At 46.1% G+C, this 72,089-nt stretch overlaps 1 protein-coding gene across 1 annotated transcript; it reads left to right on the top strand.

The window, feature by feature from the left end:
• Nucleotides 1–31,818: 31,818 nt before the first annotated feature.
• Nucleotides 31,819–54,203, top strand: LOC143640890 (phosphatidylinositol 4,5-bisphosphate 3-kinase catalytic subunit delta isoform-like). Its single transcript, XM_077108428.1, is given in 23 exon segments — nt 31,819–31,962; nt 33,496–33,724; nt 33,822–34,054; nt 34,458–34,637; nt 34,791–34,940; nt 35,321–35,410; nt 36,471–36,555; nt 36,558–36,691; nt 37,332–37,428; nt 37,516–37,646; nt 38,000–38,050; nt 38,126–38,290; nt 38,377–38,498; nt 38,694–38,837; nt 38,983–39,082; nt 39,200–39,378; nt 39,516–39,628; nt 39,791–39,869; nt 40,346–40,513; nt 41,072–41,195; nt 41,367–41,512; nt 41,859–41,991; nt 54,066–54,203. Coding segments are annotated over 23 exon segments (3,135 nt in total).
• The last annotated feature ends 17,886 nt before the right edge of the window (nt 54,204–72,089 follow it).

The raw sequence follows: 72,089 nt of genomic DNA, 5'->3' as shown, positions 1-72,089 counted from the left end.
CCAGAGCTGAACTAAAGGTGGATCATGGTGTATTTTCACAATTTTGCACCATTATCAGTCCTTTTTAAATTTTATTTTCATACTAGGTCTCACAAAATTCCCTAGGCTGGACTCAATCTTACAATCCTAAATCTTTTATGGTATTTAGTGTATCTGGTTGACTTTACCCTATCTTTTAAATTCTGTTGTTAAAAACTGTTTTTATTCTTTGGCTATAAACCATAAAGAGTTGATAGAGAATGATGTAGATTGTCACTTAATTATTTGAACTTGTCTATGAATTTAGGGCAATGAACAAAGGCTGATTAAACCAAACAGATGTGTATACATTTTGTATGAGATAAAGAAAAGGCAGCATAACATTTCCACATCTTTATGTTGTTTTTCATGCATGTTGAGGACTAATACATGGAACAGATCTAGCTGGTAGACTATGAGTCATTCTAGGTCTAGAGAGAGATCTTTTGGACATCACTGTTGATGGGCAGTAGAACTATTTATGTTAAATCATTTCCAACTATTTTAATCTTTGCCAAATTCTACAAAATAAAGATTATGTTTTGATATTTTGTTTGAAAGGGAATTATATTGAAATGCTATTCTATATTAAACCACTGAGACAAAAAATGTTGTGAATTTGGTGGGATTTATATCATCTGATTGTTCATGACCCATAGTAAGCATTCTAGTGTTAGCTTCTGCTATTATAATTATTATCATTTCCTTGTACTATGTGATTGCTACTTTGTTTATCCGCATTTTAAGAAACCAAGTTATGCTGGGTATAGTGGATTTAGTCATCCCAGCAACTGGCAAGGCTGAGATAGGAGGATTGCAAGATCAAGGCTAGCTTCAGCAGCTTCTGCCCTAACCAATTAAGCAAATAAGGAAAAAAAAAAACAACTAGGCATAAAACTCTGTGGAAAAGTGCCCCTGAGTTAAATCCCCAGTTCCAAAAGTGAAAAAAAAAACTTGTACAAGGTTACTTACCTAAAAGATCTCCCTAAGCTTTTCTGCCAGTTAAAAGGCCTATTCCTCATTATAATGGGTTCCTTATTGCAGAGTCCTTCAAGGATAACTGAATTTGTGAAGTAGATATTTCTAGCCCACCATAAACCTTCTCTGGCCTGTTCACCAGGGGCAATCACAGGTAGTCACTAGGCAGGCAGATGAGTTTACCTGGTGAGCACTTCTGTGTTCAAAGGAAGAGTAGGGAAGTTATTGACCCAGCAGCCAGCTGGGCATGAGGAGAGAATGTGGGGCAAACACACTTCAACTTCAACATGGGCTGTCAAAGTGCTAATTAAACATACACATGTGCACATGCACACTCATACATGGACTGCTTAAAATCAAAGAGTTCCTAGTTGATATTTTTTTTTGCTACCCATTTGCCCTACTTTTATATTTCTAGTCATAGATTTCTGTAAGATTGATAAATGTCAAATAAAATGTATCTTTTGGATACCATGTGTCTTTCTAGGTAGAAGTTCTTAACTGGTACATTTTTTAAATTCAAAATGACATTTTATACCTTTTATCCAGTTTAGAACCCAAGACAGACTTAGGTTCATCAGGGAAGCTTTCTCTGGCTCCCTGAGGTGGCATGAGCACCTCCCTATACACCAGCCTATTGCACATAGGACTTTTCCCTGTCACAGTAACAGTGGACATTTGAGTTTTCTTTAAGTTATTGGCACAGAGACACTGATCATTTATAATCTTAACTATTCTTTGTAATAATAGCACTCAAACAACACAGAGCTACTCAGGTCACACTTACGTTTGACTATGGGACACAGACACTTGAGAAGGTGTACAGAAGAAATCAACATAATCTGCTTCTAGAAAGCATGGCTGAATGAAGGAAGAGAGCACAAAGGATAGAAGATCATGATACTACTACTGAAGCAGTTCCTACACTGGGGCACTGTGCTGTGTGCATGAAGAATCCTGCTCAACAAACAGGGGACCCCAAGCTATATTGTACAGTATCTGTTACAGTTTCAATATTAGATGTCCCTCAATAGCTCATGTGTGAGACAATGCAAGAAAGTTTAGAGGTGTTATATTATTCAGTTATAAGAGCCTGAACCCAATCAGTGAATTAATCCCTTGATAGAGATTAATGGTTTGGTAACTGTAGGCAGGTACGGTATGGCCGCAGGAGGTGGGTCTCTGGGGATGTGCCTTTGGGATATATGTTTTTTGAGCTGGGCTTTGTTCTGTGCTTTCTGGCCTCTGACCAATTCTCCCACCAATGTTTTGCCTCACATAAACTCCCAAGGAATGGTGCCTGCTGGAAATGCACAGATATCTGTGAAACTATGAGCTCCAAATAAACTTTTCCTCATCTAAATTTGTTCTTGTTGGCTGTTTTAGTCACAGCAGTGAGAAAGTTCACTAAAACAGTTATCACATTTCATATATGAGAAATCAATCCAGATAAACCAATTGTTACAGGTCAGTCAGTCAGATTCTCAGGTCCTCCTCATGTAGAGATGGGAGCTCCACACTGTCTCAGAGGAATTTACAAATTAAGTGAGTCCTTATTACACTATTCTAATGTGTGTATGCTTAAAATTTTCCACAAAGCTATTTTATTAAAGTTGCTCCTCTAACTGATCCAAAATTTACTTGAACCAATTATTTGAGATCAAGGAAATAGAAAATATTTTTTATATTTACTATCAGCTTAGATTTAAAAACTACACAGGAAATTGTCAAAGGTATACATAGCATTCCAATTATGTAAATATTTTTAAATCACCTAGATGGGTATCAAATTTAACATTCACTCATTCATCCATCTATTTTGGTGCTAGGGTAGAACCCAAGGCCTTGAGCATGGTAAGAACATGTTCCACCACTCTAGCTACACCCCCAGCCTCAACATTAATTTTTGATTAACCAACTGGATAGTACCACTTTTGTTGGCAAGAGAAGTTGTTTGTGATTTGTTTGTTTTCAAGATCATCCTTATTTTGCTATTTCTTTTTCAACAGCACTGAATCCGGCACGCAAGAACTGAGGAAGTGGTAGATATCAACTATATTATTATTTATAAATGATAGTCAGTAGTAAATGACTAATAAGCCCTTTTCCCTAACCTATAATTTCCACTGTTTAAGCAGTACAAAGAATTACCAGAATACGAGAAAAGAGAAACTGCTTTCCATATATGTAAGGAGGCTCTATTTATTTAGTCACTGGTGATATACAGTGATAGTTTTCCCATGAAGGATACTTAATAGAAATGTACAAGAGTAACCTTAACAGGTTAAATCATCAAGAGCTCCATAAGCCACTGCAAAATTTGATACTAAAGGGCATAGTTGTCTTCCTTGGTTGGTGTCATTAAACAGATGATAAGCATCACAAACCACCAACTGTGGCTGGTCAGTTACAATTATCTCAACTTATAAAAACCCATTACATTTTTATTGACTACTTCACTTATTTTTCTGCTTAATGCATCCATTAACATTACTATCTACACAAGTTCCTCCTCTGCTAAGTCTTCTTTCACATGTTCAAATTGAGTCTCTCGAGAAATGCCTCCCCACTCTACTGAAGACATGGTCTATGCTCTTCTTCAGATTGCATGTTTCCTGAATAAAGAAACCCAAGGAGTTCCCCTTTCTTTACAGAAAAGCATGCCTCCAACTGTCACACCCAATCTCTTGGTCCAGGCATGGCTATGTTTTTGTATTCTTTATTCCAAGAAATGCCTGGAACAACTAGATGAAGATTTTTAATGAGAGGGATATCTCCTTTGTTCTTAGAGTAAAAGTGAAGAATCTAATCTCCTCAGGTTTACACATACAATTGTTCCTACAATGCAATGCTCCCCACTTCAAGGCTCTCCAGAAAATACAGCATTACATTTCCTGGCATTCTTCAGCATCCACATGAAAAATTTTCCTATCACTAACAGAGTCTCAGATGTAATGGGATTCCCAAGCTGATGTAGAGGATATTAGCTAATGATGATTTTTTTTGCCCCCACAAACTTCATGCTATAAGGAAGACAATGTTTGTAAAGAACAGAATATCAGCATGAGAACAGAAATGCACAATCAAAAACATCACTCAATTTCTATCCATGCATTTCACCAAGTCTTTTTGATGGACATATCACTGGTGACTGATGGATTTCTAACTCAGGTGACTGGGATCATAAAGTCTCAGGTAAATGAGATTCCCAAATCCACTATCAAAACACATTGCCTAATTTCTAGTCCTGGCCCCCAGAATATTTTACACAAGCTGAAAATTGGAAATGAGGATCATTTAAGGTCACGGCTACCACCTGGCTATTTTATAAAAGCATAGTGCCACATCTCTTGGAACTATGAAAAGAATGACAGCCAAAAGCCTCACACAACTTACCTAGGAATACAGGCTAGATATAAAATGATTCTCCTGAGATCCTCCTGCCATATACTGTCATGATTGCTGCAGGGTAAAAATGTTAAAAGTGACCTCCATGCTTACCTCTACCACCTAAAAAACAAACATTGGGAACACATTTAGACTAAGGAGGATGAGATGAGACTCTCTACTCTGCATTTCAAGTCGAATGTTCTCATCTATTCACTCAGTCCAAATGATACCTAAGTGAACTACAGAGTGTGGAAGAATCACTCACTGCCCATGATTCCTCAGGTCATCTGAGCTGTGTAAAGCTCAGATGGGACTCAGAAGAACAAGTCTTAGTTTGAAGGACAAATAGAAGGTTCAGCAGATAGCTTGTCTTTTCCTTCAGTGTGTTGGAAGAATGCCTTCCTTTAAGTTAATATGTGGGGAGAAAATGTTCGTGTGTGTGTGTGTGCTTTCTTGCCTCTCTACTCCTTCCTCACCACTCCTTTTCTAAGCCCTTCTCTGCATTCTGAACCTTGTTTTCTTCTGAATCACTTAAACTGGGTTCTTAAACGTCTTAAAAGGAAAAAGAAAAGAATGCTATTCAAACATTATCCCAATGATGACTTATTAAATGTGATATCTGCTGCATCTGTCCACAAATAGCCAAGCTTTGTCAAACTCTTACACAAAGTCACATACACAAAAAGAGAAAGATGGGCAAGAAATCTCTTTAGAGAAGAACTAGATTAGCTCAAGGACTTTTGAAAAATTACACCATACACCAGGAGTACAAATCTCAGGCAGGCATATTTCTCATTGAAAGGAACACAATTCGAACAAAGTAAGACAGTACTTTTGGTGAAACTGTCATATTTACTCTGTATTTCTCTCAAGGTTGTTAGTGATGTAGAAAATGAAAATAAATCCTTCTATAAGAGGTCCTTCATTTAGTTTTATGATTCTGATCATCTCTCTTCAAAAAATCTCAAACTTCAAGTTACAATACAAAACTCTTAATTATTCTGTATACCAAAAATAATTAGCAGGGATAAAATTAAAATCCAAGCAAGAAAACAACAAAAATACCTTCCTTTTAGTGTGATAAAAATAATATACAATTCCGGGTGCAGAGTGGCATGCCTGTAATCCTAGCAGTTTAGGAGGCCAAGACAGAAGGATTGCAAGTTCAAGGCCAGCCTCAGCAACTTAGAGAGGTCTTAACATCTTTTCTGAAAATAACAACAAAGCAAACAAACAAAAAAATATATACACACAGCAGAAGATGCTGGTATTTTGAAAACAAATTTTATCAATATGTTTTTTTATAATTTTCTAGAATGATTACACACATTCTAAACAGTATGAAACTTAATTCTGACTGTGAATACTTAAAATGATTCTCATGTACTGTCTAGTCATGTAAACTAAAAGAAGTCTTAAATATCTGTAACTCAGTTATTCAGACAATCAATGGGAGCAACACCAAATCACAGATATCAATAAATCCTGACCATCATGAATGGTTAACATAAGAAAGGGACAACCAGACTTTCCCAATAAATGCCCCACAGAACCAAACACCACCAACAATTTTACCTTCCTACCCTGCAAAATAAGCCAAGTCTCATCAAGCCTCAAGATCTAACTTATAGTTTACAGGAAACTCAGAGGGAAGAGAAACATGGTGAATGAGCACACAGGGACACAATGAACAAAATATAGAATGATAAAAAATCTACATTAAAACATTCAATTTCCTCACTTACCAAAGGAGGGGATAAGGCTTAAAAAAGCAAGAAGGATGAAAAACCTATAGAAGAAAAGGGACTTATCAGATATCTTAACCAACTGCAACATACACTTGTTAAGAAACATTGAGAGAGACAAGCAAGGAGACTGAATACTGATTGGCTTTTTTGGTTTAAAGAATGATAATTCAATTTTAGATCAGCTAATGATAGTGGGTTTTTAAAAACTTACCTTTTATGTATATGTGTGTGTGTATATATACGTATAATAAACATAATAAAATATATATTATTTATATATATATATATATATTATAAATATGTATATGCATTATTTATAAATATATATGAATTATAAGCAAAATTGCAGATCTAAAATTTATGTCAAATTTATCCAGAGCATGGTGTGCACACATATGCCACACATGTTATGTTTTTTCCTGTATATGCATACCTATGATAAAGTTTAACTTATAAATTAGTTATTTATTAACAATAATAACTCAATAAAAGAAATTAATAACAACTCAATAAAGAAACACAACAATAGGCTGTAATAAAGGATTTTCTCACATGCTCTAATCTTTCTGGAAAGAGTGAAGACATACTGGTAATTCAACCAAAGCTTGACCATGGCGGGGGTAAAGGAAACCATGGGAAGTGAAACCTCAGATAGGGGCAGGGGAGACTGCTGTGTATAAACCACATTCAATATAAAGTCACACATACAAAAAGAGAAAGATGGGCAAGAAATCACTTTAGAGAAGAACTAGATTAGCTCAAGAACTTTTGAAAAATTACACCATACACCAGGTGTATTAATTCAATATAAAGTGTAGAACATTTCATTAACTGACTCTGACTTATTCCACTTGTGCTACTAGAACAGAATACCACAAATGTATAACTTATAAGCAACAGAAATGTATTTTCTCCTGGTTCTAGAGGCTGGGAAGTCTAAGGCCAGGTGATGGCAGGTTGGGTAACCTGGAAAAGAGAACTTCTTCCCTGGAGGAGGGTTGAGGTGGGGGGTGATGCTGCATTCTCACACAGTGTGCAGCTTGCCCAACCTGGGCTGATGATTGAAGCTAGGCTGCACATACACAAAGCAAGAGCTCCACCACTGAGCTACATCCACAGCCTTTTCTAAGACCATCATGCTACTAACTCCTTACCTGTGGAGAGAACACATTCAAACCACAGTGTCAGATGTGCCAGGTAATTTCATTTAATTCATCCTAAATGAAGGACATAATGTGTAGCAACCTTACTTCAATGCAATGAGTATTTTTAGCATAGCTAGAGATAAGACGAATGATACAAAATATTCAAATTCATGGAATTCTAAGTGTTTTTTTTAAGAGATTCTGCCATTATAAGTATGTCTTAGAATCACTTACCTTTTATCTTGCTTTTACTAAAGCCCCTTTTGGGCCACAGCTACTACTCCTCCCCAGACATTCGCCGCTGCCATGCCTGGCCTGCCATCTTCGGGCCCAGGGCCAGCACAGTACCTGAGAGGACGGCCCATCTTGGTTGACTGCCATCCAGACCTTAACTCTTCTGCAGCGCCCTTGGACCCGGGTGTCGGGGTGGGTGGGGGAACTCTCCCCCCGAACCTAGGGGAGAGGACACTCCCCCTTCCTTGGGGAGGCCACTTGGACTTGGGTATCGGGGTGAGGGGTGAGCTCCCCCTGCACCCAGGGGAGAGGGAACTACCCTCTCCAGGGGCGAGGGCCCTCTAATCTGGGTGTTGGGGGAGAGTTCCCGAGCGCACCCAAGGGAGAAGGCACTCCCCTCTGGTGGGGGGAGGCCACTCGGACCTGTGTGTCCGGATGGGGGGGAGCTCCCCTCCGCACTCAAGTGAGAGGGCACTCCCCCCTCAGGGGGAGGCCCCTCGGACCTGGGTGTGGGCGGGGCTCACCCAATCCGCAACCAGGGGACAGGGCACTCCCCCATCCAGGGACGAGGCCCCTCTAACCTGGGTGTGTGTGTGTAGGAGCTCCCCAGCGCACCTAGGGCAGAGGGCACTCCCCCCTCCAGGGTTTGAGGGGAGCTCCCCAGAGCACGTTGGCCAGAGGGGTACTCCCGCCACTCTAACCTGAGTGTCGGGGGGGGGGGGATCTCCTCAGCTCACCCAGGGAGAGGGGCACTCCCCCCTCCAGGTGGGAGGGCCCTCTAACCTGGGTGTTGGGGGGTGCTACCCAGCGCATCCAGGACAGAGGTGCACTCCCCCCTACAGGGGGAAGGCCCCTTTGACCTGGATGTGGGGGGGGAGCTACCCCCCCACCCCCACCCATGGTAGAGAGCACTCCTCACTCCAGGGGGAAGGCCCCTGGCACCTGAGTTTTGCTGGGGGGGGCAGAGCTCCCCCTCCCCCGGCACCAGCACCCAAGGAAGAGGGCACTCCCCCCTCCAGTGGGGAGGCTCCTCAGACCTGGGTTTTGGTGGGGTGTGAAGCTCCCCCCGCACCCAGGGGAGAGGACACTCCTCCATGGGTGGGAAAGGCCCCCCGAACCTTTGTGTGTGGGGGCGAAGAGCTCCCCCGCACCCCCGCACCCAGGGCAGACTTGCACACCCACCTCCACGGGGGAGGACCCTCTAACCTGGGTGTTGGAGGGGGGAACTTCCAACGAGGCCCCCCAGCCTGGTTGTTGGGGGAAGCTCCCCAACGCACCCAAGGCAGAGGGGTACTCCCCCCACCAGTGGGGGAGGCCCCCCTAACCTGGGTGTCCAGTGGAGCTCCCCAGAGCACCCAGAGCAGAGGGCCACTCCCCCCACCAATGGGGATGCCCCCCTAACCTAGGCGTTGGGTGGAGGTCCCCAGTGCACCCAGGGCAGAGGGGCACTCCCCCTTCCAGGGGGGAGGCCCCTTTGACCTAGGTGTTTGGAGAGAGTTCCCCGGGGCACCCAGGGGAGTGGGCACTCCACCTTCCAGGGGGGAGGCCCCTCGGACCTGGGTTTTGGTGGGGGTCGGAGCTCCCTCTTGGCACCCAGGGGAGAGGGCACTCCCCTCTCCAGGGGGAGGCCCCTAGGACCTGGGTGTCGGGGTGGGGGGGGAGCTACCCCCCTCCCACCCCGACACCCAGGGGAGAGGGCACTCCCCCCTTTGGGGTAGCGGCCCCTCGGATCTGGGTGTCGGGGTGGGAGGGGGGAGCTCCCCCTGCACTCAGGGGAGAGGGCACTCCCCCCTCCATGGAGGAGGCCCCTTGGACCTGGGTGTCTGGGTGTGGGGGGATGGAACTCCCTAACTCACCAGGGGAATCGGGGCACTCCCCCCTCCTGGGGGGAAGCCCCTCTGACCTGGGTGTCCGGGGAGCTCCCCAGCACACCCAGGACAGAGAAGGCACTCCACCCTCCGGGGAGAGGCCCCTCTGACCTGAGTGTCGGGGGAGCTCCCCAGCGCACCAAGGGCTGAGGGGCACTTCCCCCTCCAGAGGGGAGGCCCCTAAGACCTGGGTGTCAGGGAGGAGCTCCCCACCGCACCAACGGCAGAGGATCACTCCTCCCTCCAGGGATGATGGCAGAGTTGGAGAAAAATGGGGAAAAGGGTTTTATTGTTTTGTTAGCTAAGGAGAAACATGGTGGTCTCCTGTCCCAGAGAGTGTGATTCTCTCTGCCTGGGGGAATACAGGGCTGTTAAGAGGAAAATGGAGGCTAGCTTTCAAATATGATGGGTAGATATAATTAATGGGCATCTATTGGGTGTCCTTGACAGCTGTTGCTGGAATTCCTAGTGTTGAGATTTTCTTTCTTCTTGTGGGCAGTGACAATCTTCCAGTGAATAGCCTGATAGCTTAGCCTGGGACTGGGAAAATGGTAATCTTGTTTCCCTTATGTTAAAGATAGAGTTGGAAGAAGGAAAAACCATGTCAGTTTTAAAATAAGCCACCTGATCCCGTATGGTAGCACATACTTATAATTCCAGTGGGTGCAGATGTTGAGGACAGGAGGACAGGCTCAAAGCCAGCCTCAGCAACTATGAAGGGCCCTAACCAATTTATCCAGAGCTGTCTCAATATGAAAAGGGCCAGAATTTTTGCTCAGTTATTAAGCACCTGTGGGTTTAATCCCTGCTACCAAAAATAAATAAATTAAAATGAAATAAGCCACCTAAGGTGTACCAACAGAAAATGATCCCAAATATATTTCCTTCTTTCTTGGTATAAACCATGATTAAGTAGGTGTATTCATAGGTGAATAACCATGGTTCTGCACTTTTAATCAGTGTATTTTGTGCACTTACAGATATATGTTTTCTCTCAAAAAATAGAGTAGGTACAAAGATCCTAGACTAGAATTTCAAAATGATATGAGACTGGTAGGACTATAATAAGTAACACTCCCCCCCAAAAAAATTTGGGAATACAAATGCACACCAAAATGTGCACTGTCTCCACCAATTAAGGGAAAATAGTTGTGATTATATTTTTCAACTCAACTTCCCCCTAAACTCACTCCACTCCAGTTATCTCCTTCCAAAGGATACTACTGTGCTCTATGTGTTACTCTCTTAAAGTCTTGGGTTCATGGACTCTGTGCAGCAAGGAATTGAAGAACAGGACACAGAGACTTATTGCAAGTAACAGCAATAGACTTCTCTGAAGAGAGTGGTCTTGAGTCAGAAATTTTGGAGTATTCTTTTTATAGATTCTGGATTTTCTCCTTTTCTTATATTCTCTGCTCTCCATGCTTTTCTCTCTTTTGTTCATTTTTGCCCTAACAGTTGTCCATGCCTCTATTTCAGTTGTTTTCTTGGATACCTCACTTTGATGCATGAATACGGAAGTAACTATCTGACTAGGTTCCCTTCTTGTGCTCATAAGCACTTTTCATCAACCCAGAAGTTGATCTCACTGGAGGACCTTCTCCATGCTCCTCTGGTCTGCACCCACCCATGACTTCTTCACTTGGCATCTTGCCCTGCCTGGCTATGCCCTTCTACATCTCTCTCATATGGACAAAGCCAATGGTTTTTATGTCAGTCTTGGATGTCAGGAACAGGTCCACGTTCCTCCAGTTATTGAAGATTAACTCCCTGAGAAATGTTAACCAAGCATAGAATGCAAGATTTTTATTTTTTTAAATTTGTTCTTTTTAGTTATATATGATAGTAGAATGCATTTTGACATATCATATATACATGGAGTACAAATTCCCATTTTTGTGGTTCTATATGATGTAGAGTTATACTGGCCATGGATTCATATATGAACACAGGAAAGTTATGTCTGATTCACTATACAGTATTTCCCATTCCCATCCCCAACTCTTTCCCCATTTCCCCCTGTCCAATACTGTGGACCTCCACTCCTCCATGCCACCTATTGTGAGTCAGTATCTGCATATCAGAGATAGCGCATTCAGCCATTGGCTTTTTAGAGTTGGCTTATTACTTAGCATGATAGTCTCCAGTTCCATTCATTCACTGGCAAATGTCATAATTTAATTCTTATTAATGGATAATATTCCATCATATATATGAAACACATTTTCTTTATCCATTCATCTGTTGAAGTACACCTTGGTTGGTTCCATAGCTTAGCTATTGTGAATTCAGCTGCTTAGAAAAATAAGTGGGGTCATGTGGAGTGCCTCTCCCTGATGAAGAAGCAGTATCTAAATGGCTTTTCCAGCAAGTTTTATTTATATATGTCTCTTCATCAAGTTAAAGACTATAGAAGCATTATGCTTTGTGCTCAAGAAAGTTACAGGACAAGAACCATCTATGTAGCTTTACCACAGTTGCAATGTTCAACATTAGGAGCTTTGGACACCAGTCAAGAGGCCCAGTGTCTAAAGTTACGGTTAAGCAGGCATGCTCAGGAGTAGCAGTACTGGTGAGATATTGTGGTTATCCTGGATGCTCAGAATTTCTCTATCCCTAGGAGTTATGCACCTGAGAATAAGGTCAAAGCTGATAGGACTCTTGCACAGAGCCTCTCACGGTGGGCCATCACCAGGCAGCAGACATGCCACAGACATGAAGTCATTAGAGACCTCCAATCTCAGTCAATGCTCTCCCACTCTCTGTCATTGCTCTCCACACCTTTTTTGTCTCTTGTCTTCTTGCTCTTATTTGAATCCTTGTCTGTCAGTGGGGAACCCAAACTAAGGCCGTCAAATTTCTAGTTCATTTATCATATACAACTGTATACAATTCATAGTATCTCTGAATTTCTGACCATTTGGTTATTAATTCCATTTTATTGTGCTTTAATAATTTCTATTGTGTATTATAATAACAATAATTGTTATCATTTACTTTTTAAAATAACTTTTACAAGCATATTAACCTAATTCAGTGTTCCTTCACTCATATTTTTCTTTTAAATGTTTTCTGTGAATTATAGAAATATCAATTGACAAGAGATATGAAAGATTACTATTAGTAGACCATTATCACTAAACTCCTAAGTAAAAATGAAAAGAAGAAAAGCAAAACTGTTTTGGAAAAAAAGTTAGGTGGGGTAGATGCAGAAGAGCTTATATTCCACTTAAAAGGTCTGGAATACCTGAAGTTTTTAATTTCTTCTTCTGCAGATAAATGGGCTTTGCTCTGTCCTATTAAATCACTGTCTAAAAAGTGACCTAGAATTGTAAAGGTGATTGAACTCTAAAAAATTCTTAAGTTGTTGGAGGTAAATCATCTCAGTATTACCAGGCATTACACTTCTTAGAGAGAAGGAAAGGGTATAGGGATGTTAGGAGGAAAGTCACTTGATTTAAGTCCCCTTGGGGTAGATTGTTAACATACTGGGGATACCTGCCTTTTTTGAACACTCTTCCTGTGCTGGAAAATTCTCCAACTTTTGATTCCAGGCCTTCCTGTGACAGAGTCAGACACCTTCTCCTAGCTCCCACTTAAATTGGAACCAGTGAGTGACACAGGATATTCTAATAAGACACACTCATGCAACACCTCAGAACAAAGACAAGCTTCCAAAAAACTTTCTGGGTCAGCCGTGAGCTGCCGTGATGATGCCATTTGGTGACTCCAATGGGACCCACCTTCTGGTAGCATTTGCACATATCTCTGGGCCTTATGACCTTCAAAACTGATGTTCTGCTCCTCCTGAAGACTCTTGTGCTGCCAATAACATTTGATACATTTCATTACTGCTTAAAATATTTAGAATTAATTTCCCTTACTAGGAACTATAACTTTAACTATAACTTTCATTTGTTCCATTATATATAAAACACTTTTGTTGTGGATAAAGTATCTCTGAAAGTTATAGTCTCATTGAAATCCTAATCTCAAAATTGTATGTCTAAGACAGGAAAATTTGTCCCTGTATTCCTTGGTTAAATTTTGTACCATTTTACTGGAAGTCTAAAAGTAAGGGAGAGTGCTGTGGTTGTGACTCATTGATAGAGCACTCTCCTAGCACACTTGATGCCCTGGGTTCAATCCTCAACACCACATAATTAATAAGTAAATAAATAAACAAATAAATAAATAAATGTATTTTAAAGAGTTTTAAAAAAGCAAGGGGGACTTTTTCTTTTGTTGTATTTGGAGAAAATCATTATTAGCCCAGAAGCAAGTGAATTAACACTCTCTAAAATTTCCAATAATTTGGAAATTGAACATAAGTTATTTTATATCATATATTTACAATTTTCATTTGTACATTTTTAATCAGTATGATTTGGGTTCCAGTAAAGTTAGAACTGTTATTTTTTAAAGTATAAATTAAATACTAATTTTAAGGACACAGAGTTTACTTTTCAAATACTGACACTAAATTCTCATTTTACCTCAAAATTTTGGTAATATTAAGATACTAGGACAATGAACTTAAGGATCCCTGAGTTCAATCCCTGCTACAAAAACAATAAGGCAATACTTAGGACATTATTTTTGAATAGACTGAAAATAAGACTAGTTATTGAAAACATATCCTGTAACAGGCTACATTTGGCTGTGTCCTTGATCATTGTTACTCTACTTCAAAATTGGAAGTGAAAAGGAAAATCCCTAATTCCAAGTATTAAGAAAGCAGTCAAGGTATCACCTCTGCATCTCTCCAGCATCTCCTCAATTCACATGAACATTCTATTATTTGGATCTGTAGATAATTGGGAAACCTGTATAGTCTTTCCTAACTTCTTTAGGAGATTGTGATGTTCCACCCTCCTTATCCAACAGATGTGACTTGTTCATTGATTGATAATTCTCTAAGATCTAACCTCCAAATTTCCAGGACAATTACCCTACATCTTACTCTCATATGTTTTTCCCATGGGGAAAGATGAAGTTGACCATGGAAAAGGCTTAATATTTTTGCTGTGAAAGACCTGCATTTTAATTGTGGCAATTTATATGAGTCTCATGTTTAATGGTGAACAATATGTATTGAAATGTTTGCTAATGTGACATGACACTTAGGGAAGAAACAACCCTTCACAGGCAACATGTGGCAGTGAGTTAATTTGCTATGGTAGTAACTTACCAGAGCCTGAGACATCACCTCCCTTTATGAATAATTTTACATAAAAACTTATGGGTGTCTGACATTTTATTTACATGTGCCATGGGGAAAAATACAAAAAAAAAATAACATTATTTGGTTTGCTGTCAAATGTTGTCTCTATTTTTGTTGTCTGCAGTGCTCTCATTCAATGCATTCTAATAAGTTTTTAAGAATGCATGAATTACAGTCAGAGAAAGGCTGGGATGACACACACTTATTATAGAATATGAAGGAATGAAACATTATCTATTGATTGGCATGCCAGAAACTCTTAATATCCTTTCTCCTTAAGAACTGAAACATTTTCAGTGCAACTGGGCATACACCACGTGGCATAATTTGAAGTGCTTCTTTAAGAGTCTTTAAATCTTAAGTCATGCTTGAGGTATTCTGCAAATTTAATGTCCTCCAGATTTTATCAGGCTACATTAGTACCTGGGCTTTGGAAAGCCTCTTCCCTCCATGGCTATTAGAGGTTCATCGTTCATTGGGTGTATCTTGGACCAAGCAAAGGTAAATGTGAAATACAGTGTTGTTTCTGTGAAGGCTGAAGGCATCCCTTTTTCTGCATGCTCATCCTCTTGATCTTTGGCATATTATATCCAGTCAATGATGAAACAAATTTAAAAGTTATAGCATTAATTATATCAATTGTTTTAGGTGAAAAAATAATTTGAACTCTTATTTGTGCTTCAATTGACCCTATACAATGGCAAATCAGTATATTCAAGTTGCCTGCCTATTGCTGGAAGTAGAGCTTGTATTTTAAGTGACCAGAACTAAGAAACTTCCCCCTGGGTCCATAGCCAATTTCTGCATGCTAAAGCCTTCAGCAAGAAATTTCTTAATGCCAAGAACAATCCTAGTGTATTCTAACACTAACTGATATTCCCAGCAGCTGCAATAAGAATGTGTAGCCCTTAGGAGAGGATTCTGTACAGGATACCACAGTATCTAGAATAACTAGGTAATGTGCTCATGATCACAGAAATAGTAAAATGCTGAAATCTAACCCAAGTCTGTCCAACCTTAGCCTGCCCTCTTAGCTTTGATGCTATATCTGCAATATCGGTTCCCATTGCCATACCTATCTGGCCAAATTGCTACTATCTGATAGAAAATTTATATTTATAATACATTTTTTATGGTTTAGAAATGTTTAGTACACCTTGTCCTTCAAATTATCATCTGCTGAGGTACCAGTTCATTGCTTCGTGTTCTCCCTGGGTCAGAGACAGGGTCAGCCACTCTAAAATTGAAACAAAGCCAGATGTTAGTTTAGGAGTAATGATAGATCTTAATAAATAATACACTGTTGCAATGGAGAAGAGTACAGTATGTACTGAACTAAACTTCCATTTATACAGTGGTGACTCAACATTTTAGTTTATTTTTGCTAGTTTTTGTGTTTTTGTACCAAGGATTGAACCCAGGGGTACCTAACCACTGAGCCATATCCCCAGACTTGCTATCTCCACTTTTTTGAGACAGTATTTATAAAACACATTTGTTGATAGTCTTTTCCCCCATAATTAAAGGTCTTTTGGGGTGGTTGGTATGAAAATAACATTGGTTTTCCAGGGCATGTGGGTATATGCCTGTAGTCTCAGCTCATTGAGAGTCTCAGGCAGGAGGATCACAAACTCCATGCCAGTCTGGTCTCAAGTAATACCTGGTGTCAAAATAAAATACCGAAGTGAAGGGGTACCCTTCACCCTCAGTGGTAGAGTGCTTCTGTAACATTGGTCATGAGTCATTCTAAACTTAGTAATTTAAATCTTTTCATTTTTATTTATCTCAGTGTTTTTCCAGTGATTTCATCTTAGATATATTGATTATTTAGATACTCATTGTTCCTCTCAAAAGGTTTTTTTTAAATGTTTGGTTTTATCTATATTTTTTGAAGTTCTATTTTCTATTTTATTAATGTCTGTTCTCACTTTATTATTTCCTTCCTTTGTTTTCCTTAGATTTCTGGTTTGCCTTTTCCTTTTTTGAAAGTTAGAAGGGTAGATTATTGGGTTGAGAGTGCTTTTCTTTTATAAGTTTTTTTTGTAGGTTTCCATGTTCAACGAGGAAATTCAACTAAAAAAATTGCAAAGAACTTGGAAATAAATGAAAGTAAAAATGCAAGGTCGCAAAACTTATGGAGTAAAGCAGAAGCAGTTCTTACATGAAAAGTAGTAGCTTACATGAAAACTAATAGCCATAAAAAGCTGCATTATCCCAAATCTAGGAATTCCAGCAACAGCTGTCAAGGACACCCAATAGATGCCCACTAATTATATCTACCCATCATATTTGAATGCTAGCCTCCGTTTTCCTCTTAACAGCCCTTTATTCCCCAAGGCAGAGAGAATCACACTCTCTGGGACAGGAGTTCGCCGTGTTTCTCCTTAGCTGGCAAAACAATAAAACTCTTTTCCCCATTTTTTCTCAAACCCTGCCATCTTTATTGGATAGGCAATGAGGACAAAGACTACGCTTTAGGTAGCAGAAAGGGTACTCCATAATGTTCCTTCTGCACCTTCTCATTTTATTATCCCTCAGAAGGATCAATCAGTATTATCAGTGCTATCAACATCTGTTCCCTTTAATTACAACAAAATCAATGAAACAGGGCTGGTGTTTTGGCTCAGTGGTAAAGGGCTTACCTTGCATGCGTGAGGCACTGGGTTCCATCCTCAGCACCACATAAAAATAAATTAAAAAAACAAACTAACACATTGTGCCTATCTACAACTAAAAAACATATTTTTTAAAAAATCAATGAAACATGAAAACAAAGAGGGACATATGGCAAATGCAAGGAATTGAAGAACAGGACACAGAGACTTATTGCAAGAATCATCTTAACAATCAGCTTGAGCGATTGTTAATGCCAACCATCTGGCGATAAAACCCTGGTGCCAGCCATTTTTCAGTGAAGGCGGGTCCCACTGCGCCTCATGGCCAGCTTCGGACTTTTTGGGGAGGTTGGAGCAGCAGCACACCGGCGGGGTAAGGCAGCGCCCCACGCCTAGTTTCTGACTTTTCCCGTGTCAGACCAGCTGCGCCTCAGGAGGGTTAAGGCACCGCCCCCGCCAAGGTTGGGACTTTTGGCAGGGTGGACCAAAGCACAGCAGGCGGGGTAGGGCACCGCCACCCGCCCAGGTTCGTAGTTTTCATGGGGTAGACCTGCCGCACTGCAAGAGGGGTAAGGCAGCGCCCCACGCCCAGGTTGGGACATTTTGCAGGTTGGGTGAGCGTCACCGCCCCACGCCCATTTTCAGACTTTCCCCGCACTGGAGGCGGGGTAAGGCACCGCCCCATGCCCAGGTTAGGACTTTTCACAGGGTAGACCAGCCACACGCAGGCAGGGGTAAGGCACCGCCCATCCACGCCCAGGTTGCGACTTTCGTGTTGGACCAGCCGCAAGCAGGCGGGGGTAAGGCAGCGTCCCACGCCGACTTTCGGACTTTTGGCGGGGTGGACCAGCTGCACGCAGGCGGGGTAAGGCAGTGCCCATGCCCAGTTTCGGACTTTTCGGTGGATTGGATGCACCACACCGCAGGCGGGGTAAGGCACTGCCTTTCAGTCCTGCGCACTGGGATTAGCGGGCTACCTCATTCCCTCCTGGCTCCGACCTGGATCCTGCTGGTCGAGTGTACTCGCTGCACCCCTGTGCGCATGAGCAGAAGACTGGTCGCGGCTCTGTCCCAAGGGTGGACATGAGGCGGTCCAGGCGCACTCTAGAGGTTTCCTTGACAGTGTGGGTGCAGTTGCTTGGCGGGTTCCGTGGACCCACGGGGTGAAGCGACTGAGGAAGGAGCGTGGATGGCAGAATTGTGAGTGTGGGGCATTTGTCTCGCGACGCCGGCCGGGGTTCCTATGAGCCCGCACACCCGACATTGCCTCTCAATCACGGAGCTTCGCCCAATTCCTCCCCACACTCAGCTCCCCAGGGGGCTGCCGCCACCTGGGTGCCTCCTCCTGTTTTCTCACCTGGGAATAGTAAGCTGCTTCTGCATTGTGTTCCCGCGTTTCTTTGCCAGTGCTGTGGTGTGCCACAGGATCTGTGCTGCGTCGGATTCTCTCTGAACTTTTTGTCAGGGAGAGATTGGGATTTGGAAATAATGGATGGGGTGGCCTCTGACTAGTTCCCATGGCGTTTGTTTGAGAATGATCCTTTACAGACATCCAGACTTACTTTTGTTAAGCTTTCCGCACAATCTCTAGCCGTTTGTGCTGCTGGAATTTGGGATTTATTTTGTTGTTGTTGCACATGCTAAGTGGAAATAGGGTTATTTTAAAATATGCGTGCCCCCTCCTCACATTCTCTTTCTGCATCTCATTTTTCCATTGTGTATTCACACTGTAGAGGATCCTTGATTTTGTGACTCCTCAGACTTTGTAAGTGATATTGCATTGAAAGATAGAATGAATTATTACGATGGTTATTACAAACTCCTAATAGAGCTGGGTTGCAGTAGTTCAAACAGACTCGTGTGTCTTGTGTGGTATTTTGATTTAAAGTCCTTCTGCTGAAGTAGGAAATAGCTGTCTGTGATTTAGATGCTAAATGGTTGTTGTTGGTGGTAGTATCACTGATAGGAGTCGGATAATCGGTATTGGCCAATAGCATTCTCTATTGTCTGTGCATTGCACTTTTTAAATACATTATGGTACTTAATTCAATAATGATAGCATTATCCCATGAGACAGAGGAGAAACAAATGCCTAAATACCTTAATTGACCCATGCGGCTATTGCTATACTAGCTTTCTTTGGGCCTCCAGAATAAGCATTGATTGTTAGAACACCCGCATCTTTAATACTCAGGCAAATACTCATGGAACCTGGATGAAGTAAATTGGCAGTTAAGGAGCCAAGTGCGGGTGGACATGCCAAAAAGACAACCCAAAAGACAGGGTCAGTGACTTTCAAGTCATCAAAAATAAGAACAAAAATAAGATAGGAAAAAATGTTTAGTATGCATATAATCTGCAACTTGGTGGAAGGAGTCTTCAGGCACAGTTGAAGCTGTGGAGGACAGGAAGTATAACCATTGGCAGTATTTGTTTTTTCCATCAGTAGATTGTTTTAGATGGGGACCTGTAAAATAGCTAATATTATAAACAATATGTTAAGCACTAGTGATTGTAAATTTATAAAATACAGTCAAACATTACTTCAGGATATTTTTTATCTTATTTGGTCAAACTGTCAGTATAACATCAGAAGAGGTATTAAGGAGAATATAACAAATATACTACACTGATGATGAGCTAAATCCAAATTAAAGCATTGATCAGAATCCATACGATAGTGTTTTCCTTCATTGTCCTTGGCTAAGCATTCTAAAGGTTCAAGAATTCTTTTAAAAATACAAGATACAATGGTTTGTAAAAAGCAAGGATTGCTGCACAGGGTGGCACACACCTGTAATCCCAGCTGCTCAAGAGGCTGAATCAAGAGGATCACAATTTCAAAAGTACCCTCTGCAACTTCGCAAGATGCTGTCTGAAAATTTATGGGGGGGGGGGGGCTGGAGATGTGGCCCAGTGGTTGAGTACTTTGGATTCAATCCCTGGTAAAACAGGAAAAAAATGAAAAGAAAAGAAATAAACAAAAATATTTACTAGCCTTAACACTCTGCTTTTCATTACAAGTGAGTTATTTTCAGTTAATGTATTTCTGATCAGAAGTTGTTATAGAAATATTTTAATTAAAAAAAAAACTTATTGTTAAGGAGTTTGAGTTTTATGTATAGTACTACTTTGATTTACTCTCCAGTGCCTGTTTTGGGAATTTCTCCTAAATCAGGTCAAGAAAATGAAAATACAGAAAGTGTATTTTTTTTAACACTTTTATGCTTCATTTGTTCTGGTTCCATAAGCTGAAGAAAATTTCAGAAAGCAAAATTTTAGGAAAAAATTAGGACCTGAGAAGATTATGAATGCCATTAAATTGCTAGTGTGGTTGGGCATAGAATTTGTAAATCCAGGGTGTTGGAAAATGACTTGCCAAGAGTTTTATTTGTTTGTTTGTTTGTTTTTAGCCTGCTTAATATTTATGTGGGGGTTAGGTTTTGAAATAATACGTTTAAATAAAAATGCAGGTCTCTAGCTTCTTTTAATATTAATAGGTCTCCTTCTTGGGCCAGCCATCCCTGTGGCAGTTCTACAGCATAGTAGTAGCTGCCTTAAGTTGGAACTTGGGTTTCCTCATTTACCATAGACCAAGGTACTTTTTAAAAATTTTTCCAACAACTTACATTTGATTCTGCTGTATATAATTCTAAAAGTGATAAATTAAAAAAAAAATTGAGGCTTTATGTGGCCACATCGTAGTAGAAAAATCCAGGGGATTTTAAGGAGCGATTATTCATGTGAAAAGGCTCTTCTAACTTTAAAAATTTATTCTAAGGATTGCTATTATGGACGGTTATCATCCTTAATTAATAGTTCTTTTTGTTTTCAAGATGCAGCATGACTATTGTGAAGATAAATAGCCATCTTTGGTGGGGAAAACTCACAGAATGATTAGTCATTTATAAGGTTATGTTATCTGAATCTCCTCTTTCCACATTATATGCTCCAAACCTTTCATTACATTTTGAAGACATAATGTTCTACATCTACTTAAATTAGCCACAGCTACTTAAGCCCAATTCACTTATCATCTCTCTGATGGAAGCTCAGCATACAGTGACCACCAAAGCAGATTCCCTGGTTATGTATACAACTCATTCCTTGTTTGTGTTGTTTGCATTGCTCTAAGGGACGTTGGATACATCATCCTCTCCCTATTTCTCTTTTCTATTTTTGTGCTCTGGTCTCCAGATTAGTATTTAAGTTGTTTTTGAGAAGTCTTATAACACTCTGGTCAAAGACGATATTGGCCATGCCATCATTTGCAACTCACCAAGCTTCAGAATAAGGGCATAGTAGTAATAGGACCTTAAGTTGGAACTTGGGTTTCCTCATTCACCATAGCCCTAGGTACTTTCTATTTTTCTTTCAAAGTCAAGGTCACATTTTTATTTGACTATAAAATTGAATTTTGTATCTAATACCTATGAATTGAGAATGTGGGCTCTTAATAACAAAGCCCTAAGGTCATAAGGTCAAATACACTCTTGTGTTCGTTCCCTGCACAAGTAGTAGGTCTTGTCCTTGAAGCTTCTCTCTCTACCAGCCTCAATCTTATTCAGGGTTGTCACAATAAACCTGGGTACCTGGTTGCACTGTCCCAAATTGTAACAGTAGGAACCATTTATTGATCACTTACCTATTGCAACTCCTGAAGTTTTGCATTTCTGGTTTAATCTTCATACAACCTTATGAGATATAAAATATATCATATTGCAGATAAGAAAACAGGTTAATTCTCAGTCAATAGTGCTTGACACATGGTTAATTACAAGTGTAAGCTGGGATTGTCACCACCTTTATTATGAAAGATTCATAATCTTTCGCATTTTAGCAGCAACATAAACTGTCATTTTCTTGTATGTCAGGTATGATTTAATTTGAAACCAAAAACCTGTTTTTCTTCTTTAACTCATCCCTAGTATTTTTAATAATTATGCATCAGTGTAATTGATCAAGTGCTTACATATATACACAAATGTCTTCAGTAATCAAACTTGACAAATTTTAAATTGAGCTAATATTCAGTAATGTGTTTTCTAAAGTTGTTTTAATTACATAATTTGAATTTTCATCATTTATAACAAAACTCAATTATTTTATGCACAATTTCCACAATCTTAATATCATTGAAATAATTCAGAATCACCTTATACTTAGTGATTTTCCCATATAAAACCTGCTCTATGTCCTTTATCATGTGTAGGACTGAATGTATGGTTTATCATAACTGCTGTTCCTACTCTTAGTCAATAAGTATTTGAAGATTCTCAGTTATGGAGAAGGATGCATCATAGTTTAATCATATCTGTAGGCATCTACCTAGGATCAGGTTTGAAGAGCTGAGGTAATCTCATTTAGCAAGTATTTTAGAGAGCTCATTTTGCTTTACTAGTACCCTAACGTCATTTAGAGAGAGAAATGACACATGAAGCAGTCATGGTTGTCAGAAATTTGCAGTTATTTGGAAAGTGATGCTCTTGTGAAAAGGTGTGATCATGTTCAGCATAGGAGATGATTGAGCTTAGAGTGCTGGTGAGTCCTTTGGGAACAGGGTGAGGGGGAATAACTTGCTATTTGCTGGAGCAATTCCCGGAGCTAAGACTTGGGGAGGAATTAGTGGGTGATACAGTATTTTTAAGTCAGAATGAACAAAGGACTCTTTTCTGAAATATCAGGTCTTTTAGTTTTATTGATATTCAAATCTGGAGTTTAAAAATCTCAAATCTGCCTACTGGCTGTGCACCTTGATGTCATTATCTGGTAAGCAAAACATTAAGGAGTACTTCTGTTCATCTAAAATTTTGCAAACAAGGTGGCAATTCTATTGAGTATGGAGGTACATGCTTGTTATCACAGTGATTCAGGAAAACAGGAGAATCGCTAGTTTGAGGCCAGCCTGTGCAATTTATCAAGACCCTGTCTCAATGTAAAACAAAATAACAACAACAACAAAGGTTGGAGATGTATCTAAGTGGTACAGCACTCCTTGATTCAATCCCCATTTCTGCAAAAAGAACAATATAAAAAAATTGGGAAGATCCTTGTTTATGTATATATCTTGTTTTTTCTTGTCCACTTTTCTAATTTCATTTTGGCATTTTTAGTCACCCATTCTCCCTTTGTATCTATTTAAATTTCTTTTTTTCTGTATCCTGTGTTTCTCTCCCTCTCTTTTCACTCATTCCTTTTTCCACATCCCCTTTAGTTGGTTATAATCAGTATTCCTATTTATTTTTTACTTGTCAATACCCATGAAGTGATGTGGAATACACTGCCCTTTTTCTCATGGCACTTACTTTGCCTTTTTCTCTGAATTTCTCCCTGTTGCATTATTACCCTTCCCTCAAATAATAGGTTAAACTCTATCTTCTTCTTCAAACTTTGTGGCTTTGTGGGAACTTCCTTGTGGCCATTTTCTCTGGATGGAAAAGGATCCCCTAATCCTGTGGTAGGTAGGTAGTAGGGAACTATTGAGATTTTGCACTTGAAGATGCACAATACTGGAGAACATTTAGGACAGTTGGAGAGAATCCAATACATTGGGAATGGGAAGATGGAGGTGGTAGAATGAAGAGTGCAAAGTTGATTCTACATAGAATCATTGAAGTCACTGGAAGGAAAGCACTGCCTGGATGCTGCCTGTAATTTAAAACAGGATGGCAGAGATGATATATGATGGAAGGTATCATGAGGGTGGAATTTAAACTTATAATTTAAAAATAACTATTTTTTATGTTTCAGGCACTATTTTAGTAAATTTTCTAGTGGAAATTTTGTATATATATATGTAAATATATATAATTATCCATAAGACCAAGTCTGACCCCTGCCTAAAATCCTCCCATGGGCTCCTGTTGCAGTTATAGCAAAGCCTGGAATCCTGGCTGTGGCACCAGGGCCCTGCAGAATCACACGCTTGCTATCATCTCCCTGTTCCCAGTCACCTGTCTTGGGGCCTTTGCACTCCCATCCTGCTGCCTGGAACCCTATGGTTACTCCCGTGTCTTGGGTCTTTGTTAGCTTGTCTCTCATCAGGGCCTCACCTATTCAGTGTAACCTCCTCTGATGACCGTCTGCTGCCAACCCATTCTCTTTTCCACATTCTAGGCATTTTCTTCTTTGAAATTATCTTGTTTATTCATTTCCTTCCTTTTAAAATTTGTCTGTTTCTATTAGACTACAACTTCTCTAGGAGAAGGGGTGGTGCCTGTGCAGTACCTAGTGGGAAACAAGAAGGTGCTCACAGAAATGCCTGCGGAAGAACTGGGCCAAGGAGAGGGCCTCCTCCATCCCGCTACTCCTGGGGTCTCCAGGAGGCTGTGGTGGTTGAAGGGTCTTTGTGCTTTTTGTGGTAGACAGAGCCAGATGGAAGTTTCTGGGACCTTCCTGTCTAGTATCTAGGAATTCTGTTGGGAACTGGGCCCCCTGGCAGAGCACCTTCTGACCCTGAAGTGCCCACTCACTTGTACACAGAGGTTGGACAATGGGAAATGTGTCAATTTCAGTTAAGAAGGGCATCTATATATTGAACCCAGGTCAAGGAGCCAAGCCCAGACACTGCTGGCTCAGCATGGTGCAACAGGCTGGCCTCTGCGATCATGGGTCACGTACCTCACAAGTACCTCTGCAGGTTTTCTCTTTCTCCTTGGTTTAGGAGGCTGTTGGTCTTGTATCCTCCCAGGTTGGGTTTGGGGTAGACACTTGGACTGTGTGAATTTCTGCCTTCTTGAGGTTTCTGTGAGAAAGGCACCTTTCTCAGGTTAGTTGGGTTGTGAATTTTGGCTCTGGTATCCAGAAGGGAGATGATATCTTGTCATTAGATTCAGTCTCATAGGCATGGCTCCTGTGCTTGAGCATCTCATGGATACTCCATAGTCGACGTGGAGGGACGATGGCACACATAGCCTGGGGTTCCCTCAGGGAGATGCTTGTCACACAAATGGGCAGGACACAACTTCACTTCTTTCTCTCAGTGCCTGTCCACTATGCCTGCAGTGACTCATGTGTTCCCATGGAAAGCCATTGCCCAGGATGTGTTACTTAAGGTCCCAAAGCCTGTCTTTACATCAGCAGAGGCTGGTCAGCGCTGCCTGGTCAGTTAGTCACATTTGAGATGGCCAGGGAAAAGCAGTAGAGTCTACCAGACTGGGAAGGTTCTGGCCCAGAGCCCTGGCAGAGCTTTAGGATAAAGAAAGGGAATCCCTCAGGCATCCTGGGCTCAGCAGGCCACAAGCCAGTGGGACTATCAGCCTAGAGGGGCAGTCAATGGTTGCAGCTTCAGCTGGAGGAAGGATCTTCAGTTGTGGGGTATGCCCCTACTTGCCCTCCCTCAGAAGGCACAGAAGCATTCCTGCTCCTGGCAGTGAGGCCCGGGGGCCACAGTGTGTTCCTTAAGATGTTTGTGGAAATTACTTTGCTGCCTCTGCAGGGCCCAGATCAGACCCCAACATGTTCCTTAGCCTTGGGCTAGAGAAAGAACAGCCAACAGGGACACTCCAGGACACTGGAAGGGATGACAGGGTTTCCTGCGATGGAGACCCACAAGTATCTCTGCTGTCCTTCAGCTGCCTTTTGGGAACTAATGGCCAAGAGGTGGGAGGAACTGAGTCTGTGCTCTGCTACTTCCCTGATGCTCTCTGAATGTCAGGCTTGGACAGAACAGTCAGCTTGGGAAGCAGAGGCCTGGGAAGGAGGGATTGCTAAAGTTTCATCCTGGAATGATGCCACCCTTGGTCCTGGGGTGCCCCTGGCCTTCTTTGACCCTCTGTCTAGGCCATCTTACCTGCTCCCATTGGTCTCCATTTGTCACATGCTGGCCCCAGATTAAATCATTGCAACCCCACAGATGGCTCCCATGGGTTCTGGACTGGGTCACTTGGCCTCTGATAGGGGCATACCTGTCTTTACTGGTGTCAATCAGCAGTTCAGATTTCATCTGTCTGAGATGGACCACCTTTTGCCTCATCACCAGGGCTCTGTATCACCCTCTGCTTCCCTGGGCAGGCAATGACCACCAGCCCTGCAAACTCCCAGGCCCAAACCTGTGGCTATCCATGGCTCCTCTCCACCTGAACCTTTTCCTTTTGGGAGCATGTTGTATTCTGCTTGATGTTCATTGCTGGGTCAAGAAAACTCACTGATGCTCACCCACTCCCTCCTTGACTTGATTCTCATCAGTCCCTCCATAGCACTGCCAGTGGCTTTGTCTTGGATGAAAGTCACATGCCATCCTTGATTTTCCAAAAAACCCTCCTAGGCCACCCATCTCACTAAGAGCAGAAACCCAGGTGCTGCCCTGTTCTCCAGGATGTGCAGGATTTGGTCCCTCATGACCTTGACCCCCATCTCCACCACGTCTCCCCTCCACTCTCTGGCCCTCACTCCAAGTCCTCTCCATGGGGGGTCTTTCCTAGCCTACTATATGTGGTGTCCCTGCTCCCCAGCTACTCTCCATGACAGTGCCATGTGGCACTGTCCTCCCCTACATTTGGGCCAGTGTGGGCACTCTGCTTCCCTGCCTATGTACTTGTGGACCAGTGTCTCCCTGTGGAATGTGAGCTCTGTCAGGGCAATCACCACCCTATTCCCAGCACCTCCTGCAATCCCTAGCACTTAATCAGGCTTCATACTTACTAGTGGAATTAAGGAATTCATCCAAGACTGAGTGATATATATAAAATAAAAAAATCCAGTAATGCATGAATGCAAGTTATGAGATGAAACTATTAAAGATAGCCATGAGTTCTTGAATTCATAAATCAGGCAGTTGTTCCTGGACAGGCATACAGAATGTGGCTTACTTTGAAAAATGCCAGGAAGGCTGGCAGCAAGCTCAGCGATGCAGCCAGCAAGAAAGTTTTCTGGGGACTAGGGAGGGATTGTGGCACACTTTTAGACTCTGCAGGAGCTTGGTACCTGAAACATTCTTCTACGATTTGTCCCTAGAGGCCTCTCTCCAGCCATACACTGCCACTACCTTTCTCTGTTCTCATTATGAAACTGTTTCCAGACACTTTGGGCAAAGTTTGGAATTCTGAGCTAACCAGATGCTCTAGATGGGATCTTCCATCAGTGACACTGGTCAGGCGGACTGCCTGTTTGCCTCTAGATGGCAGTACAGAGGACACAGGTTGGCTCACAGAGGCAGGGCACCTTCCAAGCAAAGGACTTTCTAGACACTAGAAAGTTCCAAAAAGGAAACGTGGCTGCACTCATGGAAAGATATGGCAAGTGGCAGAAAACCCAACTGAAACTTCTCTGGAGAGAAGAGAGAGTGAGACAGGAAAGGAAGAAGGGACAAGCTGCAGACATGGTGAGGTCCAGGGACTCAGTGACATCCACGTGCCCATGCTTGTGTTCTCCATTTCCATTTGGAGTTCTGCTTTCCTATGTGGGTCTCTTCTCGGTTTCTGCCCCTAAGGGCAGTGGACAGTTCCTAGAAGCTTCATGTCAATAGTCTATCTTTTCTGCTACTCCAGAAGGAAGTCTGGAAATTGAAACCTAGTTAATTGACTTGATATTCACATGCCCTTCCTGGGATTATTTGAGCCAGGGAGGTAACATCCAGGGATGGGTTGGGCCTGAGTTCCATTCCAGTGTCCCATCTGACCCACAGTTGAGGGGAAACTCTGACTTCTGATGGGCTGGGCCTGTGTCTCATGCCATCTTTGTGGCTAGGAGTGAAGTCAGCCCATCTGAACCATGTGGACCAAGGGTGTGAGGCACTTGTGAAAAGTCTCCAGTTCCCAGATAGAAAACCAAAATGCTTTCAACACCCAAAAGCCACTCAGGCCCTCAGGCTTGGGTAACTCTGCTGACAACATAGATGAGCGGTTCTCCCTTGTCATTCTCCATGTGGTTGAAATCATGAGCACGTGGTTTTGATTCCAGGATCCTTTTGTTCACCCTTCTGTCTGAGATTCATTTACATTGTGGCATTGTGTGTGCCTTTGCAGATTATTCATCCTCCCTGTGATATAACATTATATTTGGAAAGAATAACCGCAGTTTATTTCCCCACCCTACTGCTGATGTGAGTTTGTCAGGGCTGTCACAAGCAGTGATGTCACAGTCACTCTCACGTGTCTCTGGGCCCATCTGTTGAGGAGTGGATGTGTTGGTGCAGGGCACAGGTGTGTTCTCCTTTCATAGATTCTGCCAGAGAGTTTTCCAAGGTGGTTATATCAGTTTGCATTCTTGGACAGTTCTGAAGTCCCTGAATGTGCTGACATCTGTGAGAGGGAGAGTGTTGGGTCTGGGCTTTGTCCAGAGCAGAGGGTTGAGGCTTTTTGGCTGATGAACTCTGAGGCCTGGCAACAGAGAGAGGGAAGGAGATCTGGCTTTCTCCTGTCCTGTCTCCTCTTCACTCTCTATCCTGCACAATCCTTCATGGGTCTTCCATTTTTTCACTTTCTGTGGAATTATTTCCCTGCCACTTAGCTGGGGAAGTATGGTTGAAGACTTCACTTCCAGTGTGCTTAGGGCAGGGGAGCAGGAGTGTATTTTCTCAGAACCCAGGCCTTTTGTCCAGAGCTCCTGGTAGGTCTTCCCTTGTGTGCTCATCTTGGCCTCACCAGATTAGGTGACCCAGTGTGTCCCACTGACTTCCCCAATTGGCCAAAGAATATATGGTGTCATAGACAGATCATCCAGGATTCCTGATAGTCCCACAGGTTTTGAATAATAAAGGAAGGCTTTGGCCTGGCCATTCTAAGAAAGAGGAACCTCAAATAGGATGTGGTTTCATAATCCAAGGAATCGTCTGCCAGCAGCATTGCCCTGGGAGGACAAGGCAATGTGTGAATCACACTGCTCTGAGCCACTTCCACATCCCACCAAGGATGCCTGGCCCCAGCTGGCACTGTCACCAGAGAAAACACTCTTAAATTAAACATGTCTGTAGCTGGGCACCATTACACATGTTTGTCATCCCCACTACTCAGGAGGCTGAGGCAGGATGATCGCAAGATTGCATTCAACCTGGGAAACATAGTGAAGCGCACTCTCAAAACAAACGAAAACTAAATGTCCTTTGACTACTTTCAAAAGTAATTTAAAAACAGGAGACTGTGATGTTACGGTAGATAGGGAAGTTTCATGGGATTGATTTCCTTTTTTGTAGTGCTGTAAGGTCTTGTGCATGCTAATTATCTCTAATACTGAATGACCTCCTCCGAAAACATTGATATATTTTATTGCATCAATAATGAAAACTTCTATTCACCAAAAGGGACCATGCACAAAGAGAAAAGATGACTCAGAGTAGGAAGAAAACATGTCCAGCTCATTTAATCCACAAAGAAATAGAATGTAGAATATATAGATTCTATAAACTAACAAGAATAAGATAAATAACCCCAAAGGACACATGCCAAGGTTATAAGTAGGCTTTCTGCAGAAGCTAAACATTTTGTGCATTATCAGAGAAAAGCAATTTAAGCAAAGTAAGCCAATTTCATACCCATCAGATTGGCAAAAATGAGTAAGTTTGACAATAGCAAATGCTGAGGGTAATTTGGAGATCAAGCATGATCTCATGATGGGCAGCACCACTTTGAGGAAAATATGGGGGTATTTGAGCAAGTGAATGATGGATTTATACCTATCATAGGTTTCACTATATGGGACTCTTGGTCACTTGAAATGTACATAGTGTACAGTTGAAAAATGAACTTCAAAACATCTTGTTTGTTTGGGAGGCAGCTCAGTAGTAGAGCAATTGTTTCACACACACAAGGCCCTGGGTGCCATCCACAGAATTTCACCTCCATCCCCCCCCCAAAAAAACCCCACAGTTTATTTAATTTACATTAATTGAAATTTAGAAATTGATACCTGTCTTTATCATTAAAGCAATATATTTTTTTGGAAAAACTTGGGTTGGTGAATATTTTTAACCTGTAAATAGTGTGAAAATTTTGAGTAGACAAAATAGTTCTTGTGGCATTTGTTTGGGTTGGGCTGGGGATAGAACCCAGGGCCTTGAACATGTTAGGTAAGTGCTCTGACACTGAGCTAAACCACCATCCAAGGCCAGTTATTTCTGATTAAAATCTGAAAGGGAAATGGCAGAAAACAAAAAGAAAAAGAAAAACTGGTAATGAAATAAGCATAAACTATACAAAAAATTTCAAAGGTTCAATACTAAAAATAGTTGGAATATCTCTAGTATTTTTTTCCTGTGTTGATTTCATGTCAACATGATGATAATTTGGATACACTGGATTAAATAAAATGCATTCTGGACCTTAATTTTACCTGTCTTTTCTCTTTTAATCCACATTTGTCCTTGACATCAAACATGAGGTTCACATACTGCTCTTGGACCAGCCTCCTCTCTGCTCCCAGGTGCAGGCTAGGAACCAGTATAGGAATATACATTGTAGCATTTTTTGTAACAACTAAGGAAAATAGAAACAAACCTTCCCAGTTTATCACCATGATCGGGCAAATACAAGGTGCTTTCTTTATACAGTGAAACACCTTGCAGGAGTTAAAATGAATGTACTACTGCTACATGTATTCATCCACATGTATGGATCTAAGGAACATAAATTAAGTGGCCAAAGCAGGTTGCAGAAAATTCACTAGTTTAGGAAGATTTAAGGCATTCAAAAACATTAGGACTTCTTTGTGGATACAAATTAGTAGTAAAAACACTGATGGAGGCTATAGGTAAACAGATTCCAGATGGTGGTGACCTGGAGGGGGAAGCTGGGGGTGAGGGAAGTAAGGGGCTGATCTGGTTCTGGAGTGTATGGAAGACAAAATTTCTCTGTAATGTTTTGTTATGTATGTGGTGGGGGCAGGTTTGGGGCTCAGTTCAATCAATATATCTCAACAGACCTTACACACACACACACACACACACACACACACACACACACACACACAAATACACACATGGGCACACACTCTGGGGTGCACACCTGTTACTCCAATTGCTTGGGAAGGTGAGACAGGAGGATTTCAAGTTCAAAGAGAGCTTCAGAAACATATCAAGGCCCTAAATACCTCATGGAGTCCTTGTGTCTAAATAAAATACAAACATAGGCTGGGGATGGGCTCAGTAGTTACATTCCCCTGGGTTATATCCCTGTGGAGGAAAAAAATCAATAAAAAGGATGGGGGATGTAGTTCAGTGTTAGAGTGTCCCTGACTTAAATTCCCAGTGAAAAAATAAAAATACAAATTTTGTTCAGTCATAGCCTTTGGCCTTTCTCGAATCCTGAGTTGTATACCCAGCCACACTGCCATCTGTCCTTGCCAGCTGGTGGCCATGATAGCGTCTCCCTGATGCGTAATTTCCAGAGGAAAATTATTTGGTCTATGGCTCTGGGCCCGCTGTGAGGGAGGCAGATGTTTCCACCAGGGTGAGAGACAACCGAGTGCAGACAGTTATCTGGGGCAGTAGGGGCAGCAACTACCTGGGCAGTGGGGACTCTGTGGGAGGAGAACACCATGTGCCCACCTGCAAGCCCTCAGCCCTGAGCCTCACACTGCCCAAGGCCCCCATACACTATTCTCAAAGGACTCTCTACCTTTGCTTCCTTTACATGTCACGTGGCCACAGAGAAATAATAAAGCAGAATGCCCCCAGGGATTGACTATCCCATGGAATTCTGGACCGAGGAGGAGAAGAATCAGAGTGTGGTGGTTGACTTCCTTCTGCCCACAGGGATCTACCTGAGCTTCCCTGTGTCCCGCAATGCCAACCTCAGCACCATTAAGCAGGTACTGCCTGGTCTCCTGTCAGCCCTGGGAGCTCAGAAAGACAGAGGCATTGTTCCTCACACTTGAGAACCTCAGATGTAAATTCTGAAAGATATACAATGTCAAGAACTTGTATAATATGTGTGGTTAAACTCCACTTACTATCCAAATTCCACATTACCCCATGGCAATGTGTTCCCCTCCCTAGTTACCAGAGGGCCAGCTACTAGCCTCAGTTGCCCTTAAGTCTCCAGTGCTGGAATGGAACTTTGAAAATTTGACTTACATTATGCTGTCTGTCACTTTAGTGACCACAGTCTGCTCCCAGCCACATAAGGGCCTTGCAGGAATTTGTCTTTAAAACTGTTGCCAACATAGTGTCCATCATCCCTGGAAAGGGTCCTCAGGTTCATTGAATAAATTTCAGGATGAATTACTGAGTCAAAGCAATGAACATCTGCTTTGATAGATGCTGTCCTGTGGCTTTCAATGGGGTTATGCCACTTACAAATTCAGGTTTAATGGGTCATGCCTTGGACTGCCTGGGGGCAAGAATTTATTTCACAATTTTAAAAGCTATTATTGAGAACAGGAAAAAATAATAGAAGCAATGGACCACACTTGAGGGATTTTTTTTAATGTCCTGGAAGATTTCTCTCTGCCTTCCTTCCATCCTTCCTTAAATTTTTCTACTTCAAAAGTAGCTGTGTGTGTCCCCAAATGTTCCAATGGCTGAGTCAGGAGGATTGCCAGTTCAAAGCCAGCCTGAACAACACAGTGAGATTCGAAGCAATTAAGTGAGACCCTGTCACTAAATACAAAAAAGGGCTGAGGGTATAGCTCTGTAGTTGAGTGTCCCTGAGTTCAATAATAATAATGGCCCATAAAATTTTGGAAAATAAGAATGAGAAGGAAGAGATCTGCCTGTGATTCTGCCATAGAAGACAGCCACAGACACTACCTTAGCCATTTCCTGTTTTCTAACCACATTCTAACTAAATTCTGATTATGAACTTTCATGACTTGTTTTTCTGAGTGACCACAGTAACATTTTGTTCATACTCTAGTTCCTCTAAACATCATTATATGGTTCACTTGATGTGCTTACAGAACTTCAAACAATGTGACTAAACAATGTGACTTGTCCCTAGGGTCCCATCTCTCACTTCATTGTGGTTTTGATTTCTTCATATTTTTATTGATATGAAGTTTTGTGGGCTACGTGTTATGTGTCACAGTGGTTCAGCTCTGCCATGGCTCAAGGCCACCATCGCCTTGGTGGGGTGAAAGCAGCCCTAGATAATGCGTCTATGGTGGGCGTGACTGCTCAGTCCCCAATCTCCACACATCAAGTCCTTCACAGAGCACAGGGTCAGGAAGCTTGCTGACTAGCTGGTTGGTCCCAAAGGCCAAAGGGGTCCTAGGAAGCAATGCTTGGGTCTCCCTTTGCCCTCTATGTGGCTCAGGCAGAGTGAAATCCCCAGACTAGAGGCCTCTGTCTGCCTCCCAGCAGTTGTCATGGCCAGCAAGGCTGACCATAACCATTCCTCCCAGATGCTGTGGCACCAAGCCCAGAATGAGCCCCTTTTCCACATGCTCAGTGACCCCGAGGCCTATGTGTTCACCTGTGTCAACCAGACAGCAGAGCAACAGGAGCTAGAGGATGAGCAGCAGCGGCTGTGTGATGTCCGGCCCTTCCTGCCCATGCTGCGTCTGGTGACCTGCGAGGGTGACTGCATGGAGAAGCTCATCAACTCACAGATCAGCCTCCTCATCGGCAAAGGTAGGGCTCGTATATCAGCCCCCTCCTCGGCAAGGTAGGGCACACCTGGGTGCCTGGTCCCACAGGCACCTGCACTGAGCCTTCTCCTGCCCTATAGGCCTCCACGAATTCAACTGCCTGCAAGACCCAGAAGTGAATGACTTCCGCACTAAGATGTGCCAGTTCAGCGAGGAGGCAGCTGCCCGCCGGCAGCAGCTGGGCTGGGAGGCCTGGCTGCAATACAGTTTTCCCCTGCAGCTGGAGCCCTCCACCACGAGCTGGGGGGACAGCAACACATCTCAAATCTCCAACCCAGACCTGCTGGTTAATGTCAAATTTGAGGGCAGCAGGGTGAGCCCATAGCCCATGTCCTAGGGAGGCTGCCCCAGCTGCAGCACATGGGCTGCTGTGCCCATGGCAACCTTCCACTGATAAAACACTCCAGTGTCCCAGGCCCCCAAATTTCCCTTCTCTCACTGGCATCAAATGGCATTTGCCAGGTATGCAGGCATGCAAGGGGTGTCATCAAGCATCCCACCAGGTAAGCTCACCAAGGCCAAATTGGTCCCTTAGTTCACTGGACAAGTATTTCCTGGGTGTCTGCTGTTACTTTCTCCAGTGAATGACCCAGGCCCTGCCCTTGTGGGGCTCACACTTGGGGATACCCAATAAAGGCAGGCAAATGGCCTTGCCCCTTTTCCCCAGAAGCCCATGGTCCTGAGAGCAGCATGCCAACCTTCCCTCCTCCCCACAGGAGAGCTTCACCATCCAGGTGTCTACCAAGGATGTGCCCCTAGCACTGATGGCCTGTGCCCTCCAGAAGAAGACCAAGGTGTACCAGCACCTCACAATGGAGCAGCCTGAGGACTATGTGCTGCAGGTGAATGGGCGGCATGAGTACCTCTATGGCAGCTACCTGCTCTGTCAGTTTAAGGTGAGGACTGCAAGGAGCCCTCTGCACTCTGGGATCCCTACCACTCTAGAAGGGGCCAGCATAGGAGTGAGAGAGCTGGACTGTGGGTCTCTCTTGGTTCCAGGGAATGGATATACCACCCATTGACAATTCAACCTTACACTCTCATCTCAGTACATATGCAGCTGCCTGCACAGTGGAATGACCCCTCACCTGACCATGGTGCACTCCTCCTCCATCCTTGCCATGCGGGATGAGCAGAGCAAACCAGCCCCTCAGGTCCAGAAACCACACACCAAACGGCCCCCTACTCCCATGAAGAAGGTGAGATGGTGTCCTTTCCTTTCTTACCCTCTTTCTCTTCCTCTCTCCTTTTGGCCAATCCTAGTGCCTCTTGGGCAGCACCAGGGCTAGACGTTGATCCAGGGGACTTTGGATGGTGCAGTCCTTTTGGAGAGTCAGGGCCTTGAGCTGACACCCAGGGTGGTCCTGTTTGAGCTACTGGAATCCCAGATTGCCTACTTCTCTGCAGGTCTCAGGGGGGCTGGGACCCCGGGGCCCCTGTGTGTCAGATTGGTAAAAGATGGCATTGGTGACAAGTTTCTGAACCTTGCCACAAAGTTGTGACCCTCTCCCCCTCTCCCCAGTCTTTCAGCATCCAGGGGAATAAGCTGGGATTTAAGCCCCGCTCCTCTCCTCTCTAGCACTCCTCTGTGTCCCTTTGGTCGCTGGGGCAGCCTTTCTGCATTGAGCTGATCCAGGGCAGCAAAATCAATGCTGATGAGCAGATGAAGGTAGGAGCTTGGGTACCAGGTGAGGGCACAGGTGGTTTTTTTGCACAAACAGGGTGTGCTGTAGCCTGGAGGGGCAACAGAGAAAGAAGAGTGGGAGGGTGTCACACAAAAGTCACCTGGACACATTACTCATTATCTCTGCCTGGATTGGCTGTGAACCACATCCAAACAATAAGAGGGGAGGGGAGAAGGCCAGCAGGCCAGGGAGGTTGATTAATGGAAACCTGGGCCAAGCAACTTGTGGGTATTTGACTTTGGTGGAGCTTGTGGAATCAGACACAGCCCATTGAAGTAGGAGGCCCAGTCAGAGATGTGTAAGGCACCATAGAAGCTGGCTGCATCTGGGCTGAGGTGCTTCCAGGAGTTACCCACCCAGCGGTGCCCACAGTCTGGGGGACACTGCACATGGAAGCTGAACCCCCATGGGCTTGGGGAACAGTGCCCTGTTGTCTCTTCTAAAAGCACTTTCATGGCTCCTCTGTACTCAGAACCACCTGCAGAGGTGGATTTATTGTCCCATTTCTGGGAGGTGATGCCTGTCTGGGTCCACAAAGCATAGCATGTCTTGTCTGGGTCTCTCTTTTTGGCATTACTTTACAATCTGTGAAGGAGGGTGTGTCTGCAGAAGTCAGGGAGGATTGGGTGGGAGCAGCTCTGTGGATGGGCTGGCAGGTTGGAACTGGAACAGGTGCACTGAAGACTGATCAGGCAGTCTTATGAGCCCATATGGGGCTCAGAAGACGCTAGGCATGAAGGTAGCCAGAGCTGTTAGAACCAGAAGGGACCCTGGAACTCCTGAACCCTGATGGGCAAACTGAGGTTCTGAGTTGACCCACAGAGTCAAGTGTACTGAGACTGGCTTGCCCCAGCACAGCCTGGGGTACCAATGCCCCATGACACCTGTACCACTGAGCTGCCAGCCTACACTCTGCTGGACCACTCTCAATGCAAGAAGTAGATTTGGACCCCTATGTAAATGGGGACCTTTAAGGAGAGGATTGGAACTTTAGATGGGGTGGGGCCTTCGCTCCCTCACCCATGCCCTGTACCCCTTCCCCAGCTGGTGGTGCACGCTGGGCTCTTCCTTGGCAATGAGCTGCTGTGCAAGACGATGTCCAGCTTGGAGGTGAGCGTGTGCTCAGAGCCATGTGGAAGCAGCATCTGAAGTTTGACATCAATATCTGTGACCTGCCATGCATGGCCCGACTCTGCTTTGCACTCTATGCGGTGATGGAGAAGGCCAAGAAGGCACACTCCAGCAAGAAAAAGTCCAAGAAGGTGGTGAGTTGGGCTGACTGGGAGAGGCCCAGGCCTCAGACGTCCAGTGAAACCCATTGCTGGGGCCTCTTGCTATCCTGCTCCCACAGGCAGGCACCCTGAGGACAGGGGTCCTGGGAGAGCCTGGGGACCCTAGTATCCCTGCCCGCCCTAGTCTGGCTCCTTAGTCTGGCTTCCTGTGCTGCCTGAGTGATAGCTCATGATTTGCCTGACTTGAAATATCTAGCCCAGGCCTCTGGTCCTTAGGGGTCCAGGAGGCAGCTCCCTTGGTGGAAGGACAGTGTTCTCAGGGGGACAGAAATGATGAGTTAGTGGTTGCCTGGGGAGTGTGTGGCTGGGCCCCAAATCACTAGACCCAGGTTGTGACTTGCTCCTTGACCTGGGCCAGTTATGGGTCTGGTGGGCTTACTCAAGTGTCTCTGGATGCTGGGTGTGAAGATGCAGGTAGCCAGGAAGGGATCTTGCTGGTTTAATTACTGAAACTCTGACAGGAAAGAGGTAGCAGGTCCTTCCCCTCCTCCTGGGTCTAACTTGGTGACCTTCCATGCGGTCTGGGTCTTCTCTCCTGGTTGGCCTGGAGACTGGTTCCATTCTGCATATGAACAAGAACAGGCTCACTCTGATCTGTAGTATCCTTCTCCAGGACTGCCCAATTGCCTGGGCCAACCTCATGCTGTTTGACTACAAGGACCAGCTCAAGACTGGGGAGCTCTGCCTCTACATGTGGCCCTCTGTCCCAGGTGGAACCAGGCCCAGCAGGGAGAGACTCCTGGAGGGTGAGGGATCCAGAACTGGTTCCCTACAACTACATCTGTCCCTGCCTTCAGATGAGAAAGGAGACCTGCTGAACCCCATGGGTACTGTGCATAGCAATCCCAACACAGAGAGTGCTGTCACCCTGGTCATCTGCCTGCCCGAGGTGGCCCCTCACCCTGTGTACTACCCTGCCCTGGAGAAGGTCAGTGAGGCCCTTCCTGGAAGCTGAGCGCTAACCAAGGAACTTTCCTGGAGCTCCTCAGAGGGGGTTCCCTGGCCACCCCAGGCTTTGCCCATTGCTGGGGGCTGGGTAATCATGCTGATTTGAGGCCTTCCAGTAGCTATGTGGCCCACCAGGGGATGTTGGTGATGTCTGATGACATTTTGTTGTCATAGCCAATGGGAGAGGTGCTAGTGGCCTGTGGCAGGCTGAGCCTGAAGATGCTACTGAATGCCCTGCAGTGTGCAGTAGGGCTGAGGTTCAGACCCCCTTCCTGGAGCCCTGCCAGTGCTGGCCCAGGCCTGGGGAGCTCACAGCAGGGATACTTGTTGCAGATCCTGGAGCTGGGACGTCATGGGGAGTGTGGGCCTACCACCAAGGAGGAGGTGAGCTGGGGTGCTGGTGGGGCATGGAGCCAGGTGCTGGGCTGGAGGCCTCACTCTACCTGCACCCATTAGCAGCTGCAGCTGCAGGGAATCCTGGAGCAGCGGGGGTCGGGAGAGCTGTATGAGCATGAGAAGGACCTGGTGTGGAAGATGCGGCGTGAAGTGCAGGAGCACTTCCCAGAGGCTCTGGCCCACCTGCTGCTCGTGACCAAGTGGAACAAGCACGAGGATGTGGCCCAGGTGGGTGGAGAGGGGCACCAGGGGCACAGCTGGAGTAGAGAGATAGCAGTGGGCCGCCCACCACCTGACTGCAAAGCGTCCTCCAGATGCTCTACCTGCTGTGCTCCTGGCCCGAGCTTCCTGTCCTGAATGCCCTGGAGTTGCTGGACTTCAGCTTCCCTGACTGCCACGTGGGCTCCTTTGCCATCAGGTCCCTGCGGAAACTGACGTGAGTCCCAGCTGGGCACTGAGGCCCACGGGCTGCCAGCTCCTCACTAAGACAGCTTGCCCTGGCAACCTGGAAGTGGGTGCTGGGTGGAGATGAGCCTAGGCTGGCCTCACCCTCTTTCCAGTCACCTGCCAGCTGGAGACCTCTTTCCTGAGTTTCAGAACCCCAGACTCAACCAGCCTTCCTTACCTACAGGGACGACGAGCTTTTCCAGTGCTTGCTGCAGCTGGTGCAGGTCCTCAAGTACAAGTCCTACCTGGACTGCGAACTGACCCAATTCTTGTTGGACCGGGCTCTAGCCAACCGAAAGATTGGCCACTTCCTCTTCTGGCATCTTCGGTAGCTGGATGCACGCTGATTCCTTGGGAACCTAGAAAGGCCATGGAGGATGAGGCTCTCCTGGCCTGCTGACCTCATATTTACTGGGCTGGGGAGGGGCTATGTTCCACTCCTGGCCATTCTCAGCCCCATCTTCTCCCTCTAGCTCTGAGATGCATGTGCCGTCCGTGGCCTTGCGTTTTGGCCTCATCATGGAGGCCTACTTCAGGGGCAGCATCCACCACATGAAGGTGCTTATGAAACAGGTGAGGCTCAGAGTGCCTGTGCCTGAGGCAGGCTCCCCTTCCAGGCCCCTTCACAGTCATACTCCTGGTTCTGGCTCAGGCTCATATGCACTGCTGCTACTCCATTCTGCCCACCAGGCAGAAGCACTGAGCAAGCTGAAGGCCCTGAGCGACTTTGTGAAAGTGAGCTCCCAGAAGACCACCAAGCCCCAAACTAAGGAGCTAATGCACTTGTACATGCGCCAGGACACCTGCCTAGAGGCCCTTTCACACTTGCAGTCTCCATTGGACCCCAGCACAATGCTTGCAGAAATCTGGTGAGTCCCAGGCCTAGCCCCACGTGGAGCCAGGCCCTAAGCCCCCTCCTCCACCCTAAAACACCTCCCCCACCCTAACCCCCCTCCCCCACCCTAAGCCCCCAATGGCCGAGGCCAACACTGCCCTCTGCCTGCAGTGTGGAAAGGTGCACCTTCATGGACTCCAAGATGAAACCCCTGTGGATCATATACAGCAGTGAGGAGGCAGGCAGTGCTGACAGCATTGGCATCATCTTTAAGAATGGGGATGGTGAGCCAGTCTGGGCAGGGGACATGCTGAGGCCTTGGCCTTCTCACCTAGGCCCATACTTCTCTGTGGTAGGGCCCCAGGGGGGTTCCCTGAGAAGACAGAGCTCAGATACTCTGAGCCTTGCATGGGTATATAACCCACTAGAAACTCCTGCCCTTCCAGACCTCCGCCAGGACATGCTGACTCTGCAGATGATCCAGCTCATGGATGCCCTGTGGAAGCAGGAGGGCTTGGACCTAAGGTGGGGCCTCTGTCCATCACCTGTGTGTTTGGATCTCTATCTGGCCTCAGAGCCGGTGCCTCTGGAGGAGTTCCTGGTCTAAACTGACACCACCATGTTGACTGTGAGAGGGGCTGTTCTCACAAAAGGGTTAGGGCAGCTGGAGGGGTTTGGGTAAGGCCACTCCTAGGGCTTGCTCCTATTTCCTGGTTTCCCACCCCTTGGGGAGCAGTACCACCTTCTTTCAAGCCCGCTGACTCATTCTCTTCAGAGCAAACATGAGGCCAGCCAAGGTGTGCTCTGCATCTTGGGTGCCAGTTGTGTGTCTCTGAGGCACCTTCCCCAGGGCCCCATATCCCTTCTGGCATCCTCAGGACCTTGAGCAGTGTCCCCTGTGATTTTGTTGGGCGCCTCAATTTCCTGGGGGATCCAGGTCCAGTATCCCCAGAGAATGTCCTTAACCATAGTGTCTCCCTGTGCCTCCTCTCATGTGCTAGGATGACCCCCTATGGCTGCCTTCCCACTGGTGACTGTATGGGCCTCATTGAGGTGGTGCAGCACTCGGACACCATTGCCAACATTCAGCTGAACCAGAGCAACCTGGCTGCCATGGCTGCCTTCAACAAGGATGCCCTGCTCAACTGGCTCAAGTCCAAGAACCCTGGGTAGGCTTTCTTATTCCTGGGAGAGGCTTGATAGAGTGAAAGGTGAGGGAAGGCCTGTGACAGTTTCCATGGCTGCTTGGCTCAGCTGAGCACCGGCCCATATCTGATTTGGGGCAGGACAGAGATGTCACTGTTCCTGTGTGTTCATTTTTCATGGCTGTGTTATGCTACTTAACTCTTTGGGCATTAAAACCACCACCATATTTAGTCACAAATATGTAGCTTGAGTGGGTTCTGCTGAGTGTTTCTGCTGTGGTTTGAAATAGCTGATGCTATGGCTAGCATCTGTGATATTGCCTGAGCCCAGAGTATCTACCAAGGGCCCAGTTACATACCTAGGGTCTTGGCTCTAAGTTGTGCCTCTTTATGCAGCCTCTCTTCATCTAACACATAGGCCTTGGCTTCTCTGCATGGTATTGTGTGGAAGAAGGGGGCAATTTCAAGCTGGGCATGGTGACCTATGCTCCAGAATAATGCCCTCCTTCTTGATTAATAAAAGGCTAGTTTCAAGAGGAGGGAAAATATAAGGAGCCCTGGTTTTCAATCTTTCCCACCCAGAGAAGCCCTGGATCGAGCCATTGAGGAGTTCACCCTCTCCTGTGCTGGCTACTGTGTGGCCACATATGTGCTGGGCATCGGTGACCGGCACAGTGACAACATCATGATCTGTGAGAATGGGCAGGTAAGGGGCACTGTGTTCAGCTGCCCAGTGAGCTTGTCCTACATGCCTGGCCCAGTGGCCTCTCTGCCCTGCCCACAGCTCATAGAAGAGTGCCCCAAGTCCTGCTGACTTCCTCTAACCGGAACCTCCCTTTGTGAAGCCTATTCAGTAGCTGCCCTTCCCTCCCCTCAGCTATTTCATATTGACTTTGGCCACTTTCTGGGGAATTTCAAGACCAAGTTTGGAATCAACCGTGAGCGAGTTCCATTCATCCTCACCCATGACATTGTCCACGTGATTCAGCAGGGAAAGTCTAGTAATAATGAGAAGTTTGAAAGGTGAGGGTGCCCAGGGCCCCAGGGAGGGGACAGTGATCAGACAGGGGCAGGGATGGGGACATAGCCCTCAGCCTAACTCCTGCCTCCACCCTGGGGGTGCTGCCTTCTCTGCAGGTTCACCCCAACCCCAGAGTACACTGTTGGGCAGTGCAAAAAGGAGGTACATGGAAGGTGTAGGAGGCAGGCCCAGGCAGGGGCATTGGTTAGAGGATCTGGGTACACCCATAATACGACCAGGGGCAGACACTCAGAGGCAGGTGCTGGTTGGATGCAGAACCTCTGCTGGTTTGGGGCTGGGGGTGGCTGGGAGGACCCAGGGCTTTATCTATTTCCTTCTCCTCTGCAGGTTTCGAGGGTACTGTGAACAGGCCTATAGCATTCTGCGGCACCATGGGCTCCTCTTCCTCCAACTCTTTGCTCTGATGCGGGCAGCAGGCTTGCCTGAGCTCAGCTCCTCCAAAGACATCCAGTATCTGAAGGTATGCCAGCACAGGGCCACACCAGACTGGAGCCCAGGGTCTACCACATACTTCCCAAGGCCTGCCTGAACCTCTACAGCTGCGGAGGAGTCTGCCTCCCCTATATATAGTATAAAAAATGAGCTTGGCAGAGCTCATCCTGGTCAGAGTGCATCTTGTCTGAACAGCTCAGGGACCTAGGAGATTCACCTCACAGGTGGGGGCCCTCATGCCATCCCAGGCCCAGCAGTGCAGTATGGTGGAAAGTGGCCAGAGTGGTGTGCTCCCTGGGCCTAGTCCCGCCCTGTTGCAGGTGAACTGTGATCTTTTTTGGTCATCCCATGTGTCCTCAGTGTCTTTCATGCATGAGATAAAGTCCCTTGTAGGTTTGCAAGACACTTTCCATTCCTGTCTTTTCAGTTGGTGAGAGGCAGAGTGGGAGGGGGTGTATTCCCTAAAGTTTCTCCTGCCCTTCTCTCAGATAAGGTGAGGCCTGGGTGACAGAAAAGGAAGTTTCTGGTCCTGAGAGGAGTGCATGAGAAGGCAGGGACCCCACGGCTCCCATCCCAAACATGACGCTAGAAGTGTGCAGAACCCCAAAGACAAAGCCCCATTTCCAGACTTCAAACACAAACCACTACTCTGGTCCCAAACAGCATACCAAATGCTACATAGCCTCATGCCTAGAACAAAGTGAGTAGGCCTCCCCTCATAGTTTCCAGAGGGAGAGGAAACAGAAGCAGGGTCACTGCACTTCGCATCCTAGTCCTGAGTACACTAGGACAAAGGACACAGAGAATTACAATGTATTTACAAAGCATTAAAAAGTCAGTTGATCATCTACATATTAACCCCATTCTATCACTTGTAAAAGCACTAGTTTGGAAAAAATAAATACAGACCATCAAAAAGAAAAATAAAAAATGATGATCAATTTTTACTCTTTGTCAGCTAGTCTAGTCCCTGCAACTTTTCTGGAGGTGCAAGAGTTGTGCAACTCACTGGATGGTAGGAGCCTGGAGTGCTGCAGCCCCTGAGCTGGAAGGACATGGCAGGGAGGAAAAGTCAGCTTCCAGATTTTGGGAAAAAGAGATCCAGCAGGGGTGGGCAGATAGTGGGAACCTACAGTCCCACACACTGGGCATGAGAGCATAATCAACAATGGGGGTCCTCAGACCTGCTGGCTGAAGAGATTTTTACTTGAAGTACCCGCTGGCTGGGAGATGGGTAGCCAACATTCTGAGGTAGGAATGCAAAGTCCAGATTGCACTCACTAGCTGTGTGTGGAGCTTTCTTACTTCAGCTGCTGATGCTGGTTGAAATTCTGGCTGTTGGTAGGGCCACCCTCCTTCTCCTCACAGCTCTCCCACAGGTGGATAGTGATAATTTCCTCCTCCTCTTCTCCAGCCTCACACTTCTCTTCCTCTTCCTCCTCCTCCTCCTCCTCACAACTGTGCTAGTCCTGGTAAGTCTGCAAAGAGAGGGAGGTGCGAGTCCAGCTCATGGCCAAGTCACCCAGTGTCCACATTCCAGGAGCAGCAGCAGAAGAGAGATGTCCCCCAGTGAAGGAGAATGTCCAGGGAAAGGGGCCTAGGCCTCACTGGAAGTGGCCTCTCCATGGAGTCCAAGCATGCAGAGAGCTCCTGGATGGGGATGCTCAGTACCCTCCTTGGAGCACTGTCCCTGCATAGAGTGGAAGGAGCACCAGCCTGAAGCCAGCTCATCTCTGCAGTTACACTTACTAGGTTGTATGAACTTCAGTGAGACTTCACTGAACCTCAGATTACCCACCTGGATTTGAGGATTCTAGCTCACCGAGTTGTGTTATAAGGTGCAGGCACTTGAACATGGAGGAGCCTGGCCTACAGTGCTATGCAGCCTGGGGCCCTGTCTGCTCCTACCTCCTTTTGGAGTTCATGGTGAAGGTCAAAGCAGAGTCATTGCCATCCATCTCATTCTCCTTCCCTGTGTCCTGGCCCTGTGAGGTTCACTGATGTGCAGCCCAGATCTGAAACACCTCCAGGATGATCATAAACACCAGGAAGTAAATGCAAACAACAATCACCATGGTGGCAGGATTCAGGATGACTGTCAAGGGAGAAAAAGGACAAACAGGGCTGCAGAGAGGTCACACAGATTGAGGCTTCCCACCTGTGACTGGCTATCCTAGGTTGGTGCACTCCACCTAAACTTCAGAGACTAGAAAGCACCAGAAACAGCTTTGCGTGGCCTCAAACTTGCTGGGTCACTGTGGCTGTGGGTAGGCAATCATTTCCTCATGTGTGATGGGGAGTGGGAATGTACTTCTGTGCTCCCAGCCGGGTAGGAAAGGATCATATGCCTAAACTCTGTGTGATGCTTAGTGTTTGCACCTAGGTGCCTCCCACCTCCTTCCTGTAAATGATTGAGGACTGAGCAGGTTGTGGCCTGAGAGGTAAACAAAAAAGCATTGCTTAGGGTGAACAAACTGTGGTTGGGCAGCCATGTGGCTGGCATGTTCCACAGGATTGGCAGCATGGATCATGTTACCTGCAGTGGACAGGAAGAAAGGATCACTAGGGATGAGCATCCTGACTGTTTCCAAGAGGAGAAATGGGGCAGCAGCAGCTGTGAAAAATGCTAGTCTGAGTAGCCCCTGGACCCTGCTGTAAGAAAATGTTGCAAGTGTCTGTGACCAGAAAAAACAAACAAATAAACAAACAAAAACAATACAAAACAGAAAAAACTCTTGTAAGCACTTAGATACCATTGTAAATCTGAGGTTGTTCCATGTTCAAGAAACAGCACTTTTCTAATAATTCCTGTATAGTTAACTTTAAAAATAATCCATTCCTGAGAGCAGAGTGGCAAAGCAATCTCAGGTCCTAGTCACTTGGGAAGTGGATGGTTTAGACATTTCCCCTGCTTTAACCGAAAACCTAGAAACAGGAAAGATGACACAATTCATAATCTTTTATTTCCTTTCATGGTAAAGATGGTCAGTTTCTAATAACAATCCTGGATCCAATTCCCCAGACCACGGAGCCCTTGAGCAAAGAGGAAGCCATAGAAGATGCTGATGAAGGCTTCAGAGCAGGGTGCTGCTCTCCCTGCTGTGGTCTGACAGTGACCACTGCCAGCTGGGACAGTGTTAGCCCTGTGTGTGTTGGGTCCCTGCATCAGTCCAAGGACCCAACTTCACTGCCAACAGGGCCAGTGACCTGACACCAGTACAAGGATCCTTTAGTTAACCAGCTGCCATTCTTTATAGAAGAGCATCCTTGTGTCTCATGTGTGAAAACTTTAGCAACAACCTTGTTCCTTCCTGTGGTATTCCCTGACACTTGCTCTCTATCACCTCCCTCCAGGGTTCCTCAGGCTCTCACTCAGAATGCAGCAGATGGTGGAATGGAGAAGCAGCCCAACCTGTCAGTACAGACTGCACAGGTCTAACCACAGCAGGCCAGGCTGAAGAAGGCCACCACTCCTGGGGTAAGCCTCATTTGCCATGATGAGTGTGCTAAAGTGTGTCTACAAACATCAGGGCCAAGAGACAGGGCCCTCTGTCACCACCACAGCTGGCTCTTCTGGGTAGGAGTCCTATACACAACTCCTCCTTAAGTTCATTGCTGAGATAGCAGCCATTTAGCTCAGAGCAGATGAGAATGAACTACCAGTTGGTCAGTTGAACTACCAGTTGGTCAATGAACTACCAGGTATGCCAGTTCCAGCAGCATAGGAGTTACAAAGCCTTTTGGTAGCTGGTCATGGTGCCACACCTGCAGGGTTAAGAAAAGTACCAGGTGGCTCAAGTTAGGAAGCAGGGTGGGGCCAGAACAAGGGCCCCAGAGGCTAAAGGTAGGCTCATGGGTTGCTGAGCCAGCAGGCTAAATACATGTGGTTTTCTAAATGGGGAGACAAACAGCATGCTTGGAGTTTTAGGGGCATATGCTAGTCCTTTGTAAGTTAGTGCCACATGTCCCCTTCTTGTTCAGAAGGGGGACGCTGTGCAACAATTCTGCTCTCCACAAGTTTGCAGATGGTGGGAGCCAGGTGGCCTCCAGCTGTCTCTGGCCTCTCACCTGTGAAAACCATGCCCAGGTCTGCAGAAATGGCCCAACCAGATTTCACTGAGACTGTGGGGCCCACCAAAGCTGGTCATATCTAATGGTCACCCAACTCAGGCTCAAGCTCACAAACCCCTTTTCAGGAAAGCAAGAGAGCTAAGGGAGAGTCAAATTCAAGAACTGGGGGCTACTGAGGGTGTAGCTCAGTGGTAGAGCATGTCCTTGGCACACACAGGGCCCTGGGTTTGATCCCAGTGCGAAATAAACAAAGTAAACAAACAAATGAGAGCACTGCACAAATCCTGGGCAACAACAGCAGTAACACTGTCCTCCTATTGAGTGAGCCAAAAGGCATATCTCAGAGCCACAGATCAGTCAAGGAAAGGTGGAAAGACCCTGAATTGGTTTCCAAAGAGCATGATGACACCAGGAAAGCAAGTAGCTCTCTCAGGAACAGAATCTCCCAAAACCTCAGAGGGAATGAAGGTGGGTACATCAGCAACAGAGAGGAGTGTCCAGGAAGGGAAATAGGCCTCCCCATGCAGAGTGGCTGTTACCCTGGGGACTTCAGATTCATCCTCCACGAGCTACACTTCTCATGTGATTGTGCTGTTATTTCCAAGCTCAGGGAATAGGAAAACCCCTAAGAGCTCTGAAATTTAGAAGCAGTTCAGGCAAAGCAATGACTATACTCAGGTTGATCCTGGATTCTTCCAGCTACCAAACCATGATGTACCTTTTGACTGGGGGGACTGCAATGCAGGGCACCTTATTCAAACACCTGCCACCAAGAAAGAGGCTCTCAGGGCTCTGAAAAACACCTGGGAACCCACAGGTGCAAATGATGGTGGAGGGGGACCACACAGGTTCTCACTACTTTGGGACAGAAGATTGTGGCCCCTCCAGGAACCACAGCCATCAGCCCAGTTCTCACCCCCACCATGTGGAGTGTGGTGCTGGCCAACTTGGAAAAATATCATAATAATCATGCCAAGTTACAGAAGTTACACACAATGTCTGCATGCTGTAGGCTTTCATTTAGGTAAAGCACTAGAAAATACAAAATAATGTATGGCAACAAAGAAGAGACCAGTTGTTGGTTTGGGGTGGGTGACTGGGGAGTGGGTGGTTAGCAAGGCATTAGGAAAGGGCTAGAGAAATGTTTGGGATAATAAGAGAGGGGTTCACTATGATTGTGGCAAAATAAATCATGGGTACATACATATATCAAATTTACCAAACTGCACACTACTAAACATGTGAAGTCTATTATGAGTCAATTATATTTCAACAAACTCATCTTTAGAAAATACGGGGGGGGGGGGATAGTTTCCTGCCCTCTGGAACCTGTGTCTCTCCAGCAGAGTGAATTCCTCACATCCGTGGACTCCCCAGCCCACACTGGGCAGAAAGCCTCACCTGTAGATGTCCCCTCAGGGGCCACTGCCAACCATTGGGAGGAGCTTGAGATCTACCCCAGAGTCTGTCTCAGGACTTCCAAAGAAGGCTGTGGAGGGGCCTCCCAATCATCTCAGGGACGGTGCCACTGGCCCAGCCTGAGTTGCCGTGACTCCCACTATGGAGCATGAAGGGTGCAGCTTCCCAGCAAGGAGTCTCAGCCTGCAGCTCCACCTGCAGGAGGAACAAGGGAAAGCCCTGTGGGCATGGATGGCTCGGACCAGCATCAACCCAGGGCCTTCGCTTCCCTCCTGTGAGAACTTAGGATCATGGGCCAGGATGGCTCCCAGCGCCCTGCAGATCCTTTGGTGCCACAGCTACTATGCCTCCTTTACACTTGCCTCTGCCATGTGCGGCCCTCCATCCTCTGGCCCAGGGACAGCGCAGTACCTGAGAGAACTGCCCGTCTTGGTTGACTGCAGTCCAGGCCCTAATTCCTCTACTGCACCCTCCATCCTGGATGTCGGGGTGGGGAGGAGCTCCCCCCCAGGGGAGAGGGCACTCCCCCCTCCACAGGGGAGGCCCCTTGGACCTGGTTGTCAGGGTGGGTTAGGGGGGAGCTCCACCCCCCCCCACCTTCGCACCGAGGGGAGTGGGCACTCCCCCCTCAGGGGGGAGGACCTTCGGACCTGGGTGTCGGGGTGGGAGCTCCACCATCCCCCACACACAGGGAATAGGGCACTCCCCCCTGGGGGGGAGGCCCTCAGACCTAGGTGTCGGGGTGAGGGGCGGGAAGCTCCCACCCTGTGCCCCGCACCCAGGGTAGAGGGCACTCCGCCATCCCGGGGAAGGCCCCTCTAACCTGGGTGTGGGGTGGAGCTCCCCCCGCTCTGTACCCAAGGGAGAGGGTACTTTCCACTCCAGGGTGGAGGCCCCTCTAACCTTGCTGGTGGAGTGAGCTCCCCAGCACACCCAGGGCATAGGGGCACTCCCCCCATTAGGGGGGAGGCCCCTGTAACCTGGGTGTCTGGGAGAGCTTCCCAGTGCACCCAGGGCAGAGGGGTACTCTGCTCTGTAACCCTAACCTTAACCCTCCAGGGTGGGGGGTGGCCTCTGGAACCTGGGTGTGGGAGTGGGGGAACTCACCCCCACTACCCGCACCCAGCTGAGAGGGCAGTCCCCCCTCCTGGGAGGTGGCCCCTCGAACCTGGATGTCGGGGTTGGGGGGTGGGGGGGAGCTCCTGCCCCCCATCCCGCACCTAGGGGATACGGCACTCCCCCCTCGGTGGGGTGGGGAGGCCCCTCCTACCTGGGTGTAGGGGGTGGAAGCTCTACCTCAGCACCCAGGGGAGTGGGCATTCCCCCCTCCAGTGCGGAGGCCCCTCTAACCTGGATTTGGGGTGGGAGCTCCCCCCACATCCAGGGGAGAGGGTACTCCCTCCTTGGGAGTCGCAGCCCCACTAACCTGGGTGTGAAAAGGGAGCTCTTCCTCAGCACCCAGGGGAAAGAGCTCTCCTGACTCCAGGGGGGAGGCCCCTCTAACCTGGGTGTGTGGTGGGGAAGCTCCCCATCCTCACCCAGGAGAGAGGGCACTCCACCCTCCATGGGGGAGGCCCTTCTAACTTGGGTATTGGGGGGAGCTCCCCCCATCCACACCTAGGGGAGAGGGCATTCCCCCTCCAGGGGCGAGGCCCCTCTAACCTGCGTGTTGGGAGGAGCTCCCCAGCGCACCCAGGGTAGAGAGCACTCCCCCCTCCAGGGACATGGCTTCTCTAACCTGGGTGTCAGGGGGAGCTCCCCAGCGCACACAGGGCAGAGGGGCACTCCCTAATCCAGGGTGTAGGCCCCTCTAACCTGTTTGTAGGGGAGAGCTACCCAGCGCACCCAGGGTTAGAAAGGCACTCCCCCCTCCATGGGGGAGGCCCCTCTGACCTGGGTGTGGCAGGGGGAGAGCTCCTTCCCCCCACCCCGCACCCAGGGAAGAGTGCACTCCCCCCCTCCAATGGGGAGGCCCCTCTGACCTGGGTGTGGGCGGTGGTGGACGCTCCCCCCCTGCACCCAGGGGAGAGGACACTCCCTGCTCCAGGGGCGAGGCCCCTGGGATCTGGGTGTCGGGGTGGGTGGGGAGCTCCTTAGTGCACCCAGGGCAGAGGCGACACTTCCACATCTGGGGAGGGCCCTTCTGACCTGGATGTGGTGGAGGGAGCCCCCAGTGCACCCCGGGCATTTCCAAACTCATGAGAGTAGCATTACATTGATATTAAAGAGGCAATACAAAAATGGAAATTATAGAGCTCTCTCTCTCCTGATCAAGTGAGACTTAGTCCAGATCCACATATGCATATTAATTTTATATGGATATATATAAAAACAGCACTATGATATATATATATATATATATATATATATATATATATGTAAAACAGTACTATGATAATGAAGCACAGAAGTATTTTAGGTAACTAGTTGTTTTTATCTTGTAAAAGAAAAAAAAAACATTTAAAATGAATAGCATATATCCACAGCCTATATTCCTAACCAGCACCCTAAAATTGCTCTATCTGCAACTAACTACAGTTTTAGAAAACATAAAGGATAGGGTCATTATTATACAAAATGCTTGTATGAAGATGTGAATTTGGTGTTAACATACCTTATATACAGAGATACCATAAATGGTGGTATAAAGGTGAATTAAGAATTGTATGCAAAAAAAAATAAGAGAAAATAGGAAGGATTTCAAAGTTGATAAAAGAATGGACCAGCAGTGTGACAAAAGGACAAAAAGAACAAAATGATATGAATGGAAAAAACTAAATAGTTCACGTAAAGGAGTATTGAAGTGTGCACTTTAATAAGCACTCTAATTGATTCTCATACAGGTATATTGGAGGGTTCACTCCTGATCAACCATTACAGAGCAACCTCCAACGATATCTGTATTCTAAGAAAGAGGAGAAAGACCAATAACAAGAAAATTACAAAAAGTTCACTGGTGAAGAAAAGGTAAGTAAAACCTTTGTGAAAGGCATCAGTCCTCCCTAAGCATTTTTAAATTTAAAATAAAGTATTCTTATTTGTAACTCTTGTTAACTCTGATAAAACTGCTTGGATGGCATGCATCAAGACTCTGTGTGTGATCACAGGAATGGGAAAAAAATATTGTAGGCTGTGGCCCCTCTCCCACACAAGACTGCAGGTTAGACTGTCAGAACAATCATGACAACTAACTAGGTAACATAGTATATTAATTCCTCTTAGGGTGAAACAAGCTATAGAACTTTTGAGACAATCATTATCGGTGAAAACAGCTGTGAGGATCTTAGACTAACTGGCACTTTATTAATGGGGTAGAGTTCAAACAAGGAGAGGTGAATGGTACATCATGAAGGGGAACACTAAGGGACTACAGACCATATGAGGTCTGGGAAGGAACACCAAGGCACTACAGACCATATGAGGACATCTGTGGATATATGCTGTTCATTTTAAATTTTTTAAATGTTTTTTTTTTTCTTTTACAAGATAAAAAAAAAACTAGTTATCTAAAAATATTTCTGTGTTTCATTGTCATAGTACTGTTTTATATATATATATATATATATATATATATATATATATATATATATATATATGTGTGTGTGTGTGTGTGTGTGTGTGTGTGTGTGCGCATCTCATAGTGATATATATATATATATATATATATATATATATATATATATATATATCTCCATATAAAATTAATCTGCATATTAATTTACAAATACTCTATCAGATTACAAATTTCTTGAAGTGAAGGACTGCTCTATTAATTTTTAATGGATTTTTCATAATAAAGTGTGCAGTAAATAGAGTAACCCTCTCTGTGTTAACTTCTACCACTGTCTATACAACATCTACACAGACTGTATGTGGATGGGCAGCCACACAACACACAGCCATCCTTAATACTAGCAGTGAGGTCACAGGGGCAGTGTGCAGGATGACTCCCAGGTTTACAGTCTAGCATCTGACATGTACATGAAGAGCAAAGTTCTGTGTGGCTCTAGCCCCAACTTCTTTCTCTCTTTCACCTTCCCATGGATCAGAGCAGCAGAAATCCTGGCTACTGGAGTGAGGATCTGACCTCAGTGCAGGAGCATTATGCAGGAGCAACCCACAGGGGCTGGGGTGGGGTAGATGCAGACAGTTTTGGAACATTCTAGCACTCTTTCTCCATTATAAGTGCAGATCCTTTAGGAAACCACTGTTATCTCCAAAACAAAGTGGAAACTGGTCAAGTGATCTGCACCACAGCTGTCAGTTTCCATGATCCACAGGGAACGTCCCCAGCAGGAACATGTACATTTATGAAGCCTCAGTACAGGAACACAAGACCTGGGTGATATCAAAGGAAGCTGCTGGTCCTGAGAGGCCAGGGACCCCACAGCTCCCATCCAAAACACAACGCTAGAAGTGGGCAGAATCCCAAAGACAAGACCCATTTCCAGACTTCAAACACAAAACACTGTTCTGGTCCCAAAAAGAACACCAAATCCTACATAGCCTCATGCCTAGACCAGAGTGAGTAGGCCTCCCTTCCTGGTTTCCCAAGGGGGAGGGAACAGGAGCATTGTCCCAAAACTTCACCTCCAAGTTCTGAGTACACTAGCACAAAGGACACAGACAATTCCAATGTATTTAACAAGTAGTAAAAAGTCAGTTGATTATCTACATGTTAACCGCCTTTTACCACTTGTAAAAGCACTAGTTTGGAAAAAAATGAAGACCTTCAAGAAAGAAAAAATGATTACTAATTTTTACTCTTTGTCAGCTAGTTTAATCACTCCAACTATTCTGGAGGTGCAAGAGGTGGGCAACTCACTGGATGGCAGGAGTGCTGCAGCTCCTGTGCTGTCAGGAGGTGGCAGGGAGGAAAAGTCAGCTCCTGGCTTTGGGGAAAAGAGATCCAGCAGGGGTGGGCAAATGGTGGGAGCCTACAGTCCCACACTTTGGGCATGGGAGGATAATTAGCAATGGGAGTCTGTAGACGTGCTGGCTGAAGATATTTTCTACATGGAGGACCTACTCGCTGGGAAATGGGTAGCAGACGTTCTGAGGTGGGGATGCAAGATTCCAGATTGCACTCAGTAGCTGAGTGTGGAGTTTTCCCACTTCAGCTGCTGATGCTGGTTGGACAGGGCCAACCTCCTTCTCCCTGAAGCTCTCCCACTGGTCAGTAGTGATGTCTTCCTCCTCCTCCTCTTCTCAAAACTCATGCTGCTCTTCCTCTTCCTCCTCCTCACCACTGTGCTGGTCCTGGTCGGTCTGCAAAGAGAGGGAGGTGAGAGTCCAGCTCATGGCCAAGTCATCCAGTGTCCACCTCCTAGGAGCAGCAGCAGAAGGGAGATGCTCCCCAGTGAGGGAGACTGCCCAGAGATAGGGGCCTGGCCTCACTGGGAGTGGCCACTCCACAGAGTCCAGGCATGCAGAGAGCTCCTGGATGGGGATGCTCAGTTCCCTCCTTGGAGCACTGTCTCTGCATAGAGTGGGAGGAGCACAAGCCTGAAGCCAGCTTATCTCTGCACTTACACTTCCTAGGTTGTATGAATTTCAGTAAGGCCTCACTGAGCCTCAGATTACCCCCCCCCCCGATGGATTTGAGGATCCAAGCTCTCTGAGTTTTGTGGTTATAAGGCACAGGCACCTGCTTCAACTTTAGGCAGTAACAGCTATGTCTCTTCTCCACCCTCCCAAGGTGGTGCCACTCCCAACCCCTGAGGGGAGAGAAGGGTGTGACTGCAGGATGGCACACCTGTCCCAGAAACACTGTGAGACTTCAGGCCCAGAGGGCAGATGCAGAAGCAACAGGGCTGGATCAGAGTCCCTGAGCCTTCCCATTATCCAAGTCCACTCTGTCCTGGTTTTGAGGGTACTGTGAACAGGCCTACAGCATTCTGCAGCACCATGGGCTCCTCTTCCTCCAACTCTTTGCTCTGATGCGGGCAGCAGGCTTGCCTGAGCTCAGCTCCTCCAAAGACATCCAGTATTTGAAGGTATGTCAGCACAGGGCCACACCAGACTGGAGCCCAGTGTCTACCACATACTTCCCAAGGCCTGCCTGAACCTCTACAGCTGCAGAGGAGTCTGCCTCCCCTACATATAGTATTAAAAAATGAGCTTGGCAGAGCTCATCCTGGTCAGAGTGCATCTTGTCTGAACAGCTCAGGGACCTAGGAGATTCACCTCAGAGATGGGGGCCCTCATGCCGTCCCAGGCCCAGCAGTGCAGTATGGTGGGAAGTGGCCAGAGTGGTGTGCTCCCTGGGCCTGGTCCCGCCCCATTGCAGGTGAACTGTGATCTTTTTTGGTCATCCCATGTGTCCTCAGTGTCTTTCATGCATGAGATAAAGTCCCTTGTAGGTTTGCAAGACACTTTCCATTCCTGTCTTTTCAGTTGGTGAGAGGCAGAGTGGGAGGGGGTGTATTCCCTAAAGCTTCTCCTGCCCTTCTCTCAGCTAAGGTGAGGCCGCCTGACCATCTGCTTGCAGTTCTTTTAGGAAGAAATTTGAACAACCCTAGGGGGCAAGAGTACAGGGAGGCAGAAGGGATTGCAGATGCAGCAGGGTCAGGACCCCTGAATATTGATACAGTTGTGATGATTCTGTCCCAGGACACTCTGGCACTGGGGAAGACAGAGGAGGAGGGGCTGAAGCATTTCCGGGTGAAGTTCAATGAAGCCCTGAGGGAGAGCTGGAAGACCAAAGTGAACTGGCTGGCCCACAACCTGACCAAAGACAACCGGCAATAGTGGCCACCTCTGAGCCGCCACAGGCTGGCAAACCTGTTCTGAGGACAGCTACCCTTGGTTGTCTTAGTTGGGGCCTCACACCTGAACTGCATCTCATGGGAAAGAACAGCACAATTGCCTTTTGTTTACACTAGTTATTTAGACAGACAGGAAATGTTTCAAGATGATGGGGGAATGTGATAGACATTATTATCCAAAGTAGATGTACGAAGACAGAAATTGGTGTAAATATACTCTGTATACAACAAGAGATATGAAAAATTTTGTTCTGATTGTGTAATAAGAATCGTAATATATTCCGCTGTCATATTTAAAAAAAATAAAAATAAAAATAAAAACTCTAATAAAGAACCAAACAGCCAGGCCTGGGATTGTAAGCTCAGTAGTAGAGTGCTTGCCTTGCACGTGTGAGGCACTGGTTTCAATCTTCAGCACCACATAAAAATAAATTAAAAATAAAAGTATTTGTCCATCTACAAGTAAAAAATATCAAAAAGAACCAAACACCATAAATGCAAATGCATCCTCGGGCAGAGGATGGGTGATGCACTGTGTCCAAGCACTGTGAGTTGGGCACCTTGAGGTTGTACCTTGCTCTTGTCTTAGGATGGGCATTCCAGGTCTTCCAGCTAGTGGATCTTTCCCAGCAAAGACTGACCTCCTCTTGGGGAAGCCTTGTTCCCAGGCTCCCCACCTAACAGTTATTTTGCCTCCTGTCCACTTAGGACACCTCTATCCCCAGATCACGTTGTGCCACCTGTGTGGCCCACCCTGCGTGTTCTTTATTGACCAAGTCCTGGGCAGCTCCCAAAGAAGCCAGAGTAACCTCTAGACACAGGGATGCTTTCTCTTCACTGCTAAAGTGACTCTCAGGTAGAGAATGCCCTCACCTCTTTCGTCTTCAGGTAAGAAAATAATACCACTCTATTTACTGAACCTCTACAGCTACAGAGGAGCATGCCTTCCCTATGTATAGTATAAAAAATGAGCTTGGCAGAGCTCCTCCTGGTCAGGGTGAAAGGTCAGAGGGGGTCTGTGTGGTCATGTATGAATAGGTTGCCTGCTCTGGCAGGGTTAAGGGAGGGATGGGGCTTGATGGCCTCCTAGGGTTCACCTTTGAGGAACCATCTTGGAATAATCTTGGACCATATCAGGTGGGGTCTTTCTCTCTGAGGGTACTTGCTCTGAGATAGTCCAAGCTTAGCCTCAGTAATCCAAAAGGGCTCGACAAGAGAAACTGTCCCTACTGCAGGTTCCTGTGCCTCTTTCATCTTTCTTTAGCCCACTGTAGTGAAGCATCCAGGACTTGGGCTTTTAGAAACCCACAGTGGGCTGGGGCCAGAACCCAGTCATAGAGCATGTGCTGAGTATGTATGAGGCCCTGGGTTTGATCTCTAGCAGTGTAAACAAAAAAAAAATATGAAGAAACCCTGGTAATCCTGATGCACAGTTTGCTCACTCAGGACCTGCTGGGCTCACTGCTGATCTCTCAGTTGTCTCCCAAGACTCAGAAGAGCCAGCAGACTCTGGCCCTTAGCAGCAGAGGTGCACAGCTTAAAGGAATTCCAGATGCCAGCTCTCTCAATTTTCAATAGCTGTTGTGGCACCAGAGCACCTGTCTCATCTGCAGTAGCCAGAGGTGACACTTTTGTTCCCAAATAAATGCTGAATTTAATCAGGCCACCTTCCTCCTTTACAATATAAAAAACCTCCTTTACAATATGAAAAACCACACACATGTTTATGTATTATGCTTCAAGGCGTGGGCTACAGACCTTGCACACCCTCAGCAATTTCTGGGTATATGGTCTGTTGCCCAAAACAGCTTCTATCTGTTTTCAATCATTTCATGTTGCAAGTTAAATATCACTGATGTGGGTTGAGTCTGCAGTCTTTTGTCAAAAGACAGAAAGGCACGTTGAAAGAAATTAAAGCCTTTCTATGGTCTTATGTTCTTGGCTCAAAATAAATCAAGGGAAAACAAAGTTTAAACAAGGCAATAAACAGGCATCACTCCAGCTGGAGTTAGAACCAGAACTTTACTGTAGTGTACACACATTCCCACCTAGCATCAATACATGCATCTGGGCAGAAACACCAAGGCACTACAGACCATATGAGGAAATCCCTCTCTGTAGGCTTCTACCACTGTCTAGACAGCATCTCCACAGACTACATGTGGATGGGCAGCCACACAACAGCACAGCCATCCTTAAGACTGGCAGTGAGGACACAGGGGCAGTGTGCAGTATGACCCCCAGGTTCACAGTCTAGCATCTGACATGTACATGAAGAGCAAGGTTCTTTGTGGCTCTATCCCCAACTTCTTTCTCTCCTTGACCTTCCCATGGATCAGAGCAGCAGGACTCCTGGCTACTGGAGTGAGGATCTGACCCCAATGCAGGGGAATTCTGCAGGAGCAACCCACAGGGGCTGGTTTGGGGTAGATGCAGACTGTTTTGGAACATTGTAGCCCTCTGTCTTCCTCTATTTATGAGTGCAAATCCCTCAGAAAACCACTGCTATCACCAAAATCAAGTGATCAAGTGATCTGCATGACAGCTTTCAGTTTTAATGAACCACAGAAAACTTCACCAGCAGGAAAATGTACATTTATGAAGCCTCAGTACAGGAACACAAAGCCTGGGTGACAGAAAAGGAAGTTTCTGGTCCTGAGAGGAGTGCATGAGAAGCCAGGGACCCCACAGCTCCCATCCCAAACATGACGCTAGAAGTGTGCAGAACCCCAAAGATGAAGACCCATTTCCAGACTTCAAATACAAACCACTACTCTGGTCCCAAACACCACACCAAATCCTACATAGCCTCATGCCTAGAACAAAGAGAGTAGGCCTCCCCTCATAGTTTCCAGAGGGAGAGGGAACAGAAGCAGGGTCACTGAACTTTGCATCCTAGTCCTGAGTACACTAGCACAAAAGTCACAGAGAATTACAATGTATTTACAAAGCATTAAAAAGTCAGTTGATCATCTACATATTAACCCCAATCTATCACTTGTAAAAGCACAAGTTTGGAAAAAATAAATAAAGACCTTCAAAAAAGAAAAAGAAAAAATGATGATCAATTTTTACTCTTTGTCAGCTAGTCTAGTCACTGCAACTTTTCTGGAGGTGCAAGAGTTGTGCAACTCACTGGATGGCAGGAGCCTGGAGTGCTGCAGCCCCTGAGCTGGAAGGACATGGCAGGGAGGAAAAGTCAGCTTCTGGCTTTTGGGAAAAAGAGATCCAGCAAGGGTGGGCAGATAGTGGGAGCCTACATTCCCACACACTAGGCATGGGAGGTTAATCAGCAATGGGGTCCTCAGACCTGCTGGCTGAAGAGATTTTGTACATGGAGTACCTGCTGGCTGTGAGATGGGTAGCCGACATTCTGAGGTGGGGATGCAAAGTCCAAATTGCACTCAGTAGCTGAGTGTGGAGCTTTCTTACTTCAGATGCTGATGCTGGTTGAACTTCTGGCTGTTGCTAGGTCCCCCCTCCTTCTCCTTACAGCTCTTCCACAGGTGGATAGTGATGATTTCCTCCTCCTCTTCTCCAGCCTCACACTGTTCTTCCTCTTCCTCATCCTCCTCCTCACAACTGTGCTAGTCCTGGTAAGTTTGCAAAGAGAGGGAGGTGCAAGTCCAGCTCATGGCCAAGTCACCCAGGGTCCACCTTCCAGGAGCAGCAGCAGAAGAGAGATGTCCCCCAGTAAAGGAGAATGTCCAGGGAAAGGAGCCTAGGCCTTGCTGAAAGTGGCTTCTCCATGGAGTCCATGCATGCAGAGAGCTCCTGGATGGGGATGCTCAGTACCCTCCTTGGAGCACTGTCTCTGCATAGAGTGGAAGGAGCACCAGCCTGAAGCCAGCTCATCTCTGCAGTTACACTTTCTAGGTTGTACGAACTTTACTAAGCCTCAGATTAAGCCTTCACTGACCCTCAGATTACCCCCCTGGATTTGAGAATTCTAGCTCATTGTGTTGTGTGGTTATAAGGTGCAGGCACTTGAACATGGAGGAGTCTGGCCTACAGTGCTCTGCAGCCTGGGGCCCTGTCTGCTTCTACCTCCTTTTGGAGTTCATGTGATGGTCAAAGCAGAGTCATTGCTATCCATCTCATTCTCCTTCCCTGTGTCCTGGCCCTGTGAGGTTCACTGATGTGCAGCCCAGTTCTGAAACACCCCCAGGATGATCATAAACACCAGGAAGTAAATGCAAACAACAATCACCATGGTGGCAGTATTCAGGATGACTGTCAAGGGAGAAAAAGAACAAACAGGGCTGCAGAGAGGTCACACAGATTGAGGCTTCCCACCTGTGATTGGCTATCCTAGGTTGGTGCACTCCACCTAAACTTCAGAGACTAGAAAGTACCAGGAACAGTTTTGCGTGGACTCAAACTTGCTGGGTCACTGTGACTGTGGGCAGGCAATCATTTCCTCATGTGTGATGGGGAGTGGGAATGGTACTTCTTTGCTCCCAGCCAGGTGGAACAGGAACATATGCCTAAACTCTGTGTGATGCTTAGTGTTTGCACCTAGCTGCCTCCCACTTCCTTCCTGTAAATGATTGAGGACTGAGCAGGTTGTGGCCTGACAGGTAAACAAAAAAGCATTGCTTAGGGTGAACAAACTGTGGTTGGGCAGCCATGTGGCTGGCATGTTCCACAGGATTGGCAGCATGGATCATGTTTACCTGCAGTGGACAGGAAGAAAGGATCACTAGGGATGAGCATCCTGACTACTTCCAAGAGGAGAAATGGGGCAGCAGCAGCTGTGAAAAATGCTAGTCTGAGTAGCCCCTGGGCCCTGCTGTAAGAAAATGGTGCATGTGTCTTTGACCAGAAAAAACAAACAAACAAAAACAATACAAAACAAAACAAAACAAAAACTCTTGTAAGCACTTATATACCACTGTAAATCTGAGGTTGTTCCATGTTCAAGAAACAGCACTTTTCTAATAATTCCTGTATAGTTAACTTTGAAAATAATCCATCCATGAGAGCAGAGTGGAAAAGCAATCTCAGGTCCTAGTCACTTGGGAAGTGGATGGTTTAGACATTTCCCCTGCTTTACCCGAAAACCTAGAAACAGGAAAGATGACACAATTCATAATCTTTTATTTCCTTTCATGGCAAAGATGGTCAGTTGCTAATGACAACCCTGGATCCAATTCCCCAGACCACGGAGCCCTTGAGCAAAGAGAAAGCCATAGAAGATGCTGATGAATTCTTTAGAGCAGGGTGCTGCTCTCCCTGCTGTGGTCTGACAGTGACCACTACCAGCTGGGACAGGGTTAGCCCTATGTGTGGTGGGTCCCTGCATCAGTCCAAGGACCCAACTTCACTGCCAACAGGGCCAGTGACCTGACACCACTACAAGGATTCTTTAGTTAACCAGCTGCTGTTCTTTATAGAAGAGCGTCCTTCTGTCTCATGTGTGAAAACTTTAGCAACAACCTTGTCCCTTCCTGTGGTATTCCCTGACACTTGCTCTCTATCACCTCCCTCCAGGGTTCCTCAGGCTCTCACTCAGAATGCAGCAGATGGTGGAATGGAGAAGCAGCCCAACCTGTCAGTACAGACTGCACAGGTCGAAGCACAGCAGGCCAGGCTGAAGAAGGCCACCACTCCTGGGGTAAGCCTCATTTGCCATGATGAGTGTGCTAAAGTGTGTCTACAAACATCAGGGCCAAGAGACAGGGCCCTCTGTCACCACCACAGCTGGCTCTTCTGGGGAGGAGTCCTGTACACAACTCCTCCTTAAGTTCATTGTTGAGGTAGCAGCCATTTAGCTGAGAGCAGATGAGAATGAACTACCAGTTGGTCAGTTGAACTACCAGTTGGTCAATGAACTGCCAGATATGCCAGTTTCAGTAGCATAGGAATCACAAAGCCTTTTGGTAGCTGGCCATGGTGACACACCTGCAGGGTTAAGAAAAGTACCAGGTGGCTCAAGCTAGGAAGCTGGGTGGGGCCAGAGCAAGGGCCCCAGTGGCTAAAGGTAGGCTCATGGGTTGCTGAGCCAGCAGGTCAAATGCATGTGGTTTTCCAAATGGGGAGAGAAACAACATGCTTGGAGTTTTAGGGGCATATGCTAGTCCTTTGTAAGTTAGTGCCACATGTCCCCTTCTTGTTCAGAAGGGGGACACTGTGCAACAATGCTGCCTCTCCACAAGTTTGCAGATAGTGGGAGCCAGGTGGCCTCCAGCTGTCTCTGGCCTCTCACCTGTGAAAATCATGGCCAGGTCTGCAGAAATGGCCCAACCAGATGTCACTGAGACTGTGGGGCCCACCAAAGCTGGTCATATCTAATGGTCACCCAACTCAGGCTCAACCTCACAAACCCCTTTTCAGGAAAGCAAGAGAGCTAAGGGAGAGTCAAATTCAAGAATTTGGGGCTACTGAGGGTGTAGCTCAGTGGTAGAGCATGTCCTTGGCACACACACGACCCTGGGTTTGATCCCTGTGCAAAATAAACAAAGTAAACAAACAAATAAGAGCACTGCACAAATCCTGGGCAACAACAGCAGGAACACTGTCCTCCTAGAGAGTGAGCTGAAAGGCATATCTCAGAGCCACAGATTAGTCCGGGAAAGGTGGAAAGACCCTGAATTGGTTTCCAAAGAGCATGATGACACCAGGAAAGTAAGTGGCCCTCTCAGGAACAGGATCTCCCCAAACCTCAGAGGGAAAGAAGGTGGGTACATCAGCAGCAGTAAGGAGTGTCCAGGAAGGGAAGGAGGCCTCCCCATGAGAGTGGCTGTTACCCTGGGGTCTTCAGATTCATCCCCCATGAGCTACACTTCTCATGTGATTGTACTGATGTTTCCAAGCTCATGAAACAGGAAAACCCCTAAGAGCTCTGAAATTTAGAAGCAGTTCAGGCAAAAAAGTGGACTCCACTCAGGTTTATCCTGGGTTCTTCCAGCTACCAAACCATGATGTACCTTTTGACTGGGGGGAATGCAATGCAGGGCACCTTATTCAAACACCTGCCACCAAGAATGAGGCTGTCAGGGCTCTGGAAACCACCTGGGAACCCACAGGTACAAATGATGGTGGAGGGGGACCACACAGGTTCTCACTACTTTGGGACAGAAGATTGTGGCTCCTCCACGAACCACAGCCATCAGCACAGCTCTCACCCCCACCATGTGGAGTGTGGTGCTGGCCAACTTGGAAAAATATCATAATAATCATGCCAAGTTACAGAAGTTACACACAATGTCTGCATGCTGTAGCCTTTCATTTAGGTAAAGCAGTAGAAAATACAAAATAATGTATGGCAACAGAGAAGAGACCAGTTGTTGGTTTGGGGTGGGTGGCTGGAGAGTGGGGGGTTAGCAAGTCATTAGGAAAGGGCTAGAGAAATGTTTGGGATAATAAGAGAGGGGTTCACTATGATTGTGGCAAAATAAATCATGGGTACATACATATATCAAATTTACCAAACTGCACACTCCTAAATATGTGAAGTCTATTATACGTCAATTTTATTTCAACAAACACATCTTTAGAAAATAAGAGGGAAGAATAGTTTCCTACCCTCTGGAACCTGTGTCCCTCCAGCAGAGTGAATTCCTCACATCCGTGGACTCCCCAGCCCACACTGGGCAGAAAGCCTCACCTGTAGATGTCCCCTCAGGGGCCACTGCCAACCATTGGGAGGAGCTTGAGATCTGCCCCATAGTCTGCCTCCGGACTTCCGAAGAAGGCTGTGGAGGGGCCTCCCAATCATCTCAGGGACGGTGCCACTGGCCCAGCCTGAGTTGCCCTGACTCCCACTATGGAGCATGAAGGGTGCAGCTTCCCAGTAAAGAGTCTCAGCCTGCAGCTCCACCTGCAGGAGGAACAAGGGAAAGCCCTGTGGGCATGGAAGGCTCAGACCAGCATCAACCCAGTGCTTTCCCTTCCCTCCTGCAGGAGCTTAGGATCATGGGCCAGGATGGCTCCCAGCGCCCTGCAGATCCTTTGGTGCCACAGCTACTATGCCTCCTTACACTTGCCTCTGCCATGCGCGGCCCTCCATCCTCTGGCCCAGGGACAGCGCAGTACCTGAGAGAACTGCCCGTCTTGGTTGACTGCAGTCCAGGTCCTTATTCCTCCACTGCACCCTCCATCCTGGATGTCGGGGTGGGGGGGAGCTCCCCCCCCCCGCACCCAGGGGAGAGGGCACTCCCCCCTCCACAGGGGAGGCCCCTTGGACCTGGGTGTCGTGGTGGGTTGGGAGCGAGCTCCACCGCCCCCCGCACCCAGGGGAGTGGCACTCCCCCCCGTCTGCGGGGAGGCCCTTCGGACCTGGGTGTCCAGGTGGGAGCTCCACCCCCCCCACACACACACACAGGGGATAGAGCACTCCCCTCTGGGGGGGTGGCCCCTCAGACCTGGGTGTCGGGGTGAGGGGCGGGAAGCTCCAACCCCCGCCCCGCACCCAGGGTAGAGGGCACTCCGCCATCCAGGGGAAGGCCCCCCTAACCTGGGTGTAGGGGGTGGGAGCTCTATCTCAGCACCCAGGGGAGTGGGCATTCCCCCCTCCAGGGCGGAGGCCCCTCTAACCTGGATTTGGGGTGGGAGCTCCCCTCACACCCAGGGGAGAGGGTACTCCCTCCTTGGGAGTCGCAGCCCCACTAACCTGGGTGTGAGGGGGAAGCTCTTCCTCAGCACCCAGAGGAAAGAGCTCTCCTGACTCCAGGGGGGAGGCACCTCTAACCTGGGTTTGTGGGGGGGGAAGCTCCCCATCCTCACCCAAGAGAGAGGGCACTCCCCCCTCCAGGGGGGAGGCCCTTCTAACTTGTGTATTGGGGGGAGCTCCCCCCATCCACAAACAGGGGAGAGGGCACTCCCCCTCCAGGGGCGAGCCCCCTCTAACCTGCGTGTTGGGAGGAGCTCCCCAGCGCACCCAGGGTAAAGAGCACTCCCCCCTCCAGGGACATGGCTTCTCTAACCTGGGTGTCAGGGGGAGCTCCCCAGCGCACCCAAGGCAGAGCGGCACTCCCTGCTCCAGGGTGTAGGCCCCTCTAACCTGTTTGTAGGGGAGAGCTACCCAGTGCACCCAGAGTTAGAAAGGCACTCCCCCCTCCATGGGGGAGGCCCCACTGACCTGGGTGTGGCAGGGGGAGAGCTCCTTCCCCCCACCCCGAACCCACGGAAGAGGGCACTCCCACCTCCAATGGGGAGGCCCTTCTGACCTGGGTGTGGGCGGGGGTCGACGCTCCCACCCCCCCCGCCCCGCACCCCGTGGAAAGGGCACTCCCCCCTCCTTGGGCGAGGCCCCTGGTTCCTGGGTGTCCCAGTGCGTGGGTGGGGAGCTCCTTAGTGCACCCAGGGCAGAGGGGCACTTCAACCTTTTGGGGGGGGGCCCTTCTGACCTGGATGTGGTGGGGGGAGCTCCCCAGTGCACCCCGGGCATTTCCAAACTCATGAGAGTAGCATTACATTGATATTAAAGAGGCAATACCAAAATGGAAATTATAGAGCTCTCTCTCTCCTGATCAAGTGAGACTTAGTCCAGATCCACATATGCATATTAATTTTATATGGATATATATAAAAACAGCACTATGATATATATATATATATATATATATATATATATATATATATATATACACACACACACACACACATACACACACACACACACACACACATATATATATATACATATATACATATATATATATATATATATATATATGTATAAAACAGTACTATGATAATGAAGCACAGAAGTATTTTTAGGTAACTAGTTTTTTTTATCTTGTAAAAGAAAAAAAAAACATTTAAAATGAATAGCATATATCCACAGCCTATATTCCTAACCAGCACCCTAAAATTGCTCTATCTGCAACTAACTACAGTTTTAGAAAACATAAAGGATAGGGTCATTATTATACAAAATACTTGTATGAAGATGTGAATTTGGTGTTAACATACATTATATACCGAGATAGGATAAATGGTGGTATAAAGGTGAATTAAGAATTGTATGCAAAAAAATAATAAGAGAAAATAGGAAGGATTTCAAAGTTGATAAAAGAATGGACCAGCAGTGTGACAAAAGGACAAAAAGAACAAAATGATATGAATGGAAAAAAGTAAATAAGTCACGTAAAAGAGTATTAAAGTATGCACTTTAATAAGCACTCTAATTGATTCTCATACAGGTATATTGGAGGGTTCACTCCTAACCTACCATGACAGAGCAATCTCCAACGATGTCTGTATTCTAAGAAACAGGAGAAAGATCAATAACAGGAAAATTACAAAAAAGTTCACTGGTGAAGAAAAGGTAAGTAAAACCTTTGGGAAAGGCATCAGTCCTCCCTAAGCATTTTTAAATTTAAAATAAATTATTATTATTTTTAACTCTTGTTAACTCTGATAAAACCGCTTGGTTGGCATGCAGCAAGACTCTGCGTTTGATCACAGGAATGGGGAAAAAATATTGTAGGCTATGGCCCCTCTCCCACACAAGACTGCAGGTTAGACTGTCAGAACAATCATGACAACTAACTAGGTAACATAGTATATTAATTCCTCTTAGGGTGAAACAAGCTATAGAACTTTTGAGACAATCATTATCGGTGAAAACAGCTGTGAGGATCTTAGACTAACTGGTGCTTTATTAATGGGGCAGATTTCAAACATGGAGAGGTGAGTGGTACATCATGAAAGGGAACACCAAGGGACTACAGACCATATGAGGTCTGGGAAGGAACACCAAGGCACTACAGACCATATGAGGACATCTGTGGATATATGCTGTTCATTTTAAATTTTTTTAAATGTTTTTTTTCTTTTACAAGATAAAAAAACTAGTTATCTAAAAATATTTCTGTGCTTCATTGTCATAGTACTGTTTTATATATATATATATATATATATATATATATATATATATATATGTGTGTGTGTGTGTATCTCATAGTGATATATATATATATCTCCATATAAAATTAATATGCATATTAATTTACAAATACTCTATCAGATTACAAATTTCTTGAAGGGAAGGACTGCTCTATTAATTTTTAATGGATTTTACATAATAAAGTGTTCAGTAAATAGAGTAACCCTCTCTGTGTTAACTTCTACCACTGTCTATACAACATCTACACAGACTGTATGTGGATGGGCAGCCACACAACAGCACAGCCATCCTTAACACTAGCAGTGAGGTCACAGGGGCAGTGTGCAGGATGACTCCCAGGTTTACAGTCTAGCATCTGACATGTACATGAAGAGCAAAGTTCTGTGTGGCTCTAGCCCCAACTTCTTTCTCTCTTTCACCTTCCCATGGATCAGAGCAGCAGGAATCCTGGCTACTGGAGTGAGGGTCTGACCTCAATGCAGGAGCATCCTGCAGGACATCCCACAGGGTCTGCAGTGGGGTAGATACAGACTGTTTTTGGAACATTCTAGCACTCTTTCTCCATTATAAGTGCAGATCCTTTAGGAAACCACTGTTATCTCCAAAACAAAGTGGAAAGTGGTCAAGTGATCTGCACCACAGCTGTCAGTTTCCATGATCCACAGTGAACATCCCCAGCAGGAACATGTACATTTATGAAGCCTCAGTACAGGAACACAAGACCTGGGTGATATCAAAGGAAGCTGCTGGTCCTGAGAGGCCAGGGACCCCACAGCTCCCATCTCAAACACAACGCTAGAAGTGGGAAGAATCCCAAAGACAAAACCCATTTCCAGACTTCAAACACAAAACACTGTTCTGGTCCCAAAAAGAACACCAAATCCTACATAGCCTCATGCCTAGACCAGAGTGAGTAGGCCTCCCTTCCTGGTTTCCCAAGGGGGAGGGAACAGGAGCATTGTCCCAAAACTTCACCTCCAAGTTCTGAGTACACTAGCACAAAGGACACAGACAATTCCAATGTATTTAACAAGTAGTAAAAAGTCAGTTGATTATCTACATGTTAACCCCCTTTTACCACTTGTAAAAGCACTAGTTTGGAAAAAAATGAAGACCTTTGAGAAAGAAAAAGTGATTACTAATTTTTACTCTTTGTCAGCTAGTCTAGTCACTCCAACTATTCTGGAGGTGCAAGAGGTGGGCAACTCACTGGATGGCAGGAGTGTGGGGTGCTGCAGCCCCTGTGCTGGCAGGAGGTGGCAGGGAGGAAAAGTCAGCTCCTGGCTTTGGGGAAAAGAGATCCAGCAGGGTTGGGCAAATGGTGGGAGCCTACAGTCTCACACATTGGGCATGGTAGGATAATTAGCAATGGGAGTCTGCAGACCTGCTGGCTGAAGATATTTTCTACATGGAGGACCTACTGGCTGGGAGATGGGTAGCAGACATTCTGAGGTGGGGATGCAAGATTCCAGATTGCACTCAGTATCTGAGTGTGGAGTTTTCCCACTTCAGCTGCTGATGCTGGTTGGAGTTCTGGCTGTCCCCAGGACCAACCCCCTCTCCTTGAAGCTCTCCCACTGGTCAGTAGGGATGTCTTCCTCCTCCTCCTCCTCTCAAAACTCATGCTGCTCTTCCTCTTCCTCCTCCTCACCACTGTGCTGGTCCTGGTAGGTCTGCAAAGAGAGGGAGGTGCGAGTCCAGCTCATGGCCAAGTCATCCAGTGTCCACCACCTAGGAGCAGCAGCAGAAGGGAGATGCTCCCCAGTGACGGAGACTGCCCAGAGATAGGGGCCTAGGCCTCACTGGGAGTGGTCGCTCCACAGAGTCCAGGCATGCAGAGAGCTCCTGGATGGGGATGCTGAGTTCCCTCCTTGGAGCACTGTCTCTGCATAGAGTGGGAGGAGCACCAGCCTGAAGCCAGCTCATCTCTGCAGTTACACTTTCTAGGTTTTATGAATTTCAGTAAGGCCTCACTGAGCCTCAGATTACCCCCCGATGGATTTGAGGATCGAAGCTCTCTGAATTTTGTGATTATAAGGCACAGGCACATGAACATGGAGGAGCCTGGCCTGCAGTGTTCTACAGCCTGGGGCCGTGTCTGCTCCTGTCTCCTGGAGCTCATGGTGATGGTCAAGGAAGAGTCATCACCGTCCATCTCATTCTTCTTCCCTGTGTCCTGGTCGCACATGATTCACTGATGTGCAACCCAGATCTGAAACACCCCCAGGATTATCTAAAACACCATGAAGTAGATGCAAACAACAATCACCATGGTGGCAGTACTCAGGAAGACTGTCAAGGGAGCAAAAGGACAAAGAGGACTGCAGAGAGGTTACCCAGATAAACGCTTCCCACCTGTCCTTAGCTATCCAAGGTTGGCATACTCCACCTGACCTACAGAGAGTAGAAAGCACCAAGAACAGCTTTGCATGGTCTCAAACTTGCTGGGTCACTGTGGATGTGGGCAGGCAATCATATCCTCAAGTGTGATGGGGAGTGGGAACTCTGCTGCCATGCTCCTTGCCGGGTGGCACAGGGACATCTGCCTAAGACCTGTGGTGTTTGCACTTAGATGCCTCCTGTGACATTCCTGCAAATGGTTGAGGACTGAGCAGGTTGTGGCCTGACAGGAAAACAAAAAAGCAATGCTTAGGGTGATAGACTGTGGTTGGGCAGCCATGTGGATGGTGTGTTCCTCAGAATTGGCAGCATGGATCATGTTCACCTGCAGTGGACAGGATGAAAGGACCACTAGTGATGAGCTCTTCTCTCTGTGGTCAGTGGCAGATTGGCGACCCCTGAGCTGGTGGGCTGGCTGCGACCCTGGTGCTGACCCACAGGGCCCTGTGTGGCAGCCAAGACCCTCATTGGTGGCTGCAGATGTTGGGCAAGTCTGGCGCTCCAGCACCACTTGTTCCAGGGCAAGGTAGGTGGCCGTGGAGTTGGCGCCGCTGGGAGGGTGCGAGGCTGCTCTGGGCTCAGATATGGTGGTCTCAGCTGGGCACAGGCATGGGGCGCCTCCTCATTGGGCTTGGATGGGCACAGAATGGGTGCTGCCAGGGTGGCCTAGGGTGGGCACTGGTCGGGGTGCTGCCTGGGTGGCCTACGATGGGCACAGGTTGGGGTGCTGCTGGCCTGGACTAGGGTGGTCGCAGGTGCTGCCGGGGTGGCCTAGGGTGGGTGCAGGCTCGGATACTCGGTGGAGCAGGGAGGGCCCACATGGTGAGCTTTAATTGCGTGAGATTCTGGTCCCCAGGCATTAGCAGGTAGAGTTCTTTTGCCCTTTCTGCAGTGCCTCATTCTGTGGATATCCCTGGGTGATAAGTTGTTCACAGTATTGTGTTGTTCCAATTGTCTTTGAACAGTTGTACAGAGGGATAGTTTCATGTTTGTCCACCTTTCTGGAAGTACAATTGTTGTAGAAAAGGTCTGCAGTCTTTTCAATATGAAATCCCTGAAACAAAATCATTTATCCTTGGTTTTTCTTTTATCACTCCCAATTGTATTGGGAGTGATAAAAGAAATTCTTCCTGTAAGAATTGCTGTAGAGTGCACACTTAATGCTCACCCAGAACATTTACTGACCCTGATAACTGGCACTTGAATATTTTACAGTATTTAGCACTATATTTAACAATTAAATTCCATAATGGGAAACTCCAAATACAAGAGGTATGTGCCCATTCCAAATGATCTTTTATCTTCAACTGAAAATCTTAACATTGATGTGAGTGCTCAATGGGTTTAGATTTTCACATAAGGGAAAACAGGTCCACAGGCGGTTAAGGAAGAGTGCCATCCTGCCTTCCACAACCACTTGCTGGTCTGCACGCCTGCACATGGCCTTTTAAATTATCTCTTTCCTTTTTTTTTTTTTTTTTTTGAATGACAGTAGTTGCTAGGATTGGCTTAAATAATGTAAAAACCCCACCACACTGTTACTGGTTATTGTTTACTCTTAATCTGTTATCATCTTTCCTTTGCTTATAACTTTTCTCCCTTTGAAGGATCAGGAAGATGCTTTCTCCTTCACAGGTTTTCACTATTTCACCCAGCTAGAATAACCTCTTATGTCTTATAGCATTTTTCTAAATCTTTGTGGTAGTACTTGGAAGCTTCTGTCTAGCGTTAAACATAAATAAACTCATTCAGACCACAGATTGTCTTTCTTAGAGACTTCAGGACATTGCATGCTCAACCAGTTAGAGCTGAGCTTTTTGAGTGAATTAATGTGTAAGATGACATTAACTAGCCAAGTTTGATTTTTCCTTTTCTTTTCTGCCACATATGTGTAGATGTTCTCCAGGTTCCACCTGTGATCTTTTCTAATTTGTAACTACATCAGTTCTTTGGTGCTATCATTACTAAACAAATGGATTCACAAGTATTCTCATATTTAACCTTGGGTCTGATTCAACCTACCATAACTCAAATGCAATACTCCACAACTAAAGTCATCATTACATTATCTAGAGCTGCATATGACCTAGGGAAATGCTTTTGTGACTTTTTTTTTTTTTTGGTGCTAGGGATTGAACCCAGAGTTGATTATGCACTGAGCCCCCTCACTAGCCCTTTTTACATTTTTTTCTTTAGAGACAGGGTCTCACTAAGTTGCTGAGGCTCATTTTGAGCTTGCAAACTGTCTGACTCAGCTTCCTAGTCTCCTGGAATTACAGGTGTGTGCCACTGTGCCTCTCCTGGGGCTAGTAGTTTTTGGTTTTGGAGTAAGTACATAAATGTTTGAAGAGTTTTTCATCTATATTTTTATCTTACTTTTAAGGTGATGTTACTCAGACCCTTTTGAAAGCACTTGTCTGATCCATTGCTGACCCCATTGTTTTTACATGGAAAAAAAATCACCCTTTGTGAAAATAATCTCTTCAGCAGAGGCTGTGTCCTATAGAGGGAAGACTGTCTACTAGAGAGGGGGGACACAGGGAAAAACACCTGACATGCAGAGGGGTGTTTTGAGTATTAAATTGACAATGCCCTTTCCAAACATGTAAGGAGGACTTTCAAATGACAATCAGGATAAGAGTGAATCTTTATGGAAGATAAGAAAGGTTTAACATTTAGGATACAGAGGAAGAATTACAGCATCAGTACAGGGCAAAATAAAGTCTGAACTAGAAGGCAAGATAAATAATTATGTCATTTCTGCATTTAGGGAAAAAGGAGATTTTAAAAGTACGTGTTGTGACTAATTATGTGTGTGAGTGATAGAGTGCCTACCTAGCATGTGCAAAATCCTGGATTAAATCCCCAGTACTGCAAAAACAAAATGTTGGTTCACACTGTTAAGTACTGCATGGAGGTCAAGGAGTGTGAGGCCTAGAAGGCAGTCAAAATCACTTTTTAGTCTTAGAAGATGAAATTTATTTACCTTTGGAGTGAAAAGCAATAAGTTTAAGTTTAATTATAAGAAATTGGAAACTTTCTTAAAATGCTTTACTTCTTATAATTCTTTTAATTGAATTAGTAGTAAAATTTGGAGCCTGGACTTATCCTTTGACTTTTCTTCCCATTTTTAATTCATATGTTTTGTTAATTGAAAATTCTAATATTGAGTAATAGGTGACATTTGTCAGCTCAGAGATCCTGTTGCAAACCTCGAATGTGTTATGTATCTGTGATTCTTCTCAGCAGAACTTAAATGCAATAGACATGTTGCCATGAAGTGAAAAATGTGCTAATGCTCACCTGGAAAATCTGCCTTTTAATGCAGTACATTCTCTTGTTCATACTGATTCTTCTCATTTTTATTGAATACTTTATATCTCATCTCTTCATATTTAAAAAAAAATGTCACCTGGTTTGACTCTCACTTGAGAACAACAAACTAGGAACTTTTGTGACTAACTTGTTTAACTGCTATGAGGGCTATATATTTAAGTAAAACAGTCCATATGGACCTCATTTAATGCTATGTCAGTAGTCTAAGTTTCTTTTGTTGAAATTTTAATCAGGACAAGTTTATTTACATATATTTCCTATAATTCTGCCAGTCTTATCTCTAAGCTTTACATGTAATAGAACAAGTATTTCCTTTGAAAAAGTAAAGACATCCACCCTTTTTGGTCTGGTGTCCAGCAACCTCTGTGATACTCTTGATTTTGAATTGTATCTCCTTCCTTTCCGTGCAGAAATACTCAGCAATAAGGCTTGAACAGGGCTTTGTGTGTGACAAGTCTGCCTGTGGCTCTCCTGTTTCATTTCTGCACATCACCTGCAGGTCACACTCTGTGAAAATAGTGTTCTCTGAGACTCCTACATAAGAACTGTGCCTGTTATTGTTTGTTGGGTGCTGTGGGATTTATAACACCCATTTTCTCATAGCTTTAGTGTTCTTACTTGTGATATTGGAGTGACAGTGGCCATGTCAAAGGACTGCTGGTAAAATAAGAGATAGAATGCATGTGCAGGCCACTGCTTGCCTCCTGGCACAGGGTGAGCACTCCAGAAATGTGCCCCGTTCAAGATTACTGAGCACAGCACTGGGGCTCTTCCCAGGGCTTGTCAGCCAGGTTCATAATCTACTCTGCAGCACTTTCTAGCCACACCCAGCCATATCCCATTGTGAAATGCCCACCCTTGCATCTAGGTGGTGTGGCGTGGTGCTTGCTCCTTGCTCTTCTATCAAACATCTTCCAGTATTGGTACAGGCCATACTCCTCCAGGGTATATTCTCCGTCCTTACCACCCCAGGCAAAATGCGGTCCTCCTTGCCCTTAATCCCCAGGCTTCCTGTGTGTCAGTGCTACAGGAATTGTCCTAGTAAATTTTAGTCCTTTCTTGGGTTGTGGCTCCTTTGTTCACATTATGATAACCACATACATTTTAAACTATTCAAATTAATTATTTTTTTAAAAATTCTAAGCACCAGATATTTCATACATGTAGGCATGCATGACATGACACCAAGTTAAACAATTATGAATATTTTAAAGAATTACAGTTTTTCACATAGCCTGATGTTCTTCCAGCCCATTTTTCTTTCTCCTTTTCAGAGCT

This window comes from Callospermophilus lateralis, unplaced genomic scaffold, assembly GCF_048772815.1.
Source record: "Callospermophilus lateralis isolate mCalLat2 unplaced genomic scaffold, mCalLat2.hap1 Scaffold_708, whole genome shotgun sequence".
Lineage (NCBI taxonomy): Eukaryota > Metazoa > Chordata > Mammalia > Rodentia > Sciuridae > Callospermophilus > Callospermophilus lateralis.
This window is presented reverse-complemented; position numbering and strand designations above follow the sequence as displayed.